The 72,089-nt window shown below is 44.2% G+C and overlaps 1 protein-coding gene across 1 annotated transcript; it reads right to left on the reverse strand.

Annotated features, from left to right (window-relative positions):
* Positions 1-12,321: 12,321 nt before the first annotated feature.
* Positions 12,322-45,535, reverse strand: LOC139763129 (uncharacterized). Its single transcript, XM_071688821.1, has 5 exons — positions 44,119-45,535; positions 33,559-33,646; positions 31,930-32,064; positions 26,282-27,412; positions 12,322-13,883 (listed from the first exon to the last, which is right to left on the reverse strand). The coding sequence occupies exons 1-5, from the start codon at positions 44,962-44,964 to the stop codon at positions 13,732-13,734; spliced, it is 2,352 nt and encodes a 783-aa protein (XP_071544922.1). The 5' UTR covers positions 44,965-45,535; the 3' UTR covers positions 12,322-13,731.
* Between the last annotated feature and the right edge of the window lie 26,554 nt (positions 45,536-72,089).

Raw genomic sequence — 72,089 nt, forward strand, 5'->3', positions numbered from 1 at the left:
CACCTGTCGACAGTCTACAACACTCTTGGGGCCGCGACGCCTCTCTCTCTCTCTCTCTCTCTCTCTCTCTCTCTCTCTCTCTCTCTCTCTCTCTCTCTCTCTCTCTCTCTCTCTCTCTCTCTCTCACACACACACACACACACACACACACACACACACACACACACACACACACACACACACCACCCCCTTTACTTAACGCTGGTGTTGAAAGGGACTTAAAAAAGGATCATTATTGTGATTCTGTTTTTCTGAAGAGAACATGGGAGGCCACAACCTGACATTTCAAAAGCCCCCATACGCTAAGAAGTAAAAACGCCAATTTCTTTTTTAAACGTCAGTTGTTTTTTTGTTTCTTTTTTTTCTTTTTTACCATCAGTCCTCCAGTATTATTATTCTTGGAGAACGTAACAAGAAAAGGCCAAATTGAAATTTCATTACAGGGGCAGTTAGAACATATGCACACTGCAGGAAAATCTCATTAAAACTCTCTCAGATTTTAATAGGTAATTAGCATATAATGATAACGAATACACAGAATTCATGAGCTAAATGTACCATCAGAGAATCTTTTCATAAAGGAATTAATCTAATTAATTTCTTGCAATATATACCAATCTGGACTATAATTATAAGACTTGTGAGATGCATTTTGCCTCATATTTTCCCAGCCTGATTTATAGTGATGCAAGATGATATAAAGAAAATGGTGTCTGGCACTATACTACTGATGGTGTCTGGCACTATACTACTGATGGTGTCTGGCACTATACTACTGATGGTGTCTGGCACTATACTACTGATGGTGTCTGGCACTATACTACTGATGGTGTCTGGCACTATACCACTGCTGGTGTCTGGCACTATACTACTGATGGTTATAGTGTCCTCCATGAACAGGTGTATTTAATAGTATTTATTAAATATTATCACAGTATTTTGTCCAGCTGTGAGTTAAATCTATTGTTAATCTTCGTCTTTAACAAGTTAATAGTTTAATCTGATATTCTACATCACTACGGCAGAGTAGAACTTTTCCCAGCGTGTCTGTTCCATCCCCTTCCCCTTATCTTGTGTCTGTTCCATCCCCATCCCCTTATCTTGTGTCTGTTCCATCCACTTTCCCTTTATCTTGCGCGTCTTCCATCTCCTTCCCTTTATCTTATGTCTGTTCCATCTCCTTCCCTTTATCTTATGTCTGTTCCATCTCCTTCCCTTTATCTTATGTCTGTTCCATCTCCTTCCCTTTATCTTGTGTCTGTTCCATCTCCTTCCCCTGGTTATTGAATATTCTATGTAAGAGAGAATATTATCGTGAGTTATCAGGGGGTATAATATCCAGTATTCAGAAGACTGATCGTATACTTTCCCTGGCAATCTTCTATTTCCGTAGACGAAGAACGGCTTTTAAAGATGGTGTTTGCCTCGTGCCTCGCGAGGTGTCTTTGTGAGGCATGGCATTATTTCATGTTGCTTTTGTTGGTATTCGTCTGTGTCTCCCTCCCTCCGCATGACTGAAGCAGGTAATATCAAGGCCAACTTCAGGGGCTTTCAGAGCCTCGCTGTTTTGTCTGGGGGTTTAAAAGAGACATGATGAAGCTGAAGGTCTGATGTCGCCTTGTGGTGTTCTTGCTGAAGTTTGTGCCACTGACGGTACAGTGCTGTGTGCACAGAGCTGACGGTACAGTGCGGTGTGCACAGAGCTGACGGTACAGTACGGTGTGCACAGAGCTGACGGTACAGTGCGTCGTGCACAGAGCTGACGGTACAGTGCGGTGTGCACAGAGCTGAAGGTGCAGTGCGGTGTGCACAGAGCTGACGGTACAGTACGGTGTGCACAGAGCTGACGGTACAGTGCGTCGTGCACAGAGCTGACGGTACAGTGCGGTGTGCACAGAGCTGAAGGTGCAGTGCGGTGTGCACAGAGCTGACGGTACAGTGCGTCGTGCACAGAGCCGACGGCACAGTGCGATGTGCACAGAGCTGACGGTACAGTACTGTGCACAGAGCTGACGGTACAGTACGGTGTGCACAGAGCTGACGGTACAGTGCGTCGTGCACAGAGCCGAAGGTACAGTGCGATGTGCACAGAGCTGACGGTACAGTACTGTGCACAGAGCTGACGGTACAGTGCGATGTGCACAGAGCCGACGGTACAGTGCGGTGTGCACAGAGCTGAAGGTACAGTACGGTGCACAGAGCTGACGGTACAGTGCGGTGTGCACAGAGCTGACAGTATAGTGCGGTGTGCACAGAGCTGACGGTACAGTACGGCGTGCACAGAGCTGACGGTAAAGTGCGGTGTGCACAGAGCTGACGGTACAGTACTGTGTACAGAGCTGACGGTAGTGTGATGTGCACAGAGCTGACGGTACAGTGCGTCGTGCACAGAGCCGACGGTACAGTGCGATGTGCACAAAGCTGACGGTACAGTACTGTGCACAGCTGACGGTACAGTGCGATGTGCACAGAGCCGACGGTACAGTGCGATGTGCACAGAGCTGACGGTACAGTACTGTGCACATAGCTGACGGTACAGTGTGATGTACACAGAGCTGACGGTACAGTGCGTCGTGCACAGAGCCGACGGTACAGTGCGATGTGCACAGAGCCGACGGTACAGTGCGGTGTGCACAGAGCTGACGGTACAGTACGGTGCACAGAGCTGACGGTACAGTGCGGTGTGCACAGAGCTGACAGTATAGTGCGGTGTGCACAGAGCTGACGGTACAGTACGGCGTGCACAGAGCTGACGGTAAAGTGCGGTGTGCACAGAGCTGACGGTACAGTACTGTGCACAGAGCTGACGGTACAGTGTGATGTGCACAGAGCTGACGGTACAGTGCGTCGTGCACAGAGCCGACGGTACAGTGCGATGTGCACAGAGCTGACGGTACAGTACTGTGCACAGCTGACGGTACAGTGCGATGTGCACAGAGCCGACGGTACAGTGCGATGTGCACAGAGCTGACGGTACAGTACTGTGCACAGAGCTGACGGTACAGTGTGATGTGCACAGAGCTGACGGTACAGTGCGTCGTGCACAGAGCCGACGGTACAGTGCGATGTGCACAGAGCTGACGGTACAGTACTGTGCACAGCTGACGGTACAGTGCGATGTGCCCAGAGCCGGCGGTACAGTGCGGTGTGCACAGAGCTGACGGTACAGTACGGTGCACAGAGCTGACGGTACAATACGGTACGCAGAGCGGACCGATCGTGCACCATGCTTCAGCTGTACCTGCCGGAGCTTCCATACTAAGGTACAGTACGGTGCACGGGGCGGCCGTACCCTTTATATACGTCGGTTTAGCTGTACCTGCTGACAATTGGGTTACTGAGGGTACATTACGGTGCACGGGGCGTACCCTCGTCACTGTACCTCACGACACACCGGCGGGCCCTTGGCAGGGGGCATGAACCCCGAACCCTCTGGACAGCGAGGAGATAACGGAGAGATAACAGACCCTCTCCCCCACCACGATATCACGAGAGAGAGAGATAAAGGAGTCAAGGTGTCTCTTGGTAACTGACCTACACCAACCAACCAGCCATGTCTCTCACATACCCAGACATCAGCTTATCTCTACGTGGGTATGTGGAGGAGTCAGGGCCCTATTGTCTCTCTCTCTCTCTCTCTCTCTCTCTCTCTCTCTCTCTCTCTCTCTCTCTCTCTCTCTCTCTCTCTCTCTCTCTCTCTCTCTCTCTTCCCCCCCACACCAACTTCCTGGCCACAACCAGCAGGAGCAGCTCTCCTCCTCCTCCTCCTCCTCCTCCTCTTCTTCTTCTCCCCTTACCTCCTCTCACCCTAAGTCTACCTTTTGTCCTCCACTCTCCCAGTATTTACTCTGCCTTCATCATTACCACACCAGAACTGCTCTCTTGATTAACGTGGCTGTTTTTTCCATCCCTCTGGCTACCCAGCAATGTTGCCATTGTCAGGTGGGTAAACTATACTGTGTGTGTGCTAATACTGGGGAGCGAAATGAATGAGAGAGAAGAGACTGTGTGTGTGTGTGTGTGTGTGTGTGTGTGATTACTATTTGTGTGTTACGGGGAGAGAGTTTTACACTCGTGTTAACCTTGTGTATATGCATTATATCTTTTCTCCTATGCGTTTAAGCAAATACACACGCACACACACACACACACACTAGCCTGTGCCAGGTACCCATTTTATCGACCAGCCCCGAGGGGAGGATGAACAGCTGGGTGGGCTGTGGACCAGCTGCCGCGGCCAGGATTCGAACCTCTTTGGTCCGTGCATCCGAGGCGATCAGTACCGCTAACCGCTACACCACGGAGGTGCGTGGGTGTAAGGGAGGAGGGGAGTGATTGTTACATGTGTTTATATTGGTATTTATATTGAGCTTTGGATCTGTGTGTAAATGGTTTTGCGTGAATGCTCTCGTATTTTCATGACTGTGTTGGTTGGATTTAGTAAGACAAGTGTGTGTGTGTGTGTGTGTGTGTGTGTGTGTCCAGCTTTATCAGATTCATTTGACAAACTACGTCACACACACACACACACACACACACACACACACACACACACACACACACACACAGCACAGTACACACACAGAGCTCGTATGTGTGGAAGGTGACTATGTCATTCTTGTACAATGTAGGATTCAATCCCTCTGTTTATTCTCGAGCACTCCACGCAGACTGCTGACAAAATTTGTGTACTACACGCAGTCACCATGTACTAGATGATGTATAAGTACACTACTTACTGTACGTAGACTCGAGAGAATTTAATGCAGTAAGAGAATTTAAACTGGAGTTCAGGGGGCTTTGGCAGCACAGCTTTAAGTAAACAGAAGGACGCCGCGTTCTGTGTTTGCCAATCGCTTACCCAACAGACAGCATCCATCAGGCTCCTCTCCATCTGTTGCCAGACAAACAGAAAACGTTCCTCTCCCTCTCCCCCATTCTCCTTCCGAGACTCAGGCTGTCCGTTCTGAGTTGGCAACATTGATTCAGGAAACTCCCTAAACACCGAAATCCTACTATGTGTTAATGACTCGCGTCTTTAAGTATGGCTGGCTGTATCAGCTGACTGTTGCCTAACTGTACAAGGTTAAGTTGCTCATCCTGTATGATGTATGGCATTATTATCGGTATAGTAGATATATCTATGAAAGCTGGATGGTTATCTAAGTTTTTCTGCATCACACTTTCTCTCTTTTCTGAAGAACACACACACACACACACACACACACACACACGTTAGCGAGGTAGCGCAAGGAAACACGAAAGAATGGCCCCACCTACCCACATACACATGTATGTACATAAACGCCCACACACGCACATATACATACCTATACATTTCAACGTATACACACATATACATACACAGACATATACATATATACACGTGTGCATATTCATACTTGCTGCCTTCATCCATTCTCGTCGCTACCCCGCCACACATGAAATGGCACCCCCCCCCGCGCATGCGAGGTAGCGCTAGGAAAAGACAACAAAGGCCACGTTTGTTCACACTCAGTCTCTTGCTGTCATGTGTGTGTGTGTGTGTGTGTATGAGTGGATGGGCTTTTTTTCGTCTGTTTCCTGGCGCTACCTCGCTGATGCGGGAAAAGCGATAAAGTATGATCAAGTGATATATATATATATATATATATATATATATATATATATATATATATATATATATATATATATATATATATATATATATATATACATACACACACACACACACACACAGCGGTGGCACACTCTTGTATATGAACAGATGCAGATAAAACCACAGGAGGAATGAAAATGTAACTGCAAGTTCTTTCGTTTATCACATTTCCAGGTGAACTGCCTGTTTGCTTGGAGATGTGATAAACGAAAGATCTTGCCGTTACACTCTTATTTATTTCCTCTCTCTCTCTCTCTCTCTCTCTCTCTCTCTCTCTCTCTCTCTCTCTCTCTCTCTCTGTTGTGTGTGTGTGTTTGTGTGTGCATTGCTTCATTGAATAGTTCATTTTGAAGTTCGAGTATTTTCATCGTTTCAAGTACCGCTCCAGTTTTATGACTTCAGACAATTGTTATAGATATTTGAACTACCTCACTTGACAGATGTATTGATACAAATACGGGTCCCTGGTAAAGTGGACACCTGTTGCCAGACAGGTGTTCTCATGGATGATGTGTCTTGTGTTCTGTTGTTCATCCCTGGTAATGAGAACATCTGTTGCCGCTCAGGTGTTCTCAAAGATGTCGTGTCTTAGTTCTAGTGAACGTCAGTTTAGTGAACGTCTCCTGTTAGAATGATGTGTTGGTGTATTATTTCCATTGATTGACGAGAGAGAGAGAGAGAGAGAGAGAGAGAGAGAGAGAGAGAGAGAGAGAGAGAGAGAGAGAGAGAGAGAGAGAGAGAGAGAGAGAGAGAGATTTTTTAAAACCATCACCATCAAAGCAGGAGTGAGACGCGGGTAAGCCATTCAATCAGAAACATTTCTCGTAAACAGTCGATGGAAAAAAAAATTGTCAATCCGGGGAGTTCCTTTAGTTAATCCTGTTGAACTTTCTTTTATCCTTAATTAGTGATGTGATTAGCTGGGTCTCTGATGAATCTTGCCGAAGTAAAGACGATCCCGAGTTTAACCCCCTTTTTTACCGGACGTTAATGATATGTCACTTTGCCTTCGCATTGGCAAGGGTTCAGGAGAAACATCTTCGTTGATTAAAAAGACTTGGCGTCTCTTGCAAATCAGCTTCGTCCTTGTTTGATCCCTTTTTACAGTCTCCATGTTGTTTGTAGGCTACTGGGAATACCTCTCATCCTTCAGATTAAGTTCTGAGTTCAGTTCAACTCGTCTTGAGCGACTGTCCCGTTCACCGATGATAATATGGAGTCTTAAGTCGCAGCGTCCTGCAGGGATCCCCAGTTGTCGCTGCTTCCTCTGGTGTTCTTATGAATGCTTCACTCGGGTGACTTTCTTCTTGGTGGCCTTAACTCTTCCCTTGGAAATTGTCTTTGAATTGTCATTTTTTATGTTAATTAAAACGGCACGGGGAGCTGAGCCCTAATGAAGACCAGCCCATGAATGCTCTCTCTCTCTCTCTCTCTCTCTCTCTCTCTCTCTCTCTCTCTCTCTCTCTATATATATATATATATATATATATATATATATATATATATATATATATATATATATATATATATATATACATATATATATATATATATATATATATATATATATATATATATATATATATATATATATATACATATATATATATATATCACTGAGAACCAATCACTTTCCTCTCTTCCTACACGTACACATGCCTTACATCCTCGATAAAAACTTTTCACTGCTTCTAACAACTTGCCTCCCACACCATATATTCTTAATACCTTCCACAGAGCATCTCTATCAACTCTATCATATGCCTTCTCCAGATCCATAAATGCGACATACAAATCCATTTGCTTTTCTAAGTATTTCTCACATACATTCTTCAAAGCAAACACCTGATCCACACATCCTCTACCACTTCTGAAACCACACTGCTCTTCCCCAATCTGATGCTCTGTACATGCCTTCACCCTCTCAATCAATACCCTCCCATATAATTTACCAGGAATACTCAACAAACTTATACCTCTGTAATTTGAGCACTCACTCTTATCCCCTTTGCCTTTGTACAATGGCACTATGCACGCATTCCGCCAATCCTCAGGCACCTCACCATGAGTCATACATACATTAAATAACCTTACCAACCAGTCAACAATACAGTCACCCCCTTTTTTAATAAATTCCACTGCAATACCATCCAAACCTGCTGCCTTGCCGACTTTCATCTTCCGCAAAGCTTTTACTACCTCTTCTCTGTTTACCAAATCATTTTCCCTAACCCTCTCACTTTGCACACCACCTCGACCAAAACACCCTATATCTGCCACTCTATCATCAAACACATTCAACAAACCTTCAAAATACTCACTCCATCTCCTTCTCACATCACCACTACTTGTTATCACCTCCCCATTTGCGCCCTTCACTGAAGTTCCCATTTGCTCCCATTTGCGGCAGGGGTGTGTGATGTCTCCATGGTTGTTTAATTTGTTTATGGATGGGGTTGTTAGGGAGGTGAATGCAAGAGTTTTGGAAAGAGGGGCAAGTATGAAGTCTGTTGGGGATGAGAGAGCTTGGGAAGTGAGTCAGTTGTTGTTCGCTGATGATACAACGCTGGTGGCTGATTCATGTGAGAAACTGCAGAAGCTGGTGACTGAGTTTGGTAAGTGTGTGGAAGAAGAAAGTTAAGAGTAAATGTGAATAAGAGCAAGGTTATTAGGTACAGTAGGGTTGAGGGTCAAGTCAATTGGGAGGTGAGTTTGAATGGAGAAAAACTGGAGGAAGTGAAGTGTTTTAGATATCTGGGAGTGGATCTGGCAGCGGATGGAACCATGGAAGCGGAAGTGGATCATAGGGTGGGGGAGGGGGCGAAAATTCTGGGAGCCTTGAAGAATGTGTGGAAGTCGAGAACATTATCTCGGAAAGCAAAAATGGGTATGTTTGAAGGAATAGTGGTTCCAACAATGTTGTATGGTTGCGAGGCGTGGGCTATGGATAGAGTTGTGCGCAGGAGGATGGATGTGCTGGAAATGAGATGTTTGAGGACAATGTGTGGTGTGAGGTGGTTTGATCGAGTAAGTAACGTAAGGGTAAGAGAGATGTGTGGAAATAAAAAGAGCGTGGTTGAGAGAGCAGAAGAGGGTGTTTTGAAATGGTTTGGGCACATGGAGAGAATGAGTGAGGAAAGATTGACCAAGAGGATATATGTGTCGGAGGTGGAGGGAACGAGGAGAAGAGGGAGACCAAATTGGAGGTGGAAAGATGGAGTGAAAAAGATTTTGTGTGATCGGGGCCTGAACATGCAGGAGGGTGAAAGGAGGGCAAGGAATAGAGTGAATTGGAGCGATGTGGTATACCGGGGTTGACGTGCTGTCAGTGGATTGAATCAAGGCATGTGAAGCGTCTGGGGTAAACCATGGAAAGCTGTGTAGGTATGTATATTTGCGTGTGTGGACGTATGTATATACATGTGTATGGGGGTGGGTTGGGCCATTTCTTTCGTCTGTTTCCTTGCGCTACCTCGCAAACGCGGGAGACAGCGACAAAGCAAAAAAAAAAAAAAAGAAAATATATATATATATATATATATATATATATATATATATATATATATATATATATATATATATATATATATATATATATATTAACCTGAGCTAGGTACCCATTCTGTCGACCAAGTCGTAAGGGTGGATGGGCAGCTGGGTTAAGGATGAACAGCTGGGATGAGTGTGGACCGACTGCTGCTACCAGGATTCGAACTTATGTCTCGACCCTGGAAGGGCCGCGAATGCGTCTCGGACAGGAACGCTAACAGATACACCAAGGGAGTCCACTTGCTCTTCCGTGCCACTGCTGTGTACTCTCAATGCCAGATTATCTGCGACAAAGAAATGGCTGCTGACCAGTGCGTCTGTCATGATTGAGTCGTGAGGGTTGTGTCAGACGGTATGTGAGGCACGACATCATGTCAGGGTGTCTTGCTTCTGCCAGTTGTCCAGTGAGAGTAGGAGGAGGAGGAGGAGGACCCCAGCTCCTCAGGAGTGATGGAAGTGCCTGACGGTGTAGCGTCATCTGCCAGCAGGCAGGCAGCCTCTACCGTGCAAGACACGTATGTGCAGAGGATCTGCGTAAATCAAGGTGATGCTGCAGTCTTCAGGGTGAGGCCCCTGGAACTATAATACCTTTTTCTTCCCACCGGTTTGGAGACGCTGGGCGACGTGGTAGAAGACCGTCCTTCACTCTCTAAACGGTCCTGTCTCTCACCTCACCAGTGACCCAACCAAGGACGAGAGAGCAGCGGCTGCTCTTCCATCCTGCCAGCGTAGCTCTCTAGCGAGGGGACACAAGTTACACTACCGATCTAAGGTTCCCTCAACCAGAAACTTGGAGGAACTTGACAACATATAGTCCAGACTCGGTTTGTTCTATAGACTTTCAAGAAGAACATTTTGTGGTATTTATGTGTGATGTCCAAGAGAGAGTGGTGGATGTGGATGTGCCGAACATGTTTACGTTGCTGCATCGTTGGATTGTAGTGTTCTAAAGGAGGATAGTACGAAATTAATGGGATGTGGAAGGAGGTATGAGAGAGGAAGTGTGTTCTCCTTCGGCTGACTAAGCTTCCTCCTGATTCGAAGATGCTGTGCAGGTCTTGAATTACGAGAAGAAATACGTAAAACAGACACAGTCTGTGTATTTTGTTTGAACTTACTGCCTGCCACCAACATTGACTTCTACAGTGCCCTTACCTGTAACTTGGGGTATCAAGGCGTTCTTGAACATACAGGGCAACAGGCGCGACTGTAATGGTATCTGCATTTTGTAGCGGCTCTTGTATTATTTATCACACAAGACCTTTCACACTGTTGTAATAGTATCCCTTCAAAATCGCCGGGTCACAAGAGCTTGTGGGTAGTCTGCAACCACATCTAATGCGTCTGTTATTTACTTTCTTGGAAGAGAGTACCTAAAACACAGTCACCGAACCTCATCTCCATCCAGGGCTCCATCCATCTCCAGATGGACCCACCCATCCTTCTCGCCAGCTAACATCACGGCATCATCTGTGTACATAAGGTTTGGTTACTTCCGCAGAGACAACATTTTCTCTTTTTTTTCCCCCAGCTCTGGGAAGTAATCTTGTGGTCGTTTCGGGAGGTAAGCAAATTTGTGAGGGGCTGAAGTTATGCTTGGGTTGCTATTTTTTTTTACGAGGGAGACTGTGGAAGGGAACAGCTGAGCCACGTTCGACGGGCTTTTGTTTCTCTCTCTCTCTCTCTCTCTCTCTCTCTCTCTCTCTCTCTCTCTCTCTCTCTCTCTCTCTCTCTCTCTCTCTCTCTCTCTCAGGCAGGCAGGCAGGCAGTAGGTGGCAGGCAGCCACCGACCACCCGATACTAACCGCCTTGGTATCGGGAGGGTTAGCGAAGGCTTCGCCCTGAGCCAGTCACTCCATTAGGAGTCAGGTATCACTGCCCCTGGCCCAGGTAGGTGTCTTGATCATTCTGCCTCACCCGCACGCGGGCTGCTGGCTTTCAGTCCACAACAAACATACCATCTCCCACACCCACACATAATAGCGGTACGAAGTAAATCACTTGTAAAGATTCATATTTTAATGTTAACATTCTTAAGTTATAAATCACTTTTAAAGATTCATATTTTTAATATTACATTCTTAAGATATAAAGGGAGGAATATATTAATCTTATTGCCTTATTATAAACGCTTTACATTTGCTTACACTTTCATTTTGAAACATTATTCCTTCTCTGGTTCTCAAAATTAGTTAATATTTTGTTCATGTTTTATTAGACTCGCTTTTTTTTTACCACGTGATTATTACAAGGATCCTGTCGTACAATACATTATAAACAAACTTTGATACACATTTCCTTCATAGAATATATATATATATATATATATATATATATATATATATATATATATATATATATATATATATCATACAAACCTCCAACAGCCAGGATGGAGCCCGGGACTCCTGTGCAGCAGGAAGGAGCAACAAGGGTCCCGGGTTCGATCCTGGCTGTTGGAGGTTTGTATGTTCTATGAGGGTGCGCGTTCATATGCACTTGTTGGTATATATATATATATATATATATATATATATATATATATATATATATATATATATATATGTATATATATTAGAGTAACTGGGCATTCACCACGACCAGAAAGAAACTTGAAAAGAAAATATACTGACTGATAATTGTTTTGCCGTTGGCAGCTCAAGGGTGGGCCATTTTGACACCCGTTTCTTTCCTACACCTTGAAGCTTTGAAACTCTCCACCCTTTCATGTCTTTCCCAATAACTATGACCAATCACATTTCAGAAGACAGACTTTTCACTTCCCTCAAAATTTGTAATTACTCTCCTTTGTCTCTTCTCATTCCTTTCATTAACCTTTCCATATTTCAAATATGACCCTGCCTTGATGTGGACTTCTTCGTGACTGTTGCATTCAACGTTATAATATATATATATATATATATATATATATATATATATATATATATATATATATATATATATGAATATAGTGCATATGAACGCGCACTTACATATAACATACAAACCTCCAACAGCCAGGATCGAACCCAGGACCCCTGCGTCGCAAGTGGGAGCAGTACCGCTTGGCTTCATATGATCGCAGTAGATCCTGGCTGTTGGAGGTGTGAATGATTATATATATATATATATATATATATATATATATATATATATATATATATATATATATATATATATATATATATATATCTTTGAACTAGGATAGAATAACAAGTTTAAGTCATCAAATTACATAGAAACTAGTGATTGTTCTTTATGTTATTTGCGTGTGTGTAATGATGAAATCTCTTTATAAACATACGAGCTTAAATCCTATACGTAATTTGTAAGTCCAGTTTCATAAGCAACAGCATATTCCTGTATCAAAACATTATATACGGAATCTCTTACCTAAGCTGATAGTAAATTATAAGCTAAAGTGTACGAAGCTTAATACCTTTTAAGAGTTATCAAACATTCATATTTGCCAGCAATCGCCTCAAAAGTCATGAATTACATGAGTTCTGATGCTGTAATTATGCACTAATTATGCTAAACTATTACATTCTACATAGAAACTCATATACAGATGTAGAGAGAAGCCCAAAGGCACGCCTGGATCCCTCCTGTACACTCCTGGTGGGTTGCTGTACCGAACCATTCTTTACCTGCCTCTCGAGACAGATGCTTCGGTACAGCTTCGTTCATGCGTACCCCAGTATTGTGTATTGGATACTAACGTGTCTGGACATTGTAAATTACCGTAAGTGCAGTATCAAATATACAAGTGACCGATACTGACCGTATAAGTTATTAAAATATTCTTATAACTAGCTAATATACCAAAAAGAAAAAAATAGCATTAACACTATTAAAAGGGCTTTAAGCATACCTAATACCAACATCTGAGCCTGCTTTAGATCATCCAGACTTGCTTACGAAACTGTGTTTACCTACCATTATCAGAAGTTGCTCAGGTTTAACCGAACCCACAGAACAGCATTTCAGTCGAGCAGAAGACATACAGGAATGCCAGCCAACCCGCTCACGAGGTCTAAACTCTGTTCGTCGAACTAATTCACAAGTACCCAGCTACCTCACAAGTTCCGGGCCTGCTCTCCATAGTCCAAATTACTTGCTATCAAATTCTGCTTCATTGAATTTACTTATTGTGCAAGTATATATATTTATATATATATATATATATATATATATATATATATATATATATATATATATATATATATATGCACTATTAAATAGATATAGATTTATTATCTCTGAAGCACTTGAAACCGTCTTGTGAAGAATATTCAGACCCACTGAAAAATATCTTCAGTTCACAGATAGAAGGACCAGCCGAGTGCTTAGATAGGCTTCAACCCGACAGTCGAACCGCACCTGAAACATTTGAGCCAGATCACAACGCATATGAAGCAAACAGCTCACGAGTATCCTAACCACATGCCCCAGCTCCCAGCCATCTCACGGACGAAGCTGTGGGCAATGCGTGTTTCAGTTGGATCTGGCCCTTCCCACTCCTATCTTCCCCAGACGGAGGAGCACAACAAAATGATGAGCAGAAGGAGGCCAGAGGTGGCTGGTGCAGATGACGCATTGTCACAGATACAGGTGCATTGTGCAGGTGTTGCTGAAGGTGGTGGTGGTGGTGGTAGGTCCCCCTGGTCCTTATCTGAGGACGAGAAGAAACAATATCAGAAACAGTAGTTATTACACATTCAGTTAGTGATAGGGGATCGTAGATGGTAGTGGAGTTATCATATATGTTGCTGATCGTACATAATTGGGGGGTAAAAGTAGGTTATTTACAATTACAGAGTTAATTTGGGTAGAAGGCCTGGCTGTAGTAGTGAGGGTTATGAACATCAGGGGAAATATGGCTTCAGCAAATATTAAAGTAAGTCGAGTTAATTCTGGTTAAATATGAACAAAATCTATGAAAACCTAACCAAATATTCTCAAGCAGCTGAGATCTAGAGATATATCAACATTACAGAGGCCTGCTGCCGGTGTGTGTGTGTGGAGAGAGCTATCCCGGTTGTGGGGAAGTTAGGCGGTGGTGCGACCCTCCTCTCAAGTCTTGTCTGTTTGTCGACAGTTGGCGCTATGCCCAACCATGGGTGTTTCTAGTTCATTTTAACAAAAGTACTAAGAATTTAGACAATCTCGGTTGGTAGAAAGTTTGAGGGTGAGGCTGTCACAAGTTCTGACGGTTTCCTAGAAGTGCTTCACATATTTTTACATTAATTAAATCCGGTTATTCATAACCCTCCCCACTATTGCCTTTTTTTTTTTTTTGTCATAGAATTAGATATGATTATTCAAATGACGCATCCCTCCAACTGATATTATATATTCTAGAAACTACACCATTAATGTAGAACGATATCATACAGTAGTCAATGGTAACTTCGATGCGTAGCTAAACTGACAAATTACCACGAAGTTTTAGAAATTCAGCACAGGTATCCGTTTCATTTTCGTTGGTTAAAAAGAATTGCAACTTTGGTTGCAGATGGTGCCAGGAGAATGTACTTACTCTAGAGTTTTCTTGGCCTTCCATATTAATTATCTTGGTTTTTTAATGCTATAGATGTAAGCTAGGCTGATGGCGAAGGACAAGTACAGATGCCAGACTGATTGGATGGCGGCTGAGCTAGTTAAGTTTGTCTTAGTTCCCCCAACCCTCATGACACACAGTGAGGAAGAGAGGCATCATGGGGTTCCTGACAAAACTATGGGGAGGAGGAGGTATCATGGGGTTTTGATAACCACTATGGGGAGGCATGCATTATGGCGCTCCTCACATATACATGCATGGTGGACAGGAAGTGGGATTCCTCACACACTTTTTGCAGATTAATTCTTTGGGACTCATATCGCCATATAGACCAGTTTTTGTCTGGTTATATTTTTTTTATTAATTACACAAGAGGACTTTATGGCTGAATTTCAGGCAGCATGGTTTAGAAATGAGGCAGTAAACTTTTAGTCATAGAAATATCACTAATATTCTTATCATGGGGAGTGGAAACTTATGCTATATTGAAATTTGCACCCTTCTTGATATAGACAAAAATGGATTATTATCAGTGCACTAGATAAGCATGATGAAGTGTTAGAAATAAAGATGAGTGATGTTTGAGGTAGAGTTTCAGTGAATCATAACAGGACTCTTAAGGTAGAAGTTTGACAGAACACACAATTACTAGGTATTCTGTTTAGCTATAGATGTTTTTCATGTGTGGCTGAGAGAAGTAGACATGCTTTAAATCTAGCAACAATAGACTATGATACATAAGAGATTGAGCCAATGTTTTCAGTTAGGCTTTGTATACACTTACTAAGTTAGGGGGTTGATAAGAGCACTGTAGCTGGAAATATGGTGGGGTAAAATTTGGGATTGGATGATGAGGGAAAATAATGTTCTTGGCCAGAATAGAGTAACAGTAATAACAAAACATCCCACGTACACTGAATATATAAGATTAAAAGTAGCATCACAGTGGTAAAATAGATGATGATGAAGATAAGGATAATGATGATAATGATAGGGATGAACATTCCTCTGGTGTGAGTAATGATAATAATAATGATAATAATAATAATAATAATAATGATAATGATAATAATGATATACCGAAATAAACTCATATTTGTAGAAGTTGGCTAATTGAAGGTTGCTGCCCCTGAAAATTATTTGGTGTAAATTAAACCTTTGTGAGTAATGGAGTAGATTAGAAATTCTTGTTGATTACAGAAGAAAAGCGTCAAACAAAAGATATTGACTTTAATGAAATAAGCAAGTTTGCGTTTCAGTAAAAGTACACAGGCGTAAAGATGGGGAAGTGAGAGCTTTTCTTAAACTTTTGGAAGATGGATCACCAGTAAATGAGGTGGAAGACTAAGGCAGGAAGATAGTGTGTAGTTTATGATGATGTTATTTAAGATAAGTATTGAAGTACTAAATCAAGCAAGAGACTAGGGAAGGCAGGAATATAGTGTGTAGTTTTTGATGATATTATTAAAAATAAATATTGAAGTATTTAATCAAGCAAGTGACTAGGGAGTCACAAGAATGAATAAGGATTGTCATAAAAGTCTTAAGAACGAAATGAATACTTTGTAACTAATGAAAATTACCCATAAAGATGATAAGTTAGGGGGGATTATTTTCGTGGGTAATCTTAACTAGTTGCAAAGATAATAAGATAGAGAGGATTATTTCTGTGGGTAATTCTCGTTAGTTACAAAGTATTCATCCTTTTCTGAAAACTGTTATGACAATTGAAAAAGATAGATAAGTTGATCAAATTATAAAACGTTATTGAACATTGCTGAAGATGATTCAGACAGCAAAAGTCGTTCATAAAGCAAATTATGGAAACGATGAAGCATAGAGAAAAATTGTATTGGAGTGAAAAAGATTTTGTGTGATCGGGGCCTGAACATGCAGGAGGGTGAAAGGAGGGCAAGGAATAGAGTGAATTGGAGCGATGTGGTATACCGGGGTTGACGTGCTGGCAGTGGATTGAATCAAGGCATGTGAAGCGTCTGGGGTAAACCATGGAAAGCTGTGTAGGTATGTATATTTGCGTGTGTGGACGTATGTATATACATGTGTATGGGGGTGGGTTGGGCCATTTCTTTCGTCTGTTTCCTTGCGCTACCTCGCAAACGCGGGAGACAGCGACAAAGAAAAAAAAAAAAAAAAAAAATATATATATATATATATATATATATATATATATATATATATATATATATATATATACATATATATATGTGTGTGTGTGTGTGTGTGAAATAATATGTATCGTGGAATACCTAGACAGATTAGTTCCTTATAGCACAGACTTCATTTGTAAATCAAGAATGCAAAAGATCCTCATAACAGATATGGCCCTCCGTGGTGTAGCGGTTACTGTTGCTCATCCTGCACTAGCAGGCCGCCCAGGGTCGAGCTCATGGGTTCGAATCTTCGTTGCGATATTCGATCCACAGTTAACCCAGCTGTTCATCTTCCCTAGGTGTTGATCGATTAACTGGATACGTGACTTAGGCTAGCTAGGATATATATATATATATATATATATATATATATATATATATATATATATATATATATATATATATATATATATATTAACCGCCGTCTCCCGTGATTTGGGCATTTACTTGCTCATACCGTCTCATTTAACATATTAAGAAAAATAGAGCCCTTCAAAAAAGATTTAAGATAAAAAGAATGAATTAAGGGATTAAGTTATGAATGAAGATAAATGATAGAAAGGTAAGAAAAACTTTTAATATTTACGAGAAAAGTAGTTATAAATAGATAGGCAACGATTTAGAAAACCAGTGATAATAAGTTTTAATCTTTTGTGGTCAGCTGTATTTCTCGGGTTACTTTCACCTCTTTTGCTATATAGAAATGGTAACGTAAATGAAAGATGTGCTTTTAATATTGAAAATTTAGCTGAATATAAAGGAAATTTTTTTTTTATCTTACTGCAGGCTTATGGAAGAGGTTATTGCATCTGGAATACGGAGCAAAATGTAAATCTAGTAAAGTTAACAGTTAGTGCCATTTGTCTTTGAATATCATTATGTATACGTGTGCCACGTTATCAGCATGATGTTTACTGTCAGGGTGTACAGATGAAGATTCATGCCAAAACACTTGAGAGTCTAGACATTTATCAGAAGGAGAGTTAGGCCCATAGATACTGTCTCGAAAGAGATTCCGTAAGCGGAGTGAAAGCAGTGATAAATAGATTTTTATCAAGTGAGTGAGGAGCATTACTGTAATCAAGATGGATTTATTGTGGAGTACAAGAACATGATGCGAGGTAGTGTATTGTGTCTTGAAAGTCACCCAAAATACGAAAATGAACTTCTGTTTATAGCATGGGAACCACAGAGTCTTTCCACAACCGAATGATCTGTTCGGAAAGTTGGTGCAATTAACATTGTTGATGTACCTGGTACATTATAACAAGTGCCGTGAAAACAGATTACCACTAATCATACCATGGCCTTAGACCAGTTTATGACCATCGATGCAAGACTTGAGATGAAGCAGCGGTAGATGCAGTACTTAAGCAGAAAACAACCTCAGTCATAGATTTAGGGAAATGAAAAAAAAAAAAGAACAAGTCTGGCCTCCCTCAAAGCCAAAATGAGGTGGAATGTGTCGTATTTATCGTAATGTATATGAAACTCGTATGAAAAACAACCGGCATGAAATTTGAACAAGGCTCATTAAAACCTCGATACATTTTCAAACAATATTTTCCTCTCAAAAATAATGAATTCGTTCGTTTTGTTAGAGGCGTTTGCGCCTCCCATATTATACTCCTAAGTGAGAAGTATGATTGTAGCAGCATCAACTCCTGTGTTTTTGCGTAGAAATGAAAAGCGCCAGGTAATTAGAACACTGTGAATTGTTTACTGAAAAAGGTGATCGGAAAAGCTGCCAGGAGTGTATATCTTATTTACCACTTCGTGTAATGTTATGATGGAGTAAGACCAGACTGCTTTGCCTGATAGATTGTAAAGAATGTGAAGATGTGTCCTGTATATACTGCCATCATTAGACTGCAGTGCTAATGGAACTTTTCGAAAATATGTGCCAAGTTTTGTCAATTGAAGACCACATACATTTTACGCTACACCAGAAGATATCTGCACTGTGTTTATGTGGGGGGGATCACGTGAAGACGTATAGTAAATGATGTAAAAGGAAGAGGGTTGATTTACAAATGGATCCAAGAAGTATTTACAAGAGAAATTCAGAATATATGAATTGGTGATTACAGTAGGGATGTAGAAAACTAGATCTGCTATTGTGTGTCCTTTACACGTTACCTTGTGTTATGGTATGTGATGTTACCTTACTTTTCCTCGCTTATTTTACGCTATTGATTTTGTTGGAGAATGTACTACATGATACGCAATACTCTCAAAGAAAATGGAGATACATTAACAAGGGAATATCATTATACATTTGTCAACAGATAACAACGTTTGAATACGGAATAGACCATGTATTATCAAGGAAGAATATTACGAATGAGGCACAAAAGGATTTTCATTCAATTAAGTTGACTAATACAGTTTACTTCGTCAGTGGTCATATGCAGCACATTTATGCAGTTCCTGGTACGACCTGAAAATATTTCGGTCATCTGATATCTTTTATTTGAATTGTTAATGTAGCGTATTCAATTAAAACTGACGTATTTTCATACGGGACTGAAATGATTATATATTTGAATGTTGTTATATCGTGTACCAAAACAGCGATGTGTTGCTTATGATTCCCAATTTTAGTTATTGTAAATGTAGCTCGTGCAGTTAATTATTGATACATGAGATGTATGATATTCTGTCACTCATACGTAAGGTATGCATTTCTCTGAAACGAACATAGAAGGTAGGAGGACTAGCTAACCAGTAGCACTGAACACATGAGTCCCCATTCGTCTCTCTTCATACAGCTCTGCTGGCAAATGCGAGACGACTTTGTCTACACTAGGAATATCATACGCTGCAAAAAACTTACGTCACGTTAAAATGTGGAAAATGAGAGAGAATAAACAAGTGACTACGTGTGACTTAAGTAGACGTTGATAAATCATTTATCACATATTTATGGACTTGTGTGAGATTGGAAAGTGTGATATTACTGCTAACAGAAATTATTAATGATAGGTTTACAATCGTTGGTAATGTTTCTGTAGGAGGTGGTGATACTTCATGTCATCCATTTAATGATACCATGATACGTAATAATTGTATTTCCGTCGTATGATTTAACGACCCATTTTCTAATTTCAGGAATTACTATTTGATGGTGTTGGCCTCCCTCCTTGGTCAGCTGTCGTGACGAAGAGGACAGGTCAAGATGGGTCACCCAGCGGTTAATGACGTGTTGGGATGCACCGTGCAAGGTGAGGTTGCTGTACCGTGCAAGGTGAGGTTGCTGCACCGTGCAAGGTGAGGTTGCTGCACCTGCAAGGTGAGGTTGCTGCACCGTGCATGGTGAGGTTGCTGCACCGTGCAAGGTGAGGTTGCTTACGTGCAAGGTGAGGTTGCTGCACCTGCAAGGTGAGGTTGCTGCACCGTGCATGGTGAGGCTGCTGCCACCGTGCAAGGTGAGGTTGCTGCACCGTGCAAGGTGAGGTTGCTGCACCTGCAAGGTGAGGTTGCTGCACCGTGCATGGTGAGGTTGCTGCACCGTGCAAGGTGAGATTGCTCCACCATGCAAGGTGAGATTGCTCCATCGTGCATGGTGAGGTTGCTCCACCGTGCAAGGTGAGGTTGCTGCACCGTGCAAGGTGAGGTTGCTGCACCGTGCAAGGTGAGGTTGCTGCACCGTGCAAGGTGAGGTTGCTCCACCGTGCATGGTGAGGTTGCTCCACCGTGCAAGGTGAGGTTGCTGCACCGTGCAAGGTGAGGTTGCTGCACCGTGCAAGGTGAGGCTGCTCCACCGTGCAAGGTGAGGTTGCTGCACCGTGCAAGGTGAGGTTGCTGCACCGTGCAAGGTGAGGTTGCTCCACCGTGCAAGGTGAGGTTGCTGCACCGTGCAAGGTGAGGTTGCTCCTCTATCTTCCGCTATGACAACTTTCTGTACGGGTCGGAATTATTGTACGTGTTGTTACGTATTTCTGATTTTTGTTGTGCTTGTTACCACGGTTGTTGTGTTGTATGTTATGTTACTTGGAATATATATATACACTGTGATTTTAATTGGCTCATAGGACTGTTACTAGTAATTTAGTTAATTCCTCAGCGTTTGCGAGTAATGAAGACTAATTATACCCGGATTATTATTAAGATCTCTTCAGTATTATAGTGGGTTTTTGTGTGTGTTATTAATCTCACATGATTGTAGACATAGCCTGTTTCCCAGTGTGTTATTTCGTTGGCAGTGACTGTCACTGCGGAACTGTGTCCATTGCGTTGCCTGACTGTGATTTGCAGTGCTTCAAAGATACTCTTATTCTGAAAATGTTACGGATTTTGCCCAGCGTGCACTCGCTGTACCCCTTATTTGCATAAGGTGTACTCCACGTCACACATTGTGTTGTGACACACACTGTCCCTACTGAAGTGGGTTATCAGTAGTGTATTATGAATATGCTGTATTTATTGTTTCAGTTATTTTGTTTATCTGTTATGTATACTTGATGCCATCTTTATGTTGATTGCAGTTAGCTGCACTGAATTTGTCGTCGGTATTCGTGCGAATTATGTCATACCGCAAATACTGAAGATTGAGGTAGATTTTGCTTTATCTTTTTAGTATTGTGTGCTGTTCAGTACAGTCGTCTGAAGTGTCTTGTGAAGACGTGGCCGCCGAACACTTAACGTCAGAGATCCCATGACTCGTTGACCAGCGTTATTAATGTACAGTGACCTATGGCTGGGGGGGGGGGGGGAGCGCTCCGTGCAGCAGCTGGGAATGAATTATGAGAAACTTTTCTCTTCTTTCTTACGAGATTAAGGCCCCCTGCTGTGTCCTTGGACTCGGCCAGGCTGTTCAGGAGGATGATTTCGGTAATGATAAGTCCGTAGTGGCCAGTATCTTGGACTCGGCTTTCGTATAATGTATACATTCTGTTGAGATCTCGACCTGCATACTTAACTCACGGAGCGAACGACCCCACTGGCGTTTGACCTTATGAGCGAATCGGCTCCAAATAACTGACGCTTTGTCAACTGCCAGCGTGTGTTGACACATTCTCCAGGGCGTATTGTCAACTTATATACAACAGAGTAGTCTCAGACAGCACAAACTAAGTCCCGTAACTGTGCAGTGTGTGTGTGTGTGTGTGTGTGTGTGTCACAACACCAAACCCTCTGCCTTTGATAAAGCCTGTGTCCAGCTAAACTAATACATCGGAAGTTATGATATATATATATATGTTTCAGAAGCGGTAGAGGATGTGTGGATCAGGTGTTTGCTTTGAAGAATGTATGTGAGAAATACTTAGAAAAGCAAATGGATTTGTATGTAGCATTTATGGATCTGGAGAAGGCATATGATAGAGTTGATAGAGATGCTCTGTGGAAGGTATTAAGAATATATGGTGTGGGAGGCAAGTTGTTAGAAGCAGTGAAAAGTTTTTATCGAGGATGTAAGGCATGTGTACGTGTAGGAAGAGAGGAAAGTGATTGGTTCTCAGTGAATGTAGGTTTGCGGCAGGGGTGTATGATGTCTCCATGGTTGTTTGATTTGTTTATGGATGGGGTTGTTAGGGAGGTGAATGCAAGAGTTTTGGAAAGAGGGGCAAGTATGAAGTCTGTTGGGGATAAGAGAGCTTGGGAAGTGAGTCAGTTGTTGTTCGCTGATGATACAGCGCTGGTGGCTGATTCATGTGAGAAACTGCAGAAGCTGGTGACTGAGTTTGGTAAAGTGTGTGAAAGAAGAAAGTTAAGAGTCAATGTGAATAAGAGCAAGGTTATTAGGTACAGCAGGGTTGAGGGTCAAGTCAGTTGGGAGGTAAGTTTGGATGGAGAAAAACTGGAGGAAGTAAAGTGTTTTAGATATCTGGGAGTGGATCTGGCAGCTGATAGAACCATGGAAGCGGAAGTGAATCATAGGGATGGGGAGGGGGCGAAAATCCTGGGAGCCTTGAAGAATGTCTGGAAGTCGAGAACATTATCTCGAAAAGCAAAAATGACTATGTTTGAAGGAATAGTTGTTCCAACAATGTTGTATGGTTGCGAGGCGTGGGCTATGGATAGAGTTGTGCGCAGGAGGGTGGATGTGCTGGAAATGAGATGTTTGAGGACAATATGTGGTGTGAGGTGGATTGATCGAGTAAGTAATGTAAGGGTAAGAGAGATATGTGGAAATAAAAAGAGCGTGGTTGAGAGAGCAGAAGAGGTGTTTTGGAATGGTTTGGGCACATGGAGAGAATGAGTGAGGAAAGATTGACCAAGAGGATATATGTGTCTGAGGTAGAGGGAAAGAGGAGAAGTGGGAGACCAAATTGGAGGTAGAAAGATGGAGTGAAAAAGATTTTGAGTGATCGGGGCCTGAACATGCAGGAGGGTGAAAGGCGGACAAGGAATAGAGTGAATTGGATCGATGTGGTATACCGGGGTTGACGTGCTGTCAATGGATTGAATCAAGGCATGTGAAGCGTCTGGGGTAAACCATGGAAAGTTGTGTGGGGCCTGGATGTGGAAAGGGAGCTGTGGTTTCGGGCATTATTACATGACAGCTAGAGACTGAGTGTGAACGAATGGGGCCTTTGTTGTCTTTTCCTAGCGCTACCTCGCACACATGAGGGGGGAGGGGGATGTTATTCCATGTGTGGCTAGGTGGCGATGGGAGTGAATAAAGGCAGACAGTGTGAATTGTGTGCATGTGTATATATGTATGTGTCTGTGTGTGTATATAAATGTGTACATTGAGATGTATGGGTATGTTATTTTGCGTGTGTGGACGTGGATATATATACATGTGTATGGGGGTGGGTTGGGCCATTTCTTTCGTCTGTTTCTTTGCGCTACCTCGCAAACGCGGAGACAGCGACAAAGCAAAATGATAATAATAATAATAATAATAATATATATATATATATATATATATATATATATATATATATATATATATATATATATATATATATATATATATTGTTTTTGTTTAAGGTATTGTAGGTCAGGAAGGACATAACTGCAAAAGTAACATTAATCATGAACCATATATATATAGATAACTTGGTTACGTTACCATGAGGATGTATTTCGCTCAAGGGCAAAATTACCTGCGATATAAGAAACGTTATAATTCCCCAGCGGTAAAGTATTAATCTCGGTGGCTGACCCCTAATCTTAAGGGAGTCATTAAGGTACAGGAGCGGAGGACCTTCATCCTGTAGACCCTAGTGGACAACGTAATGACCTTATCAAACCTTTTACCCAATGAGAAGTTGTGGTGGTGTTGTTGTAAGGTAAAGCGGGAAGTCTTGCGTGGCTGGGAACACTGTTATACACATGACCTATCGAGCAGTATATGTATATATGATACTGACAGCCCGGGACAACATCCCGGGACACGTCCATACTCCCTTCAGACAGACACAGGTTACAGACCTCACTTGATATATATCCCCAACTTTTGTCAGTGACTGTACATACACACACTGACACACTCGCTGTCAACTATGCATTTAAGTATATATATATATATATATATATATATATATATATATATATATATATATATATATATATATATATATATATATATATATATATATATATATGCAGAAGCTGGTGACAGAGTTTGGTAAAGTGTGTGAAAGAAGAAAGTTAAGAGTAAATGTGAATAAGAGCAAGGTTATTAGGTACAGTAGGGTTGAGGGTCAAGTCAATTGGGAGGTGAGTTTGAATGGAGAAAAACGGGAGGAAGTAAAGTGTTTTAGATATCTGGGAGTGGATCTGGCAGCGGATGGAACCATGGAAGCGGATGTGAATCATAGGGTGGGGGAGAGGGCGAAAATCCTGGGAGCCTTGAAGAATGTTTGGGGGTCGAGAACATTATCTCGGAAAGCAAAAATGGGTATGTTTGAAGGAATAGTGGTTCCAACAATGTTGTATGGTTGCGAGGCGTGGGCTATGGATAGAGTTGTGCGCAGGAGGGTGGATGTGCTGGAAATGAGATGTTTGAGGACAATATGTGGTGTGAGGTGGTTTGATCGAGTAAGTAATGTAAGGGTAAGAGAGATGTGTGGAAATAAAAAAGAGCGTGGTTGAGAGAGCAGAAGAGGGTGTTTTGAAATGGTTTGGTCACATGGAGAGAATGAGTGAGGAAAGATTGACCAAGAGGATATATGTGTCAGAGGTGGAGGGAACGAGGAGAACTAGGAGACCAAATTGGAGGTGGAAAGATGGAATGAAAAAGATTTTGAGTGATCGGGGCCTGAACATGCAAGAGGGTGAAAGGCGTGCAAGGAATAGAGTGAATTGGAACGATGTGGTATACCGGGGTCGACGTGCTGTCAATGGATTGAACCAGGGCATGTGAGCGTCTGGGGTAAACCATGGAAAGTTCTGTGGGGCCTGGATGTGGAAAAGGAGCTGTGGTTTCGGTGCATTATTACATGACAGCTAGAGACTGAGTGTGAACGAATGGGGCCTTTGTTGTCTTTTCCTAGCACTACCTCGCGCACATGAGGGGGGAGGGGGTTGTTATTCCATGTGTGGCGAGGTGGCGATGGGAATAAATAAAGGCAGACAGTATGAATTATGTACATGTATATATATGTATATGTCTGTGTGTGTATATATATGTGTACATTGAGATGTATAGGTATGTATATTTGTGTGTGTGGACGTGTATGTATATACATGTGTATGTGGGTGGGTTGGGCCATTCTTTCGTCTGTTTCCTTGCGCTACCTCGCTAACACGGGAGACAGCGACAAAGTATAAATAATATATTGTCGCTGTCTCCCGCGTTAGCGAGGTACCTCAAGGAAACAGACGAAAGAATGGCCCAACCCACCCGCATACACATGTATATACATACACGTCCTTTCACAGCACATATATATACCTATACATCTCAACGTATTCATATATATAAACACACAGGCATATACATATTCCTATGAGTCCACGGGGAAAATGAAACACGAAAAGTTCCCAAGTGCACTTTCGTGTAATAATCACATCATCAGGGAGCTCCGTCTCTTCGATGTATATCAACTGACTGTTATATTTCTCTTTTGTGTCTCCCCTGATGATGTGATTATTATACGAAAGTGCACTTGGGAACTTTTCGTGTTTCATTTTCCCCGTGGACTCATAGGAATATCTTGATCACGCGCAAAATTGTGATCCTTTCCAACATATACATATATACACATGTACATAATTCATACTGTCTGCTTTTATTCATTCATTTGTTCATACATATACAATGTGTGTGTGTGTGTGTGTGTGTGTGTGTGTGTGTGTGTGTGTGTGTATGTGTCTATGGTTAAGTTTTGTCTGTCTGTCTACCGAATCATTACTGTCAGTCAACTAGTGCAGAAGTTTCCTTACCTTCCGTATTAGCGGTGTTTGGCTTATCTCCATAGGAAGGCTGTGAGTCGACCAGTTGGACGTCTGGTCGTACCGCAGGTTGGTCGTCTACCAGGGTGGTGGTGGTGGTGGTGGTGGTGGGCGGTGGTGTCGTCGTACATCCTCGTCCGTGGTGGTGTCTGCCACACCCCTTCTTTCTTTTTCTATTCTTCCGACGCTTTTTGAATTTGCCCCGTGGGGTGTGAGGGGCCCTTGACGGCTGGCCTGGGGTGTCCCCCGAGGTTATGTGGCTGGCCCTCGGGTCTTGGCTGGTCGTCTCTACCACCTGGACATTCTTCCCATCAGTTACTGAAGATTTTCCAGCGGCAACCTCCTCAGGAACGACTTGGATCTGGTCAATCATCAGAGTCAAAACATCTTCCAGTTGCTGGACCAAGTCTTCTCCTGGAGCGACTGGTGAAGGCGCCAGTTCGTCCCGTGTCTCAGTTATTGACTGGACCAAGTCTTCTCCTGGAGCGACCGGTGAAGGCGCCAGTTCGTCCCGTGCCTCAGTTTTCGACTGGACCAAGTCTTCTCCTGGAGCGACCGGTGAAGGCGCCAGTTCGTCCCGTGCCTCAGTTATCGACTGGGCCAAGTCTTTTGGAGCGACTGGTGAAGGCACCAGCTCGTCCCGTGCCTCAGTTATCGACTGGGCCAAGTCTTTTGGAGCGACTGGTGAAGGCGCCAGCTCGTCCCGTGCCTCAGTTATCGACTGGGCCAAGTCTTTTGGAGCGACTGGTGAAGGCACCAGCTCGTCCCGTGCCTCAGTTATCGACGGTGTGGTAGGAACCAGAGGAGGGGAACCCCCCTGACGGTGTGACCCTCCTTCAGGAGTGGCTAAACTGCTGGTCGCCATCGCGTGGCCGCCCTCTGGCGAGTGGATCTCGTTGTACCAACACTGGTCCCCCTGCAGCACAGGCCCCATCCTGGACAGGTCGATCCTCATCGCGTGGAAGGAGTGGTAACAAGCTGCCAGCGAGGCGTTGGTGGGAACTGGAGTCCTGCTTAATATGGAGGAAATCTCCACCTTCATCCCGAGGAAGTCAAAGCAGGAGTAGACGCAGGCGAAGTTGACGTAGTCGGTCTTGATGATGTGGTAGGGCACGGGCGGCACTGCAACACCAGGAACAACTCAGACTACAACCACTACAACCCCAACTACAACCACTACGACCTCAACTACAACCACTCCACTACCACACCCATCTACAACCCCGACTACAACCACTACAACTCCGTGGCTGTTTAGGCAGACATTTACGTACAGGCATACGTCATCCCTTTCATAAAGTGAACATACAGCAAGTTCTCTGTTGAAATAATATAAAGTCTATCACTAGATCGACCATCAGGAATGAATCACACCAGCACATAATAGATTAAACCTTCACATACACAACGCCCATCACTTGGGGTCCATCATTACATCATACAGTGGTCATTCCTGGAAAGATTTGGTCAGACTTCAAAGTCATTAGTGGTTATCTTGTTACTTAAATGACCTCCCAGACGCAAGCTGTGATACAAGATCGTACTCTGCTCGTACAGCGATTCAGAAACAATATCGTCTGTACACCTATGATCAACCAGTAGTCTATGGACGGACGTCATTCAACCAGTCACATCATTCACTCAGCCACCAGGTCACTCAACCAGTCATATTATTTACTCAGCCACCATGTCATTCAACCAGTCATATCATTCACTCAGCCAACAAGTCATTCAACCAGTCATATCATTCACTCAGCCACCAGGTCACTCAACCAGTCATATCATTCACTCAGCCACCAGGTCATTCAACCAGTCATATCATTTACTCAGCCACCAGGTCACTCAACCAGTCATATCATTCACTCAGCCACCAGGTCACTCAACCAGTCATATTCACTCAGCCACCTGGTCACAAGTACACCGGGTGCATCTCTATCATCCATCATGTCGAGGTCGGTGCACGCGAGTGGACGAGCCGGTTATATACCAGGCCAGTCGGGCAAATAACACAGTAAGACCTCCGGTTTACGAAGACGTCCTCCAGAGGCCTTGTGTCTGTGCCATTCGTGGTGTCATGACGGTTGTAATGAAACGTTGGAGAAATATAACTCCACGTGTGAACGGAAGTACATCTTTACAACTGAGAGAATGTATGTCACTTGTTCTAGGGACGTAGGTATGGGTGATATTACCTCAGCCTATATATGCCCCAAGTCGACCCACTCTGACGCCCAAAAAAACGGACCTGGTCGCGCAGGCCGCCTTGTGACGTCACGCGGCCCTAAACCCTCGGTTGTAAGGACTATGTGAGGCGAGGTATGGATACTGTGAGGCGAGGTATGGATACTGTGAGGGAAGGTATGGATACTGTGAGGGAAGGTATGGATACTGTGAGGGAAGGTATGGGTACTGTGAGGGAAGGTATGGATAATGTGAGGGAAGGTATGGATACTGTAAGGGAAGGTATGGATACTGTGAGGGAAGGTATGGATACTGTGAGGGAAGGTATGGATACTGTGAGGGAAGGTATGGATACTGTGAGGCGAGGTATGGATACTATGAGGGAAGGTATGGATACTGTGAGGGAAGGTATGGATACTGTGAGGGAAGGTATGGATACTGTGAGGGAAGGTATGGATACTGTAAGGAAAGGTATGGATACTGTGAGGAAGGTATGGATACTGTGAGGGAAGGTATGGATACCGTGAGGGAAGGTATGGATACTGTGAGGGAAGGTATGGATACTGTGAGGGAAGGTATGGATACTGTGAGGGAAGGTATGGATACTGTGAGGGAAGGGTATGGATACTGTGAGGGAAGGTATGGATACTGTAAGGAAAGGTATGGATACTGTGAGGCGAGGTATGGATACTGTGAGGGAAGGTATGGATACTGTGAGGGAAGGTATGGATACTGTGAGGGAAGGTATGGATACTGTGAGGGAAGGTATGGATACTGTGAGGGAAGGTATGGAAACTGTGAGGCGAGGTATGGATACTGTGAGGGAAGGTATGGATACTGTGAGGGAAGGTATGGGTACTGTGAGGGAAGGTATGGATACTGTGAGGGAAGGTATGGATACTGTGAGGGAAGGTATGGATACTGTGAGGGAAGGTATGGATACTGTGAGGGAAGGTATGGAAACTGTGAGGGAAGGTATGGATACTGTGAGGGAAGGTATGGATACTGTGAGGGAAGGTATGGAAACTGTGAGGGAAGGTATGGATACTGTGAGGGAAGGTATGGATACTGTGAGGGAAGGTAAGGTATGGATACTGTGAGGGAAGGTATGGATACTATGAGGGAAGGTATGGATACTGTGAGGGAAGGTAAGGTATGGATACTGTGAGGGTAGGTATGGATACTATTAGGGAAGGTATGGATACTGTGAGGGAAGGTATGGATACTGTGAGGGAAGGTGTATATATACTGTAAAAGAAGTTATGGATACTCTGAGGGAAGGTATGGATACTGTGAAGAGGGGTACAGAAAATGAACAAAGTGTAGGTGAATCTACGTTTTCGTTAGCCCTGTACCAGCACGTTTTCTTTGTTTAGGGCCAATGAAGTAGCGTGCAGGGTCCACCCAAATGTTTATGGGTCCCAAATGCTTATGGGTCCAAAGTGCAGGGTCCACCCAAATGCTTATGGGTCGACTTTGTGTATATATAGGCGTAGGACGATACCACGTATAGGAGTTCCGTAATTCATTTATTGCACGCACAAGCAATTCCTTCACCGAGCACCATTCATGGCAATGTTACACAGAGAAAGCTCTACAAGCATGAATGTGTGACCTATTGTTACAGCTGGTAGCAATAGACTCGCTCGGGAATATAGCGACATACGTCGCACGTCGTGTTTGATGAGGTTCGCATCTTGTGCCGTGCTGCTGGTTTTTGAGCAAAAGGCTCCGGGTGTAGTAGCATGGTATGGCTACCCGCAGATACCGACAGAGGGAGGGAGCTCTTTCAGAGTCGCGCCTGACTCTGCTGCCAACGGGAGGGGGATCATGTGCAGTAGCTTTACCAGCGGCTCCCGAGCACCCCGCTCAGATATAGGTTGTCATATGGCCTTGAATTGTCAGTAGATCAGGTACATTAGAGCGATAGAAAGATTCAGATTATAAAGTGTCGATAACGTGGCTTACAGATTAGATGTATAACGTACCGGATCTCTAGTGACCTACATGGGTGTGGTGGTGATGGTGGTGTATTTCTGGCGTGGATGGACAGTGGCGGAACCTGGCTTCACTCATCCTGGCCTCGCTCACTCCGACCTAACACACCCTAACTTCACTCACTGTCCCTAGCCTCACCCTGGCCTTACTCAGCCAGCCACCAGACTCACGGGAGATTGCTGTCGTTTTGGGGTCTGGCCATCCATAACATGAGTAACGGCAAGGGTCAGTGGGTGGCCTTCTTGCTTCTTGCCCCAGAAGGACCCCTTGTGACCGTATTAGCCACGTACAGTCACAATCCACAATTTATTTACCCCCATCTGGCTGGAGGGGAGTCAAAGCCAAGACTTTAGAAAATCCAGGCGAGCGGACGTCCTCTGTCAAATTCATTGGTTTGGTCATAAGTCTGACGATGGAGCGTCCACGCCTCTACCTCAACACTCCTCTCATATGGAAGATATGCCCTGATACTGCTAGGTTGCGCTCTTTCCCCCAACACAATTCCAACACCCGACCAAGATGTTGCAGGACCAGTAACCTGGTCTTACAGTCCCACATCAGAACTGAGTTAGTGTACGTCCGCTCGTCGTGGCCTCTCTCAAACCTCACCTTTGACTTAAGGTCTAGCCAGGAGGATGAAGGATCTGTGGATTGTGAGGGGTGCCGAGCAGCGTTGCTTCTGAACGCTTCCTCGCCACGTAGGTTGACACACCGTGTCGCGTGATTCAACAAAGGTTTCCTGATTGCCCGTAATGAGAAGCTCGAGGGCAATAAACATTCCGGTCATCGCATATCAAGAATTACTTTACATCTTGTGTGGATTATCTTGCTCCTGAAATTTCATGTAATTACGGTTGGTTGTGCGTCTCAGACGAGTGTTGATCAAAGATCTGAATGAATGTAGGTCTCATGACGAAGGGCCTGTAAGCGTTCATCGATGCGACACAGAGCAATATAAACCTGTCATAATTCACTTCCAGCAGAACAAGACAGGTTTATTGAGGCGGTACTGAGCAACGTATGCCTCACGTGGGACACTATATCTAATCCTCAGTGTTGGAGAAGTTCCCTGGTGGTAGTGGCTAAGTTATTGCCTCGGTAAACTATTGACAGTGACTGTGGGGTCATCCTGTGGTGTAAAGGCAGGGTGATATTCTGGTCCTTTGCTGTCTGTATCGACCCTACCAGTGACCCTAGGTGTGACCAATTACTGTTCATGAGACACAGCTTGGCCACTCATGATGCCCAGGTGACTTCGGGCAAACATATCAGGGATGCGAATTGAGAGAAGAGCATAATTCGATCGTCATACGTATTCGGTTCCACTTGCGTTTCTCCGACACACATCTCTGTTTCGTCTTCATCTATGTCTTCATTCTCTCTCTCTCTCTCTCTCTCTCTCTCTCTCTCTCTCTCTCTCTCTCTCTCTCTCTCTCTCTCTCTCTCTCTCTCGTCCTTACCATGAGGAGTGCGGACCTGGAGGTAGGGCCGTGGCTGGGTCGGGTCGACTGGGGTGACCTGGGAGATGTTGGCCTTCTGTACCTCCAGGTCACCGTGCTGGTCCCAGCCTCTGGTGACCGCCTCAATATGTGTACCTGGGACCAGAGACAAGGCATTACTGTGGGAGGAAGAGGGATCTGTTATACTTGGGGGGGGGGGGGGAGGAAGAGTGTGTGGGAGTTGCAGTGGGAGCACGAGAGTTCTGGAGATGTTGTGGGTGTACAAGGAGTGTTTGTAAGTGTGGGGTTAAGACCGTGTTATTGTTGTGAACAGGAGCAGAAATGCTACTATGGGAGGTCACATGATATGGTATTGATCATGGAAGTAGAACAGTGTGGGAGAAAGACGTTGTGGGAGAAGGATCGAGAGTTATTGTGGGATTAGGACTGGTACTGTGGGGAAACACAGTATGTATGGGGATCCCTTTCTCAGAGTGGGAAAGTTCATGCAGGAGGGAGACTCTGTGTGGGGGTAAGACAATGTGGGGGGTAACTGTGGGTCCAAGATATTGTGGGAATTACTGTGGGAGTAAAGCAATGTGGGAGTTCTGTGTCAGTAAGACAATGTAGTAGGAAAAAACAGCATTGATTAGTAAAGTGATGACAGAATTACTATTAAAATAACGTTAGGATCAGTGAACAGTAAGCTCACACACACACACACACACACACACACACACACACACACACACACACACACACACACACACACACACACACACACACACAGCCTCTAGCATAGGTCACCTTAACCACTGCATACACCTGGTTCAGCCCATTAATACCAGGTCGCCCCCTGTATACAATATCACTGCAATTTCTTCTATCCAAGGCACGCCTCTCACCCTCCTAGATCTTCAGGGGTCCGACACCCGAAGCTTCCACTACTCCATCCAGCCAGCCATCTCCTCCCCCTTGCTCAACTGCTTCCGACACATAGATCATCCCAGACAGTGTCTCTTGTCTGATCCTCTTCACATCCGCGAACCATATCATCCTTCTGCCCTGATCGACTCCCTCAGTCATCCTGGGCTCACTGCCACACTTCCTCCCTGACGGTGTCATCTGTTATACCATCAGCCCGCCCGCCCGCCCGCCTCACATCCAGCCACTCTCTCTCCTCCCTATACATTGGTCGTCCAAGACTCGCATCCACACCACTCTGTTGGGACCACCACGCCTTCAAACGGGCCCACGTTGGTCCTCCCTGACACTTTGACCTTCCACACACACGATCCTAAACACCACCAACACTATATATATATATTTTCTTTCAAACTATTCGCCATTTCCCCTGTTAGCGAGGTAGCGTTAAGAACAGAGGACTGGGCCTTTGAGGGAATATCCTCACCTGGCCCCCTTCTCTGTTCCTTCTTTTGGAAAATTAAAAAAAAAAAAAAAACGAGAGGGGAGGATTTCCGGCTCCCCGCTCCCTCCCCTATCCCTAGGGATATATATATATATATATATATATATATATATATATATATATATATATATATATATATATATATATATAGCCAGATGCGCTGGTGACGAGAGGTGGATAACACAATATGTAGTTGAGACAGTAGAGATAGGTTAGGTTACCGTGCCATGTGTAGTGGATCATGATACATTCCTTGATATCTATGTAGGAGTTGGGTTCCTCTTCCACTTGGTACCAGGTGCCGCTGAACTGTGGGAGATAGAAACAGTTGCCTTGTTCATCAGGATGACATGGCTGGCAAACATGAGTTATGGTGACACAAGACAGTTTAATTCTTCCTTGTTTCTCACTTGCTGGAGACGAGAGATAGTGTAATGTGGTCAGTATTGTGTAGTTTGAGATGTTAGAAAAGTGTTTGTTTGTCTTAGGGAATTTATCCCTTCATGTGGCTATGTTGGTGTTATGTTTTGAAGGCAATGTTGGAGTGAGATATGTACTTCATGTGGCTATGTTGGTGTTATGTTTTGAAGGCAATGTTGGAGTGAGATATGTACTTCATGTGGCTATGTTGGTGTTATGTTTTGAAGGCAATGTTGGAGTGAGATATGTACTTCATGTGGTTATGTTGGTGTTATGTTTTGAAGGCAATGTTGGAGTGAGATATGTACTTCATGTGGCTATGTTGGTGTTATGTTTTGAAGGCAATGTTGGAGTGAGATATGTACTTCATGTGGCTATGTTGGTGTTATGTTTTGAAGGCAATGTTGGAGTGAGATATGTACTTCATGTGGCTATGTTGGTGTTATGTTTTGAAGGCAATGTTGGAGTGAGATATGTACTTCATGTGGCTATGTTGGTGTTATGTTTTGAAGGCAATGTTGGAGTGAGATGTGTACTTAGTTTATAGGACGTCTCTTAGTGACTATGTTTGGTGAAAATATACCAATATATATATATATATATATATATATATATATATATATATATATATATATATATATATATATATATATATATATATATATATATATATATATATATATTTCATGTTTGGCGGGGTGGCGACGGGAATGAATGAAGGCAGCAAGTATGAACTATGTACATGTGTATATATGTATACGTTGAAATGTATAGGTATGAATATGAGCGTGTGTGGACGTGTATGTCTATACATGTGTATGTGGGTGGGTTGGGCCATTCTTTCGTCTGTTTCCTTGCGCTACCTCGCTAACTCGGGAGACATCGACTAAGTACAATAATGATGATTATAATAAAAAACGGTCATTGTTTGATACATAGACATTTTCTACATTTTTTTGCCAGAAATTTGCAAATCGTTTATTGTCAGAAAAACTTTAACTAACCGTATGTAGTGTAGCCTTTAAATTAAAAATACCACACTTCTTGAGATCTAAATCTTGTACATGTTACGAATGTCGCTTTATGTAAGAGATTAAATTAAGATGTCGAGAAATTAGAATCAAGATGTCGAGAAATTGTTATACAGAAAGTTGATCTATCTGTCTGTCCGTCTATCTGTGGTTATTGTCTGTGTTCCCACTTACATGGGGGAAGAGTAAATGTATAAAGGCAGCCATACACGTTTTGTGACAAATTAATCTTGTGCACCTGGGGGTCATCATTCCCAGAGCCACGACTGGTTGGTCAAGGGCAGTGACGAAGCCCACAATTCTCTGGGGGTTGACTTGCCAACACAGAGACATTTATTTCAAGAGGATAGTTGACAACATTGCAGTTAACCTTGAATGTTTTCCCCCCTGATACAGATGGATGTATGAGTTAATGTATGAGGAAAATAACTCATGATTTACAGTTGGCATACACATCATTTGCCTAGAACAAGGTGATAAGTCCTGACAGTGGCAGAGGCAGCTAGTTTTATGAGAAGTATCTTTATATATACATATTCTCTGGAAGAAAAATAAGAAATCCTGACGTGGCCACTTTTTTTTTTTTTTTATATAAGCCGGGCCTTAAATTATGTATGTAAATTAGTGGAAAACATGAATTATACGGAGAGGAGTGAAAAATCTTTAAGGTCATGGTGGAAGATATAAACATACCCATTAAATAGAGGCAGGTCGTATCTATTTTGGCTTTTCAGTTGATGATTCCACACCAACGTACCATTCCCTTGAATGATCAGTTGACAGAATGCCATAACTCGAGGGAAAGATCCGAGCGCAACAGGAAGGAATCAGAAAGGACAACAGAAGACACCTTTCCTACCACGTGGCTGTTATTCCCCCAGGAGAGCGTCTTGTACTCTTGTCGCGACTGAATATTGTATCCCAGTACACGTTAAGCTATTCCCTGACGTGGCTTTTCACCAGGTTTGAGCTGTTGTGGTTTTAAAGTACGAGCAGCAGCAGCAGCAGCGGCGGCGGGGAATTGGGAGAACACTGGGCATAAAGGAGATGCATCAGCCCTGCTACAGCACGTGTGGCAATGATGAACGTTCCACGGTAACATTGAACTAGGAACTGGTGTCACATAACAGGATGTAACAGACAGTCCTTCTGTACCAAGTTAAACTCTCTCTCTCTCTCTCTCTCTCTCTCTCTCTCTCTCTCTCTCTCTCTCTCTCTCTCTCTCTCTCTCTCTCTCTCTCCCCCCGTGAGGCCAGCCAGTAAACACGTCCCCAGCAACACTTGCCAGACACGAAGGTTATTATAGTGGACCATCAACACAGAGGTGGATCATGACCATCTCGTCCCCCCGTGTATTCACTACATTGCCGACTGATGTCTCTCTTAGGCAAGTTATCTCTGAGGCCAGTACAGGCGTCCAGGTGAGACTTGTAGTAATTGTTTACGTCAGTCCCTGGGACACCCTGAGAGCCTGCACGTCTCCAGTCCGCATCTGGCTACAGTAATGTCATGATGTGTGGGACGAGGGACCAGTTTACCTTTGTGAGTAATTTTGGAGGGACCAGTTTACCTTTGTGAGTAATTTTGGAGAAACCAGTTTACCTTTGTGAGTAATTTTGGAGGGACCAGTTTACCTTTGTGAGTAAATTTTGGAGGAACCAGTTTACCTTTGTGAGTAATTTTGGAGGAACCAGTTTACCGTTGTGAGTAATTTTGGAGGAACCAGTTTACCTTTGTGAGTAATTTTGGAGGAACCAGTTTACCTTTGTGAGTGATTTTGGAGGAACCGGTTTACCTATGTGAGTAATTTTTGGAGGAACCAGTTTACCGTTGTGAGTAATTTTTAGAGGAACCAGTTTACCGTTGTGAGTAATTTTTGGAGGAACCAGTTTATTTTTGTGATTAATTTGGAGGAACCAGTTTACTTTTAAGAGTAATTTTGGAGGAACTAGTTTCCTTTTGTGAGTAATTTTGCATTTCTGTTGTGATTTTATCCAGTTCGTCATTCAGGCTTTCTTAAGTTAAGACTTGGGATTCATAAGTTAAGACTTGGGGTTCATAAGTTAAGACTTGGGATTCATAAGTTAAGACTTGGGATTCATAAGTTAAGACTTGAGGATTTATAAGTTAAGACTTGGGATTCATAAGTTAAGACTTGGGATTCATAAGTTAAGACTTGGGATTCATAAGTTAAGACTTGGGATTCATAAGTTAAGACTTGGGGTTCATAAGTTAAGACTTGGGATTCATAAGTTAAGACTTGGGATTCATAAGTTAAGACTTGAGGATTTATAAGTTAAGACTTGGGATTCATAAGTTAAGACTTGGGATTCATAAGTTAAGACTTGGGATTCGTAAGTTAAGACTTGGGATTCATAAGTTAAGACTTGGGATTCATAAGTTAAGACTTGGGATTCATAAGTTAAGACTTGGGATTCGTGAGTTAAGACTTGGGATTCATAAGTTAAGACTTGGGATTCATAAGTTAAGACTTGAGGATTTATAAGTTAAGACGGGATTCATAAGTTAAGACTTGAGGATTTATAAGTTAAGACGGGATTCATAAGTTAAGACTTGGGATTCATAAGTTAAGACTTGGGATTCATAAGTTAAGACTTGGGATTCATAAGTTAAGACTTGGGATTCATAAGTTAAGACTTGGGATTCATAAGTTAAGACTTGAGGATTTATAAGTTAAGACTTGGGATTCATAAGTTAAGATTTGGGATTCATACGTTAAGGACTTGGGATTCGTGAGTTAAGACTTGGGATTCATAGTTAAGACTTGGGATTCGTGAGTTAAGACTTGGGATTCATAAGTTACGACTTGGGATTCATAAGTTAAGACATGGGATTATAAGTTAAGACTTGAGGATCTATAAGTTAAGACGGGATTCTAAGTTAAGCTTGAGGATTTATAAGTTAAGACGGGATTATAAGTTAAGACTTGGGATTCATAAGTTACGGACTTGGGATTCATAAGTTAAGACCTTCGGGATTCATAAGTAAGACTTGGGATTATAAGTTAAGACTTGGGATTCATAAGTTAAGACTTGAGGATTTATAAGTTAAGACGGGATTCATAAGTTAAGACTTGGGATTCATAAGTTAAGACTTGGGATTCATAAGTTAAGACTTGGGATTCATAAGTTAAGACTTGGGCTTCATAAGTTAAGACTTGAGGATTTATAAGTTAAGACTTGGGATTCATAAGTTAAGACTTGGGATTTGTAAGTTTCCAGACTTGAGATTATAAGTTAAGACTTGGGATTCATAAGTTAAGACTTGGGATCATCAATGTAAGACTTGAGGATTATAAGTTAAGACTTGAGGATTTATAAGTTAAGGACTTGAGGATTTATAAGTTAAGACTTGGGATTCATAAGTTAAGACTTGAGGATTCATAAGTTAAGACGGGATTCCTAACGTTAAGACTTGGGATTCATAAGTTAAGACTTGGGATTCATAAGTTAAGACTTGGGATTCATAAGTTAAGACTTGAGGATTTATAAGTTAAGACTTGGGATTCATAAGTTAAGACTTGGGATTTGTAAGTTCAGACTTGAGATTCATAAGTTAAGACTTGGGATTCATAAGTTAAGACTTGGGATTCATAAGTTAAGACTTGAGGATTTATAAGTTAAGACTTGAGGATTTATAAGTTAAGACTTGGGATTCATAAGTTAAGACTTGAGGATTTATAAGTTAAGACGGGATTCATAAGTTAAGACTTGGGATTTGTAAGTTCAGACTTGGAATTCATAAGTTAAGACTTGAGGATTTATAAGTTAAGACTTGGGATTCATAAGTTAAGACTTGGGATTCACAAGTTAAGACTTGAGGATTTATAAGTTAAGACTTGGGATTCATAAGTTAAGACTTGGGATTCACAAGTTAAGACTTGGGATTCGTGAGTTGAGACTTGGGATTCATAAGTTAAGACTTGGGATTCGTGAGTTAAGACTTGGGATTCATAAGTTAAGACTTGGGAGTCATAAGTTAAGACTTGGGATTCATAAGTTAAGACTTGAGGATTTATAAGTTAAGACTTGGGATTCATAAGTTAAGACTTGGGATTTGTAAGTTCAGACTTGAGATTCATAAGTTAAGACTTGGGATTCATAAGTTAAGACTTGGGATTCATAAGTTAAGACTTGAGATTCATAAGTTAAGACTTGGGATTCATAAGTTAAGACTTGGGATTCATAAGTTAAGACTTGGGATTCATAAGTTAAGACTTGAGATTCATAAGTTAAGACTTGGGATTCATAAGTTAAGACTTGGGATTTGTAAATTAAGACTTGGGATTCATAAGTCAAGACTTGGAATTCATAAGTTGAGACTTGGGATTCATAAGTTAAGACTTGGAATTTATAAGTTAAGACTTGGGATTCGTAAGTTAAGACTTTGGATTCATAAGTTAGGACTTGGGACTCAGTGTCAGACTTTCCAAGTCCTCACGGCCGTAGACCAGACCAGACTAGGCTAAAGTGGGATGTGAGCCGGATGTTTTGACTGTCGTTTGGCTGTGATGTTGGACGCAGATGATTACTAGGACGTTGGACGCTGGTCTGGGGTATTGGACGCTGGTCTTGGGATGTTGGACGCTGGTCTGGGATGTTGGACGCTGGTCTGGGATGTTGGACGCTGGTCTGGGATGTTGGACGCTGGTCTGGGATGTTGGATGCTGGTCCTTGTTGTCCCCAGCTGACTAACGTCAATGATGTTGACTTAATGAGAATGATGTCTGGCTTGCCATTGTGTCGTGCTTGAATACCCTGGAAGTCTAGTCCCATATATATATATATATATATATATATATATATATATATATATATATATATATATATATATATATATATATATATATATGTGTATATATATATATATATATATATATATATATATATATATATATATATATATATATATATATATGTATATATATATATATATATATATATATATATATATATATATATATATATATATATATATATATGTATATATATATATATATATATATATATATATATATATATATATATATATATATATATATATATATATATCTTTCAAACTATTCGCCATTTCCCGCGTTAGCAAGGTAGCGTTAAGAACAGAGGACTGAGCCTTTGAGGGCATATCCTCACTTGGCCCCCTTCTCTGTTCCTTCTTTTGGAAAATTAAAAACGAGAGGAGGGGGTGGAATTTCCAGCCCCCCGCTCCCTTCCTTTTTAGTCACCTTCTACGACACGTAGAGAATCCGTTGGAAGTATTCTTTCTTCCCTATCCCCAGGGATAATATATATATATATATATATATATATATATATATATATATATATATATATATATATATATATATATATATATATATATATATATATATGTGTGTGTGTGTGTGTGTGTGTGTGTGTGTGTGGATGGCATTGCAGTGGAATTCATTAAAAAAGGGGGTGACTGTATTGTTGACTGGTTGGTAAGGTTATTTAATGTATGTGTGATTCATGGTGAGGTGCCTGAGGATTGGCGGAATGCTTGCATAGTGCCATTGTACAAAGGCAAAGGGGATAAGAGTGAGTGCTCAAATTACAGAGGTATAAGTTTGTTGAGTATTCCTGGTGAATTGTATGGGAGGGTATTGATTGAGAGGGTGAAGGCATGTACAGAGCATCAGATTGGGGAAGAGCAGTGTGGTTTCAGAAGTGGTAGAGGATGTGTGGATCAGGTGTTTGCTTTGAAGAATGTATGCGAGAAATACTTAGAAAAGCAAATGGATTTGTATGTAGCATTTATGGATCTGGAAAAGGCATATGATAGAGTTGATAGAGATGCTCTGTGGAAGGTATTAAGAATATATGGTGTGGGAGGCAAGTTGTTAGAAGCAGTGAAAAGTTTTTATCGAGGATGTAAGGCATGTGTACGTGTAGGAAGAGAGGAAAGTGATTGGTTCTCAGTGAATGTAGGTTTGCGGCAGGGGTGTGTGATGTCTCCATGGTTGTTTAATTTGTTTATGGATGGGGTTGTTAGGGAGGTGAATGCAAGAGTTTTGGAAAGAGGGGCAAGTATGCAGTCTGTTGTGGATGAGAGAGCTTGGGAAGTGAGTCAGTTGTTGTTCGCTGATGATACAGCGCTGGTGGCTGATTCATGTAAGAAACTGCAGACGCTGGTGACTGAGTTTGGTAAAGTGTGTGAAAGAAGAAAGTTAAGAGTAAATGTGAATAAGAGCAAGGTTATTAGGTACAGTAGGGTTGAGGGTCAAGTCAATTGGGAGGTAAGTTTGAATGGAGAAAAGCTGGAGGAAGTGAAGTGTTTTAGATATCTGGGAGTGGATCTGGCAGCGGATGGAACCATGGAAGCGGAAGTGAATCATAGGGTGGGGGAGGGGGCGAAAATTCTGGGAGCCTTGAAGAATGTTTGGAAGTCGAGAACATTATCTCGGAAAGCAAAAATGGGTATGTTTGAAGGAATAGTGGTTCCAACAATGTTGTATGGTTGCGAGGCGTGGGCTATGGATAGAGTTGTGCGCAGGAGGGTGGATGTGCTGGAAATGAGATGTTTGAGGACAATATGTGGTGTGAGGTGGTTTGATCGAGTAAGTAATGTAAGGGTGAGAGAGATGTGTGGAAATAAAAAGAATGTGGTTGAGAGAGCAGAAGAGGGTGTTTTGAAATGGTTAGGTCACATGGAGGGAATGAGTGGGGAAAGATTGACCAAGAGGATATATGTGTCAGAAATGGAGGGAACGAGGAGAAGTGGGAGACCAAATTGGATGTGGAAAGATGGAGTGAAAAAGATTTTGAGTGATCGGGGCCTGAACATGCAAGAGGGTGAAAGGCGTGCAAGGAATAGAGTGAATTGGAACGATGTGGTATACCGGGGTCGACGTGCTGTCAATGGATTGAACCAGGGCATGTGAAGCGTCTGGGGTAAACCATGCATAGTGTGTGGGGCCTGGATGTGGAAAAGGAGCTGTGGTTTCGGTGCATTATTACATGACAGCTAGAGACTGAGTGTGAACGAATGGGGCCTTTGGTGTTTTTCCTAGCGCTACCTCGCACACATGAGGGGGGAGGGGGTTGTTATTCCATGTGTGGCGAGGTGGCGATGAGAACAAATAAAGGCAGACAGTATGAAGTATGTACATGTGTATATATGTATATGTCTGTGTGTGTATATATATGTGTACATTGAGATGTATAGGTATGTATAGTGTGTGTGTGTGGACATGTATGTATATACATGTGTATGTGGGCGGGTTGGGCCATTCTTTCGTCTGTTTCCTTGCGCTACCTCGCTAACGCGGGAGACAGCGACAAAGCAAAGTAAATAGATAAATGAAATATACATATGTGTGTGTTTGTGTGTGTTAGCGGCTCGTTAAATGATAAGAGTGTAAACAGGTGCAGTATTATCACCATGTCGGAAGATAGCGTGTTGTGTATCAAGGTGTCGCAGGATAACCACGTCAGTGTGTGTCGCATTATAATGTGTCATCCCGGTGCGTTCATTATGCCAGCTGGAGGCAGATACAGACGTGTGTGTGTGTGTGTGTGTGTGTGGTTGAGAGGTATCCTGGGGTTATTATGACTGGTCTACTGGTCGCTGTAGGCTACAAGGACATGAGACTCTCCTCGCAGTCGTCAGGTAACTGTGTGAGGGACGTTCCTCATCATTGCTACTGTGTCTCCAACACGGATATGTCGTCTGTTATTAGTTTTGTAAAGATTATTGTCAGGACAGAACTCGTGGACAGTTGTGTCTGCCTATTATGTTATTGTACAGTTATCTTTGTCAATAGACTAACTAACTAACTAACTAACTAACCAACTTACTAAGTACTCGTGTGTATGGGAAGGTTCTGATTTCCTATTCGTCTTTTCTTCCATGGTTGTGTACCAGGATCAAGTCAGGGTCGAGCCTCCTGTACGGGCCCCTACATCCTCATAGTGGTGTCCCCGGATCATTAATGCCTTTGATTGACAAAACTACAGTACTGAGTGCAGTACCCGTGGACGAGATCGTCCAGGCAAGGAAAGTGATTGTTGCAGCTCAGTTTATAAATGAATTTCAAGAGCGAGTTGGTCTCAGTAGCCTCCTTCATAGCAGCCTCGGTCAGTGCGCTACCTTATGTCAACAGAAAGCCTACTGATCGTGGAGGCTACCTTGATGCCTCGTAGTAAATGTCCTCAGAGATACTAAATTAGCTTCGTCATAGCCTTCTGTCATCGACCTTGTGAAGACATCATCCAGCTGGAACTTATCTCACAGCGATACCCAACACATCTGGAGATGACCTTCATCACCTGATTCTCCGAGCACCGAAGTAAACAAGTGGATTAATCCCTGAGGGAAATCAATGAACCTTGTAAGTACTAAAAGCAACGCCGAAGGTACAACACACAAGAACAGCCACCGTAACCTGATGTCCTCAGCTTATAGAACGGAGGATAAGACACACACTGAAGCATCACCTCCAACATCACCAAGTGCACACAGCCTCACGCCCGGCTTCAACTTGTCAACTTAACAGCAAGAACATGAAGACTTGAAGAATGCCCTCATGACCAAGAACCTCAACCAGAGCTGCTACGTAGTCTCTGAATTTACATGTCAGTCACTATACATCTCTGACAGAGCACAACCAAGTCACACATGCAAAACCAGCTTAGGAGCCAGAGTAACAAAACAGTGAATGTTGATTCAACCGATATACTTGAGCATTTTAGAGGTGCCCAACGCCTTCACATCACATAAGCTCTCCTTATATTGGACAAATGACGTACAGTCAAATTGGAAAACACCTGACAGGATCGAACGCCACATCATTTCAGCGACCACAGAGAGACCAGATCTTCAACAGACTCGCGGAGTTTCCCACCAGCGGCGCTCTCCAGCCAGCTACTTTCGCGTCCGCTTCTCTCGTGCAAAATATAGTCGCAACACAACCTGACTTATTCTTGATGTAGCTTCATGATGATTGAGCAGAACCTCGACAACTCCAATTGACATCTTCAATACAGTCTCCCTACTGACCCTAACAATAAGATAAAACACATGTATATAGAATAGAATTACATCCGGCCTGTTTAACGAAGTACATCTGAAAGAAGAACAAATGGACATGCACACATTCAACTTCGTTTTAAAGATCTTAATACTCACATAGAACTCGTACTCACTCATGATTCACTCATTCGTAATGAACGTCTAGAACAGAGAGTTTACTCGCAGTGGATAATATTGAGAGAGACTCACAAGAGACAAGACTGAGCCTAGAATATCTTGATCATGGAAGGGTTGACAGCCAGCCACACAGGAACTTACTCTCTGTAGGTCGAGGACGTCCGCGATCTGGGGGTGGGCACACCTGCCGGACTCCACCATATCCGGCACAAGGAAACCCAGGCCATTACCTCTCACCCCACCTGCTGACAACGCCATCACCATGGTCACCAGTGTCAGCAGGCGGGAGGAGGGCCGTGTCAGCAAGCGGGAGGAGGCTGGACGCAAGAGGGTGGGAAATTTGGGTGAAAGAAGGTTTTCTGAACAGGTCCGACATGTGAGTGGTGATTTGTGGATGGGGTTTGTTTGGCACTGGGTGAGTTGGGCGGGGTTTGTTTGGCACTGGGTGAGTTGGGCGGGGTTTGTATGGCACTGGGTGGGTTGAGCGGGGTTTGTATGGCACTGGGTGGGTTGAGCGGGGTTTGTATGGCACTGGGTGGGTTGAGCGGGGTTTGTATGGCACTGGGTGGGATGGGCGGGTTGTGTTTGGCCCAGAGTGGGTTGTGTGGTGTATGCTGGAGAGTGGCAGGAGTTGGTCAGGCAGCAGGCAAGACTCTGGTCGGCACTTCCCGTCATATGGGTTGTCGTCGTAACGTCACTGTCGACGCTCCTTGTCACGTGGGAAGTAACGCCACGTTGATCGCTGGTAACGCCCCTGGAGGAGTTGGCCTGCTTGTAGTGGCCCGGGTTGTAGACGCAGTGTCCCCGGTTGTAGCACAACCTTGCCTCAGTGTGGCAGATTCGGGTATTACAACGGGTCAGATTGGCCTGACCACCAGTGTCGCTTGGCGCTATGTGTTGTGAGGACATGGTCAAGCCTGAAGAGGTGGAGAGGCCTCCCAGTGGCATGTTCCCTGATCCTTCATGTGTCATGTTCTCTCCAGTCATCACGCAGACAAAAACTGTTTAGGTTGCTCTGGTTACACAGGCCAAGACACATCTACAGTCTAAATCCACAGTCAGAGTTGGCTTGTGTCTTTCTTAAGAGGGTTGTGGGCCTCAGAGAAGTTGCTAATGTTTTGTTGACTTGAGAGAGAAGTGGTTAGTGTCACATGGGCCAGTTACGTGTGACTGTCACGTAGTACCAATACACTACTGACTGTCACGAGGTACCAACACACTACTGACTGTCATGAGGTACCAACACACTACTGACTGTCATGAGGTACCAACACACTACTGACTGTCATGAGGTACCAACACACTACTGACTGTCATGAGGTACCAACACACTGACTGTCACGAGGTACCAGCACACTACTGACTGTCATGAGGTACCAACACACTACTAACTGTCACGAGGTACCAACACACTACTGACTGTCATGAGGTACCAACACACTACTGACTGTCATGAGGTACCAACACACTGACTGTCATGAGGTGCCAACACACTGACTGTCACGAGGTACCAGCACACTACTGACTGTCATGAGGTACCAATACACTGACTGTCACGAGGTACCAACGCACTGACTGTCACGAGGTACCAACACACTGACTGTCACGAGGTACCAGCACACTACTGACTGTCATGAGGTACCAATACACTGACTGTCACGAGGTACCAACGCACTGACTGTCACGAGGTACCAACACACTGACTGTCTCGAGATACCAACACACCGACTGTCGTGAGGTACCAACGCACTGACTGTCACGAGATACCAACACACCGACTGTCATGAGGTACCATCACTGTCACGAGGTACCAACACACTGACTGTCATGAGGTGCCAACACACTACTGACTGTCGTGAGGTACCAACGCACTGACTGTCACGAGATACCAACACACCGACTGTCATGAGGTACCATCACTGTCACGAGGTACCAACACACTGACTGTCATGAGGTGCCAACACACTGACTGTCACGAGGTACCAGCACACTACTGACTGTCATGAGGTACCAATACACTGACTGTCACGAGGTACCAACGCACTGACTGTCACGAGGTACCAACACACTGACTGTCTCGAGATACCAACACACCGACTGTCGTGAGGTACCAACGCACTGACTGTCACGAGATACCAACACACCGACTGTCATGAGGTACCATCACTGTCACGAGGTACCAACACACTGACTGTCATGAGGTGCCAACACACTACTGACTGTCATGAGGTACCAACACACTGACTCTCACGAGGTACCATCACTGTCATGAGGTACCAACACACTATTGACTGTCAAGTGGTACCAACACATTGACAGTCACGAGGTACCAACACACTACTGACTGTCATGAGGTACCACCACACTACTGACTGTCATGAGGTACCATCACTGTCACGAGGTACCAATACACTGACTGTCACGAGGTACCAACACACTACTGACTGTCACGAGGTACCAACACACTGACTGTCACGAGGTACCAACACACTACTGACTGTCACGAGGTACCAATCCTCTGACTGTCACGAGGTACCAGCACACTGACTGTCAGAAGGTACCATCACTGTCTCGAGGTACCAACACACTGACTGTCACAAGGCACCAACACACTGACTGTCATGAGGTACCAACACACTCACTGTCACGAGGTGCCAACAGATTACTGACTGTCATGAGGTAACATCACTGTCACGAGGTACCAACACTGACTGTCATGAGGTACCAACACACTCACTGTCACGAGGTGCCAACAGACTACTGACTGTCATGAGGTACCATCACTGTCACGAGGTACCAACACACTGACTGTCATGAGGTACCAACACACTGATTTTCATGAGGTACTAACACACTACTGACTGTCATGAGATACCAACACACTGCTGACTGTCATGAGGTACCAGCACACTGACTGTCACGAGGTACCAACACACTGACTCACGTGGTACCAACACACTGTCACAAGGTACCAACACACTGTCTTGAGGTACCATCACTGTCACGAGGTACCAACACACTGACTGTCATGAGGTACCAGCACACTACTGGCTGTCACGAGATACCACCACTGTCACGAGGTACCAACACTGTCACGAGATACCACCACTGTCACGAGGTACCAACACTGTCACGAGGTACCACCACTGTCACGAGGTACCACCACTGTCACGAGGTACCACCACTGTCACGAGGTACCAACACTGTCACGAGGTACCACCACTGTCACGAGGTACCACCACTGTCACGAGGTACCAACACTGTCACGAGGTACCACCACTGTCACGAGGTACCACCACTGTCACGAAGTACCAACACTGACACGAGGTACCACCACTGTCACGAGGTACCACCACTGTCACGAGGTACCAACACTGTCACGAGATACCAACACTGTCACGAGGTACCAACACTGTCATGAGGTACCAGCACATTACTGACTGTCACGAGGTACCACCACTGTCACGAGGTACCACCACACTGACTGTCACAAGACGGCAGAACCCCGCCAACTAACGTACCAGGCCAGTGCACAACCTGTTATCAGAACACGTATCTAATCTGTTAAGGATTTCAAAGTCTCATTCTCCGAGACGTCATCTTTATAAAAGTTTTCATTGTCTCATTTTCATTCATCGTAGCTTTGAGCACACGGGATCTTATCCCGAGTCAAGAGAAAAATATGATAAGGACGAAGTGATATCTCTTGCTCCAATCTGTGAAGTAGAAATGGTTCTCCATGCTTGAGGAGAAGGCCCCCATCTCGTCCGTGTAGATAAGGGAGGAACCCGATGGGTCTATATCGGGGTTATCTGCTGGAGGACAATAACGTTAACCTGAATTCTTAATCTACATAGGTAGGGTCCAGTGAGGAAAGTAGAAGGCTGCCCCGTCCTCACTCACTCACTCACCATTGCCTCCGGAGGCGTATCACCTGGCAGGACAGTGTTAACTGTGAAGGAGGAACACCAGGCAGTGGACAGTGTATACTGATAAAGAAAGTTTACAGGGAAGCGTAGATTGGAAAATAATGATAATGATTTTGATAATGATGTTGATGAGGATAGTAGTAGTAGTAATAATAATAATAACAATGATAATAGTAATAATAATAATGGTAATAATGATAATAATAATAATAATAATAATAATAATAATAATAATAATGATAATAATAATAATAATAATAATAATAATAATGATAATAATAATGATAATGATAATAATAATAATGATAATAATAATGATAAAAGTAACAATAGTAATAGTTATAGTAATGATAATAATTAATTATATTAATTATTGATAAACCGATCCACAGTGTAGGTAAGGAGTATTTCAGTTGTTAATTTGTAGGACAAAATCAGAGATGCCTATTTATAATACTGTCATCCTTTAACAGTATTTATTAGGCGAATAATTAAAACGATCAAAATACTTGTTTGGCCGTAATTCAAAAGTATTGACTGTCTCTCCCATGACAGAGATTCCTATTAGTGTATTCCAATATTCTACATCTCCAGCACACATCAGTTTGTGCCCACCTTCCTTTGTATTACATCATAAACTGCATACTGTTATGTATCACGAGTTATATCCTCGAAGTCCATACGTACTCTGATAACTTGGGTGATTTTGACTCTGTGGATGTTCATCAAAAGTATTTCGGAGTGACGGAATTAGCTTTGCTGGTCTGCTTTGGATTTGTTCTAGTTTTAATTCGTCCTGGGTCAAGCTTGTTGTCCAGAGCTGAACATTATGATCTGATGGGGGTCAGACAAGGTCCTTGTAGAGCGTAAGTGTTGTGTCGTTCGTATTATGCGTTAGCTGCTGTGTCTTGGCGTATCACTGTCTTGTCTGTGTTCCTCTGTGTCTGTCTGATGTATATGTCTGTGTGTCTGTCTGTCCTTACAACAGTTTACAGTTCTTGCCGTGAGTTTAGGTCCGGGCGTCACAACTTGGGGCGTCACAGCTCGGGGCGTCACACGTTGAGGCGTCACAACTCGGCCCGTCACACCTCGGGGCGTCACACCTCGAGGCGTCACGACTTGGGGGGGTTTCACAACTCGGAGCGTCACAGCAACTCGGAGCGTCACACCAACTCGGGGCGTCACAACAACTCGGGGCGTCACAACTCGGAGCGTCACAACAACTCGGGGCGTCACAACAACTCGGAGCGTCACAACAACTCGGGGCGTCACAACAACTCGGAGCGTCACAACAACTCGGAGCGTCACAACAACTCGGAGCGTCACAACAACTCGGAGCGTCACAACAACTCGGAGCGTCACACCTCGGGGCGTCACACCTCGAGGCGTCACGACTTGGGGGGTTTCACAGCTCGGGGCGTCACAACAACTCGGAGCGTCACAGCTCGGCGCGTCTTGCTTCCCTCCCTCTTTCAGATAATGCTACGACTGTTATACAGACGCATGTCATCATTAGAGTTGTAGCGACGTGCGTGCGTCCTAATTAAACGTAACTTGTCACTAACCTCACCTAACCTAACCTAACCTAACCTAACCTAACCTAACCTAACCTAACCTCACCTAAGCTGATCACATTCCAACACCTCGATCAGTTTGGACTAGATCCCATGTGTGTCCTACCGGGCCTTTGCCCATGTTGATTCATGGTCAGTAACGCTGACTGTGTGTGTGTGTGTGTGTGTGTGTGTGCGTCATGACCACTAATAACGACCTTGAGAGAGCGTTATCTGCGTCATGACGTAACTCCAGCTGCCGTCGCTGTGGTCGTCAGTCTGTCGCGGTCCTGCCTCACAGTTCAGGTCCTGACCGACCACAGACGACTGGTTCGTGTCGCTCCACCCGCTACTGACTTGACATGACTGCCTCTCTTTGACCACCCGGAGACGAGGAACTGCCTCTCTTTGACCACCAGGAGACGAGGAACTGCCTCTCTTTGACCACCACCAGGAGACGAGGACTGCCTCTCTTTGACCACCACCAGGAGACGAGGAACTGCCTCTCTTTGACCACCAGAAGACGAGGACTGCCTCTTTTTGACCACCAGGGGACGAGGACTGCCTTTCTTTGACCACCCGGAGACGAGGAACTGCCTCTCTTTGACCACCACCAGGAGACGAGGAACTGCCTCTCTTTGACCACCACCAGGAGACGAGGACTGCCTCTCTTTGACCACCACCAGGAGACGAGGAACTGCCTCTCTTTGACCACCCGGAGACGAGGAACTGCCTCTCTTTGACCACCACCAGGAGACGAGGAACTGCCTCTCTTTGACCACCACCAGGAGACGAGGAACTGCCTCTCTTTGACCACCAGGAGACGAGGACTGCCTCTCTTTGACCACCAGAAGACGAGGACTGCCTCTCTTTGACCACCAGGAGATGAGGACTGCCTCTTTTTGACCACCAGGAGACGAGGACTGCCTCTCTTTGACCACCAGGAGACGAGGACTGCCTCTCTTTGACCACCAGGAGACGAGGAACTGCCTCTCTTTAACCACTAGGAGACGAAGACTGCCTCTCTTTGACCACTAGGAGACGAAGGCTGCCTCTCTTTGACCACCAGGAGACGAGGACTGCCTCTCTTTGACCACCAGGAGACGAGGACTGCCTCTCTTTAACCACTAGGAGACGAAGACTGCCTCTCTTTGACCACCAGTAGACGAGGACTGCCTCTCTTTGACCACCAGGAGACGAGGACTGCCTCTCTTTGACCACCAGGAGACGAGGACTGCCTCTCTTTGACCACCAGGAGACGAGGACTGCCTCTCTTTGACCACCAGAAGACGAGGACTGCCTCTCTTTGACCACCAGAAGACGAGGACTGCCTCTCTTTGACCACCAGGAGACTAGGACTGCCTCTCTTTGACCACCAGGAGACGAGGACTGCCTCTCTTTGACCACCCGGAGACGAGGACTGCCTCTCTTTGACCACCAGAAGACAAGGACTGCCTCTCTTTGACTACCATTAGACGAGGACTGCCTCTTTGACCACCAGGATAGGAGGACTGCCTCTCTTTGACCACCAGGAGACGAGGACTGCCTCTCTTTGACCACCAGGAGACGAAGACTGCCTCTCTTTGACCACCAGGAGACGAGGACTGCCTCTCTTTGACCACCAGAAGACGAGGACTGCCTCTCTTTGACCACCTGGACACGAGGACTGCCTCTCTTTGACCACTAGGAGATGAGGACTGCCTCTTTTTGACCACCAGGAGACGAGGACTGCCTCTCTTTGACCACCAGGAGACGAGGACTGCCTCTCTTTGACCACCAGGAGACGAGGAACTGCCTCTCTTTGACCACCAGGAGACGAGGACTGCCTCTCTTTGACCACCAGGGGACGAGGACTGCCTCTCTTTGACCACCAGGAGACGAAGACTGCCTCTCTTTGACCACCAGGAGACGAAGACTGCCTCTCTTTGACCACCAGGAGACGAGGACTGCCTCTCTTTGACCACCAGGAGACGAGGACTGCCTCTCTTTGACCACCAGGAGACGAGGACTGCCTCTCTTTGACCACCAGGAGACGAGGACTGCCTCTCTTTGACCACCAGGAGACGAGGACTGCCTCTCTTTGACCACCAGGAGACGAGGACTGCCTCTCTTTGACCACCAGGAGACGAGGCGGTTTTACCATCTGGGAACACGAGTCTTCTCTTCATGGCGGGTAGGCCATGAGGGGAGGCCAGGTTCTTGGCTCTGACTTTAGAGTAATAACATTTGTTTATACGTGAGGTCCTGGGGCGAGGGGTACCTTCAGTTCATTCATTTGAAGGCAGTCCTGAAGTTCTTCCTCTCCTTGTCAACTGTCTATCGAATCTATTGGTAGGGTAATGGGCTTCATCTAAGCGGTGGGGGAGTAGAAATGGCTATATATCCTTGGGCTAATTGAAGATCGGTTTCAAAGTTTCTGTTGTAGGTGAGACTTGGATATGATCAGAGACGTCATTGATACAACTAATTAATTATATATATATATATATATATATATATATATATATATATATATATATATATATATATATATATATATATATATATATATATTCGAAAATGAAGTAAAGATTGTGGATGATAAAAGCCCATAATCAGCAAATTTCTAATTTCAGAGCTGAAAATATTTGAATAAATTGTTTATAAGAAATGTGATCCATGTGGACGAGGGATTTCCCTGTTCCAATCAGTAACTCTGTACCTGTCGAGGCCTCGACCACACATGGTACAGTACGGTACACAGAGTGGATCCTTGTGTACCATAAGCTGTTGTACCGTACCTTCTGAAGCCTCGACCACACATGGTACAGTACGGTACACAGAGTGGATCCTTGTGTACCATAAGCTGTTGTACCGTACCTTCTGAAGCCTCGACCATTGATGGTACAGTACGGTACACAGAGGGTACCCATGTGTACCAGCTGAAGCCTCGACGTGATAAAGATAACACGAGATAACAAGCTTCTCTCCCCCCCTCACGATAGGAGAGATGATAAGGAGTCAGGACATCTGTCCTTCACTGTCTTATCATTATCACACACACACACACACACACACACACACACACACACGGGGTCAGGTAGAGGTAAACCATTGTCACTACACAGGAGAACAAGTGCTTCTCCTCTGGCCACCATAACCTGGGCACCGAGTTAGTCTGGCCTCACCTCATCACCAGGAACCACACTTACTTATAAAGTAATAAAGTAGGACTGGTATATAATAGGGCAACCCTTCCTCCCAGTGTGTCGTGTGTACCACACAATAGTCCCTTGGTACGTACCACAAGGGTTTCCCGTGACGGTGTGTCGTGTGTACCACTCAGTATTATGGTACGTATCGCGTTAAGTTCTCTCCAACTGGTGTGCACCGCTAGCTCACCCCGTGCGTCGTACCGTCGTCTTCACGAGATTTAGTTCCAAGGAAAGAGAGGGTGAGGAAAAGAGAGAGAGAGGGAGAGGGAGAGAGGTTAGGGTGGTTTTGATTGTTGGATCGTGTGTAATTACCAGCCTGTAACAACCTATTTGTACAATAAGGATACGGGGAGTACCACACTCGTGGGACTCCATTTCTTGAACTGTACTATAACTTTATTAACTTTTGTATGCCGCTTATGTACATCATTTATTTCAATCTCTTCCATTTGTCTACTAATCTCACACCATATGTGACTTTGTTAACTTTTGTATTCCGCTTATGTACATCATTTATTTCAGTCTCTTCCATTTGTCCACTAATCTCATACCGCATGTGTACTTCCTCACGTCTTGTCTAACAAGTTTTTGTCTCAGTTTTACGTTATGTTCTCTGGTTGTTCTGCCCCTACGCCTTACGAAGAACTGTTCCTCGTCTTCATCATCAAGCTAAATTGTGACAAGGTCACCCTTCACTCCTCTCTCTTCCATGGTGACCAGATTTAAGGCCTCTAGCTTGTCCCTGTTACACAACTCTGGTATCATCTTTGTTGCCCTCCTTTGGACCTTCTCTGTTAGTTCTTTGTGTCTCTTTAGGTGCCGTGACCAAGTCTGAGCAACATATTCTGATTTAGTCCTTACGATATTCTGATCTATTCCTTACGTAGGATATGAACATTTTGTTAAAGTTTTTCTTTCCCCATAAAATTGAATCCTATTCTGATACTTGCTAGCGGAAAGTTCGTGTCTATTACTATTCTCCTTATATTGGACTCTGGCAACATGACTGGATGATGTCAATTCCCAAGTCTCACTCCCACACAGATTCTTCCAGCTTGATACCTACCAGACAACAGTCATATTGAAACCTTCTTTTTCGGTGTCCCATTCCTCTTATTTGACATTTACTCGGTTTAATTTCTTCTTCAGTACATCAGACTAATTTTGGGGTTTTTCGAGGTACCCTCGTAAGTGGATGCGTATATACCTCTCACTTATTTTCTTTCTTCTTTCTTCACGCCCATGGCATAATTCGCGGACATGCTCATATGGGAACACAGTCCTTCTGGCAAGTCATCTAAATGGAGAAAGCATCCCTGAAATCTATCCATTTGTTCCCTACCACTAAGATAATCTTATATCCAACTGTGGAGTTTGCCTTATATTCCTCCCTAGAGATCCAGCTTTTTTACCAGCCTAGCCTTTGTGTGTGATAGTGTCATAGGCTTTCTGGCAGTCCAGGTACAGAAGATTCTCCCAGTCTTCTGTTTGGTCTAAAACAGAATTTACTCTCGTAGAAATCTATGCGATTCGTTGCACACCGACTTCCTTTCCCTGAGACAGTGCTTGTCTCTCACTTTACGTGGTTTCTCTTTTGCAAGAAGGCATCATCTGTTTGTTTTCTGATCAACTTTTCCATTACTTTACAGACCACAGACGTGAGTGAGGCCAGCCAGTAGCTGAGCGCCTCCTCCGTGTCTCTCTTCTGAGTAGCTGGTATGACGTGTGTCCTGTTTCCACCCCCCTTAACACTTCAGCTTCTTCTGACGACACCTTGAACATTTCATTTGCTTTGTCAAGTGTATTTGTTAAATATACAGCACATATGAAGGTATATGATCAGGACCGTGAGCCTCTTATGGATCCAGAAACTGTGGTAGTTTGTTCATGTACCTACGAGGTACTTCAGTGTTTTTCCAAGACCACCTTTCCATTCCATATGGCTGGTGTTGTGGCTGTAGTGTCTCCCTCTGTAAAGACACCCTTCACCTTGGCATTCAGTTCTCAGCATTCCTTTACATCTCCCTTCACAACTTTTTTCCCCCCTCTTGATCCCCTTAGCCTCATTACCTGCTCTTTAGCTGACAAATATCTTATGATGATTTTAAAGAGAAAAAAAAGTTCGGTATCGCGTGCCATGTCCAAATCACTCTCTTCGTAGAGTTTCTCTGTTCTTCTGTCTTCTTGTTATATTCGTTCCTTCTGTCTTGCTATACTTGATCCTTCTGTCGTATTCTGTCTTGCTATACTTGATCCTTCTGTCGTATCTTGCTATACTCGTTCCTTCTGTCATGTCATGCTATGCTCGTTCCTTCTCTGTCTCAGACGTCAGACGGCGTGGCGTCGTACGTCAGATGGTGTAGACAGGTGTGCAACAGCTGAGGATCCATAGACCAGCAGGTGGAGTTAGGTGACACCATACACACACACACACACACACACACACACACACACACACACACACACACCGACCCCCGGCTGGTTATCAGTCCGTGTTCTCTCCTATCTCTCGCTCTCACCTGTCACTTGGGTCTGATAAGCCAGGAGGCGGTATCAGGTACACTTCAGTACTCTGAGTCTACAAGGTGCTACCCTTGAGCACTTGACCATATTCTTTTGTCCCCCTGTGGAACCCCGGGAGTTATTTTGAGATAACTCACACGGAGGTAACATCGTGAGAACAGCCCAGGGTTATATAATGTAGTTACTCCCTTTCATAATGGCAAGAGTTACCCTCTCTGAGCTCATTAGACATCATGATTCTCAAACGTTATATCAGATACATTACAGAGTGCTTGAGGCAGAGGAAATGTTCGACTGATGATATAAATTAGTGATATAAATTCTAGTATCATAACTTCAATTTTCGTGGTGTTTTATTCCTCAAATTTTTATACAACACAGAGTCAAGAACATTAGGAATGGTTTACCATATATATACGTAGAAATTACTTCCCTTTGCGATATATCCATTTATTAAAATGTTTTTCCCAGTTTTTGTAATTAAAAGTTGATGTGATGTATATATAATCGGGTCACATCTGGCACTCCGTCCCTAGAAGAGGACCCCGTTCTAACCTCTCCAACTATCGAGCCATCACTCTCCCTTCTGCTGCCTCCAGAGTTTCTGAAACTCTCCTAAACTCTCACTTTCTCAAACACTTAGAATCCCATTCCCCCTTTTCAGATCACCAATTTGGATTTCGTGGCGTTCGGTCTAATGGTGACCTTCTTTCCTGCGTGCTTCTCTTCTGGTCCTCGTCTGTCTCTCAGGGAGTTTGGTGACACTTTTGTCGCAGCTGTAGACATCTCCAAGGCATTTGACAGGGTGGGCCATAAGTCTGTACATTATGAACTCCCTTCCTTTGGTATCACAGCTTCTCTCTCTCTTATCTAATGCATAGCCGCTCACGACATCCCATCGCAGTGGTCGTCGATGGAGCGGCTTCTCCTATCAACGGTAGTGTACCTCAGGGTTCTCTCCTGTCACCTAATCTCTTTCTTCACCCAGTGAATGGTCTTATGTCTACCACGTTTGACTCTATTCATTCTTACGCTGATGATACCATTTACATACCTCAACCCAGTTTTCCTCCCCTCCTCCCTCTAATACTCGCTCTCTTTCTCGTACCGATCATATTTCCTCTCTCCGGACCTATCCAACATCTCCGAGAGGGAAAGCTGTGATCATAAAAAAAATATAATGGTGCCAAAACGCAGTTTTTCCACTATCTGAGAACCATTTGTGTCCCTCAGTTCAGTTTCAGAACACCACAGTTCATCTCTGAAAATACATGAACATGTTGGGCACAACCATATCCTTCACTCTGCCTTGGGAACCCCACATAGTCAACATCGCAAAGTCTGCTTCACAAAGGCTGGGAGTGTTGTACAGGTGGCGTCAGTAATTCTTCTTCTTGTGAGCAGCTGTTCCGCATCTGCGGGAGTATTAAACGCCCAAGTCTGGGACACTGCTCACACATCTGGGGATGCATCACCCTCCACCTCTCTATTAACATGAGTGATCCCAAACGCCTTTTGTCTCATGGTTCTGTCGCCACCTCTCTTCAGCCTTCCCCTTCTGTACCTCGCGATGTTGCTGCTCTCTTTGTTCTGTGGGTATTGACTTGGCCACATCCAGGTGTCCCCACCCCTAAGGTTTGGCCCTGTGGCACACGTTTGGCTGCTGCTTCCCACAGTTTGTGTGTGGGGGGACCCCGACCACTCGAGGATTGGCCGTTATGATGCCTCCTTCTTCCCTCGAACACCTAAGCTGTGGAATTCTCTTCCTTCTTCCGTCTTTCCCTCGTCTTTCCCACTTCATACAGCCTTTCTTCTTTAAGAGTCGGGTCTACAAACACCTGCGGAGCCCATGATTAATCCTATCTTTTTCTTACACTTTTGCTCTCACTTGAGATGGCCATGATTGTAGCATGTTATTTGCCCATGCCATGTCACTATGATATATATATATATATATATATATATATATATATATATATATATATATATATATATATATATATATATGTATGTATATATATATATACTTATATTTATTATACTTTGTCGCTGTCTCCCGCGTTAGCGAGCTAGCGCAAGGAAACAGACGAAAGAATGGCCCAACCCACCCACATACACATGCATATACATACACGTCCACACACGCACATATACATACCTATACATCTCAACGTATACATATATATACACACACAGACATATACATATATACACATGTACATAATTCATACTGTCTGCCCTTATTCATTCCCGTCGCCACCCCGCCACACATGAAATGAAAACCCCCTCCCCCGCATGTGCGCGAGGTAGCGTTAGGAAAAGACAACAAAGGCCACATTCGTTCACATTCAATCTCTAGCTGTCATGTATAATGCACCGAAACCACACACACACACACACACACACACACACACACACACACACACACATATATATATATATATATATATATATATATATATATATATATATATATATATATATATATATATATCTTTCTTTCAAACTATTCGCCATTTCCCGCGTTAGCAAGGTAGCGTTAAGAACAGAGGACTGGACCTTTGAGGGAATATCCTCACCTGGCCCCATCTCTGTTCCTGCTTTTGGAAAATTAAAAAAAAGAGAGAGGAAGATTTCCAGCCCCCCGCTCCCTTCCCTTTTAGTCGCCTTCTACGACACGCAGGGAATACGTGGGAAGTATTCTTTTTCCCCTATCCCCAGGGATATATATATATATATATATATATATATATATATATATATATATATATATATATATATATATATATATATATATATATATATATATGGATGAATCCGCTTGTAAAGAAATGGTGTAAATTAAGGGGTAGATAAAGCAGGAACACAGATAAATAAGAAACGTGAGCAGATCAAGAAACAGATGATTGTAACAAGGAAATTTTGGATGAGTCTTTGGTGGATGATAGATGGATGGGTAGGAAGGGAGAGTGATAAATGCCTGGCTGTTCTGTGCTGGGGACAGAGGAGGATAGATGGAGATAACCCGCGGGGGGGGGGAGGGGTAAATAGATAGATAGAGTGATGGCTGAGGCTTCATCGAATGACTCTCGGGATCCTGTCATTATCCCCCCCAACCCAAAACCCAATCCCATCCTCCCCAAAGGTGCTTTGATGCTGGTGTGTACTGGACTAATGAAGTGGTCCCTCTCTCTCTCTCTCTCTCTCTCTCTCTCTCTCTCTCTCTCTCTCTCTCTCAGGTAGGTACCAGTGGTCGCCGATGTGACCGTAATAATGACAATATTAGGTATCATTTCCTCCCTCACTTACTGATGCCTTTGATAAGACACAGCACAAGTCTTCACGACCCAGTGTTGCCTGCACCTTTGTGAGGCCGTATACCACACGCTCCCTCCCTCCTGCACCTTTGTGAGGCCGTATACCACACGCTCCCTCCCTCCTGCACCTTTGTGAGGCCGTATACCACACGCTCCCTCCCTCCTGCACCTTTGTGAGGCCGTATACCACACACTACCTCCCTCCTGCACCTTTGTGAGGCCGTATACCACACGCTTCCCTCCCTCCTGCACCTTTGTGAGGCCATATACCACACGCTTCCTCCCTCCTGCACCTTTGTGAGGCCGTACACCACACGCTCCCTCCCTCCTGCACCTTTGTGAGGCCGTATACCACACGCTCCCTCCCTCACGCTTCCTCCCTCCTGCACCTTTGTGAGGCCGTATTCCACACACTCCCTCCCTCCTGCACCTTTGTGAGGCCGTGTACCACACGCTCCCTCCCTCCTGCACCTTTGTGAGGCCGTATACCACACGCTTCCTCCCTCCTGCACCTTTGTGAGGCCATATACCACACGCTCCCTCCCTCCTGCACCTTTGTGAGGGCGTATACCACACGCTCCCTCCCTCCTGCACCTTTGTGAGGGCGTATACCACACGCTTCCTTCCTCACAACATGAGAATTTGCATAGTGTTCTGATCGATTCAGGCAAACAGGAGTATCTTAAACAGGCCACAGTGATTACTTTATAGATGAAAAGTAGTATTTTTGATGTAATCTCTCGTGGGGTTGATATGAGAAGATAATCTTTACGATATACAGGAAGCGTTACTGGGCCATACTAACAGCTACCTACTAACTACTCACATATACTAACTACGAGTTACTTACTGCTCACACGTACCAACTGCTACCTTCTACGTACGCAGCTGTTCTAACTACTGGCCACTAGCCACTCAGCTGTACTAACTTTGTTAATGGCCATTCAGGTGTACTACCAATTAACTACTAACCATACAACTGTACTAACAGCTGTCTACTAACCGATCAGCTGTACACACTTGTGATTACTAACCACTCAGTTGTCTTCACTCTTACCTACTAACCACACATCTGTACTAACTCTTAGAGCTACTAACCTCTCAGCTCTACTAACTCTTAGCTACTAACCTCTCAGCTCTACTAACTCTTACCTACTAACCACTAGACTGTACTAACTCTTACCTACTAACCACACATCTGTACTAACTCATAGCCACTAACCTCTCAGGTCTGCTAACTCTTACCTACTAACCTCTCAGCTCTACTAACTCTTAGCCATTAACCTTTCAGCTCTACTAACTCTTAGCCGTTAAACTGCTAACCACTAAACTGTACTAACTTACCATGTAACCACTCTGCTCTATTAGCTCACAGCTACTAACCGCTCAGCTCTACTAACTCGTACTTACAGGTCACTCAGCTGTGGTCATGTTGGGGGCCTTCCTCGATCACCACAAGACCTGCTCTCACGTTCGACCCTCCCTTCCCGGTCTCTTACCTTCCTCGTTGAGTTGATGTCATCACGACCACTCGAAGTCCAGGGGCCTCAGTGTGATGATGTCTAACGCACTTGTTACTTTGTGGAATCCTAGACGCTCTCGATACCTTCCGGGCTGGGCACCGTGGACCAGTGGGCAGTAATTGCTACCATTACGATTCCAGGGCTCTGGTTCGAGTCTAGATGCGGGTGATATAAGGTTATGGACATTATTATTATTATCGTAGGTGTTGTGGTTATTTAGTTGTACATAGTGAATGACGAAATGACTCCCTACTCTGTCTTACACACCGCCTCTCCAGATACACCTCCCTCCCAGACTGCACTACCCAGACAAGCACGAATGACACCCTCCCATCTGCGCTCAGGGCATGACCCACACCCCCTTGCACGTCCCAGGACTCTTCACGCCCCCGACGCAAGTGCCACAGTGAAGCCCCACAACGCAGCCTCCCTACACAAGACGTACACACAACGTCACTCTACTGTATGGCCTGTGATGGTAGGAGGAACTCTTACGGTGGGTTGACGACTGCAAGGAGAAATGAAAAACGAAAAAATCGCAAGCGTCAGGTGGGGCGGCGAGAACAGAAGGACGTTCGTTAGTTCGTGACTCAAACCACCGTATTTGGACGGGAGGAAATGGGTCGCGTCCGGCACAAGCGCCCGGCCTGTGGCAGAGGGTCGGCCTCACCACAACCTGTCGTAAACTTTTGTTACAATAGCCAAACAACAGATCAACAAGCTGTTGACAAACTCTGCTGCAGACAAGGGCCATCAGCTGTACATTTTTTCACTTATTCTTGCGACATTTTTTTTTTTTCTTTTTTTGTGCTTGATAGAAGATGGTTCACTGATATTTCCATTCAGTGGAGAGCGTTGGTTAGAAGACTCGATTGAGTTGAGAGCTCGTCCGGTCAACACAGTGGTCATCATCTGCAAGGCGCTTGGAGCCTCTCTTGTTTTCACAGTATACCTGTGCTATGTTCGGTTAGGAGGAGGATCCTAACTAGTCTGTCCTGTATTAGGATATTCGCACTTCTTGGAAATCCATTCTGGACACACAACCAACTGTATTTTCTGGTGAGTTTATGATTAGGATATTAATGAGGTGGGTTGTACACTCGCCAGACTCACAGTTCCGAGGGAGGGCTGTACATTCACAACCCTTGACCCCTGCGGTGGGCTGTACACTCACACCCCTTGACCCCTGGGGTGGGTTGTACACTCACAACCCTTGCCCCCTGGGGTGGTCTGTACACTATTCGAACCCACGAACGTTGAGGTGGGCTGTGCGAATATTCTCTCGAGACCCACGCTCCTAGGGTGTGGGCTCTGCCCTCACCAGACCCACGATCCTAGGGTGTGGGCTCTGCCCTCACCAGACCCACGATCCTAGGGTGTGGGCTCTGCCCTCACCAGACCCACGATCCTAGGGTGTGGGGCTTTGCCCTCACCAGACCCACGATCCTAGAGTGTGGGCTCTACCCTCACCAGACCCACGATCCTAGGGCGTGGGGCTCTACCCTCACCAGACCCACGATCCTTAGGGTGTGGGCTGTGGGCTCACCACTCCACGATCCCTGTGCTGGGTTACAAAGACTCCTCCCTCCCTCCCTCGCCCCACCCTGGCCACTCGTGAACCATTTATGTTGTAAATTGAAACAGAATATGTGTGGGTGAGGCATATCCTCTCGCTCCCTCCCTCCTGCCCAGGTCCTTGCCTCACACCCCACGTTGGATATCAATATTACAAGTAAAATATTCCCTTTCCCAGACGGGGATATAGAATATTCTCACGATGTCAACTGACAAGGGAGATAGAATATTGCTCTGATATTCCTCGACAGGGATAGAATATTTGCTGTTGACAGATGGAGGTCTATGAATTGGAAAGGTGTTTTTTGGGGGGGAAGATTTTTCTGTCGTGTTTCAGGCGTTGCTTCCCCGAAGCAGTCAGTGTAAATATTATTTTGTGTGTATTTACTCACACATCATAAACCTGCTTACTTATGAAAGTAAATACAAAAACATGCACAGATACACGCATGTACACAGTATGTACACTGTCATATATATGTACACACACACACACACACACACACACACACACACACACACATACACACACACACATACACATACACTTATACACACACACCCTAACTTATGCCTTGTACCTATTCTATCGATCAGCCCCTTTGGTGAGGATGAACAACTGGGTGGACTGTGGGCCGGCTGCCGCGACCAGCATTTGACCCGCTGCTGGTTTGATCCCAAGCGGGTGACACGGACATGCAAGACGGTCAGTAACGCTGACCACTGCACCACGAAGGTACGTGTGTGTGTGTGTGTGTGTGTGTGTTGGAGGCACTGATGTTTCCAGGTTCCATATCTGTATGTAACTCACCTCTTCAAGCATGACGGTACACATCACCCAGTAACCACATCAATAACAGGAAATATCATGTTTCATGTTTCTTAAGCTAGTGTGTCCAGAACTGTATTGTTAGAACTGCTCTCTCACCTCTGTGTCTGTCTGTTTGACTACCTGTCTCTCAGCTCTTATCTGTCCCTCCCGTGCACTATCCCAGTCGATACATATTCCTGGCTCATAGTCCGCTTTGTATCCTCCAACTTGAGTGCCCTTTCCCGCGTTAGCGAGGTAGCGCCAGGAACAAACGAAGAAAGGCCACATCCTCTCGCATCCATTCTCTAGCTGTCATGTGTAATGCACCGAAACCACAGCTCCCTTTCCACATCCAGGCCCCACAGACCTTTCCATGGTTTACCCCGGAAGTTTCACATGCCCTGGTTTCGCTGGCAGCACGTCGACCCCGGTGTACCACATCGTTCTAGTTCACTCTATCCCGTTCATGCCTTTCACCTTCGGCATGTTCAGGCACCGACCACTCAAAATCTTTTTTAATCCATCCTTTCATCTCCAATTTGGTCTCCCGCTTCTCCTTGTTCCCTCCACCTCTGACACATATATCCTCTTGGTCAATCTTTCCTCACTCATTCTCTCCATGTGACCAAACCATTTCAACACACCCTCTTCTGCTCTCTCAACCACGCTCTTTATTTCCTCACATCTCTCTTACCCTTTCATTACTTACTCGATCAAACCACCTCACACCACATATTGTTCTCTCACATTTTATTTCCAACTCGTGAAATTGATATGAAACATTCACCATTATATGCTTGGGATCGAACCCGGGACAAATAGAATGAAAGTTAGTGACCAAGGACAAGCTGAAACTTAGACCTCTCAGACCACGTTTTCTGTGACCATATTCTATAGATGATCATCGTGTGAAGGGGGTTACCCCTCTAGCTCATAGCCCCCAAGTACACGACCCTGGGCTTTGATCTTACCCTTATGGGTCAGGTCAAATGCCAGGCCATCATACCCAAGGGTCGTAACGTCTGCTCGAAGGTCGCAGCGTTGTGCACCGGAGGTTGGCGGCTGGTATGTACGAACAGGTGGCGTGACTTGCCTACCTTACATAGTTCCGTGAGGGATCTGTTGATGGCAGTGGTCAGGAAACTTGGGGAAGGCCTGTGGGATAGTTCAGAATTATTTCAGGGCGTTAGAAAGACTTGCAGTGAAATTATGACGGTGGGAGAACCTCAGGCCTCTGGGAGGATATTGAGAAAGATCCAAACTGTCTGGAGGTATTGCTTCAAGATGGTGGAGGGATTTGGAGGGAAACTCAACAGCTGGGAAGTATTACGTCAAGTGCTGGAAGGATTTCCCGTGAAATTCAACAGTGGGTAAGCATTCTCCAGGGTGTTGAAAGGACTTCCAGTAGATATCGATAGAATTGAAGTTCATCACTTCAGTTCATATGTTCAATAATACTAGAACTGTGGAACGTGTCGGTGTGAAACCAAAAAGATACAAAAACATCTGAAAAGAGACAGAAATACCCAAAAAGAGACAGAAAGAGACAGAAACATTGAGAGACAGAAATTCCCAGAAAGAGACAGAAACACTCAAAAGGAGACAAACACCCAAAAAGAGACAAACACCCAAAAAGAGACAGAAACACCCAAAAAGAGGCAGAAACACCCAAAAAAAGACAAACATCCAGAAAGAAACAGAAACACCCAGAAAGAGACAGAAACACCCAGATAGAGGCAGAAATACCCGGAAAGAGACAGGAGATTATGAGGTGAAGTTTAACAGAAGCGAGGTTTACAGGATCTTAAAGTTGCTGAGGAAAAAAGACGAAAGAGAATGTACCACCACCACAACTGTAGTACTCAAGTGTCGGAAAGTGTATGAACATTCGAGTAACAATGCCAGAGACCGATTTTGAGAATCGCGTTCTCCATAAAAAGAAATATCTGCCGCGTAGGATACGTGTCCGGCACGACTCTGGTGGAATATGAGGAAGAAAGTGAACATGGTGATACACTGCCTCTGGGGTACCCTCGTCCCTAGGAGGACCAAGTGGACGAGTTCGATCGACACTGATGACGACAGGGAAGTAGATGAATAGAAGAGAGCCACGTACTTTGGTTTTGTGCCCGAGTTTGGGGGGCTAGAAAGGGCTTTACTAATGGTGCAGGCATAGTTGAACGACAGGTACAGAAGCTGTTGAGGATTATTGTAGTACAGCCCAGGAGTGCGGAGCGGGTAAGAGAATGCTTTGCCCCAGCTACAGACCGATAGATGTAAGCCACAGGTTACAATAGAGATTATGTTCTGATAAGGTATTTCAGATGATTAACGGATTTTATGACGGGGTGGAGGCTATTGTGGGCATTTAAGAATAATGAAAAAATAATGCCAGAACTGCCAGTAACCAGAACACGATCCCCGAAAAATCTGTTTCTGTTAATGTAAAAAAAATAAAAGGGTTTTACCCCAGCAGCCGTAAGCAGATTACAAAAGTGTGTGTGTGTGTGTGATGTGTTCGACTCCACGGAAAAAGCTGACCATCAGGGGCTTATTCTCTGGCTGTTAGCAAATTACGAGATGGTGAATGTTGTAATCTGACGTAGGTACATGGGAAAGCTGCGTGACTGAAGTCCCGATGGTCTATGACGAGGCTGTCGGGTGGAGGGGAGTACATAAACGTACATGGAAATGCCAGAAAACAGAAGACCTACTGGTCTCTGGAGAAATTATCTGCTGGAGGACAGTACATGGGAAGAACAGATAACAGAAGACCTGATGGTCTATGACCAGGTTATCTGCTGGAGGACAGTACATGGGAAGGACAGATAACACAAGACCTGATGGTCTATGACCAGGTTATCTGCTGGAGGTCAGTACATGGGAAGGACAGATAACACAAGACCTGATGGTCTATGACCAGGTTATCTGCTGGAGGTCAGTACATGGAAGTACACGGTAAGACATATGACAGAAGACCTGATAGACTATATCAAGGTCCAAGTGGAGCGAGGACGGGTAATCTCTCTCTCTCTCTCTCTCTCTCTCTCTCTCTCTCTCTCTCTCTCTCTCTCTCTCTCTCTCTCTCTCTCTCACCGGTCCCTCTAACTGTATTTCCCTCGGTGAAGAGAACAGAAATAGAGAAAAGAAAATGATAAAGGCTCCCCCCTCCCCCACGTTTCTGTCAGAATAGTTAAAAGAGTGTAGACAATGCATTAATTTAAAGGTCAGGCAGACTCCTCTATTAAAAAAGATAGCGGTGGAAAATACGAGACTGTAATAAATTACTATCCATGTAATATTTCTGTTGGGAGGGGGATGACGATACTGGAGCTTCCATATATATATATATATTTTATTTTTTTTTGTTCCTCTAATAAAACACGAAAATATTTTACCTCCGTCAGCGGAAAATGACTCCCACACATCCACAGATCCGTGGCTGTTTACTTCCAAACTAGAGAGCCATTGTAAAACTGATACGTATGTTGTAAACAATTTTTTTTTGTAAAAACGGACACGTTTTCGTTAATTTACAGATGGCTTTATCAGTCGTACAGTGCGAAGACTTCCGAGACGTTGTATATAAGTGAGTTTATCATCATCCACAAGCGTTGTGTTAGCCCCAGGGTGGAGCACCGCGCGCAGGTTTGGAATGCCTCTCAACTCCACCTCTCTGTCCGCCACAGTGGAATCAGAAGCCGTACCATGATACCTCTCCAGCCATCACCATTGTCCTTCCCTCCCTCCCCATGATGCCGCTCCTCCCTCCCTTCCCATGATGCCGCTCCTCCCTCCCTCCCCATGGTGTCGCTCCTCCCTCCCTCCCCATGATGCCGCTCCTCCCTCCCTCCCCATGGTGTCGCTCCTCCCTCACTCCCCATGATGCCGCTCCTCCCTCCCTCCCCATGGTGTCGCTCCTCCCTCACTCCCCATGATGCCGCTCCTCCCTCCCTCGCCATGGTGCCGCTCCTCCCTCCCTCCCTGTCCTACAGTACGATGTGCCTCACTGCTCTCGCGACCTCCCTCCACCTGCCACTCCCTCCACCCCGTGCCACACGGACGGCTCCTGCTTCCCGTAGCTTCTGTGTGGAGACCAGCCACTCGAGGATGGACCTTTATGCCACCTCCTCTTCCTTCTTGAGAGAGCGGAGCTGTGCAGTTCTGTACCCTTCCCTCGTTTCTCTCTCTCTTCCTTCTGCATTCGCACCTTTTAAAAGTCAGGTCGACAGACACCTGGGAAGTTGTAATTAATCTAATGTAATTAATCTAATTCTTTAGCTAGTGTAATCTAATTATTTTACTTGTGTAATTCAATTCTTTTGCCTGTAATTTTTTTTTTTTTTTTTTTTTATCCGAAATGGTGTTTTATCAGGGAATGTTTTTACCCGTAGCATGTCGTTTACTTTACAAATAAAAAAAGTTACTATGGCAAACTACAACACCAAGAATGTTAGGACATTAAGTAATTGTAAGTACATACGATATACACTGATAAGACACCAAGATAAATGTAATTAACACGGGGTGGATTGAGAACACATGATACTGAGGTCTATTTTACTGTTGTTTTCAAATTATCTTGCGACATTACCCAGCTGTAGGGCTGCCCAGCTGTACACTACAACAGTTGTAGGCCAACCCAGCTGTAGACTACAACACTTGTAGGGTTTCCCAGCTGTATGGCTACCCAACTGTAGTCTACAACAGCTGTAGGGCTGCCCAGCTGTAGTCTATAGCAGCTATCTATCTATGTATATATATATATATATATATATATATATATATATATATATATATATATATATATTTTTTTTTTTTTTTTTTTTTTTTTTTTTTTTGCCGCTGTCTCCCGCGTTTGCGAGGTAGCGCAAGGAAACAGACGAAAGAAAATGGCCCAACCCACCCCCATACACATGTATATACATACGTCCACACACGCAAATATACATACCTACACAGCTTTCCATGGTTTACCCCAGACGCTTATATGCCCTGATTCAACCCACTGACAGCACGTCAACCCCGGTATACCACATCGCTCCAATTCACTCTATTCCTTGCCCTCCTTTCACCCTCCTGCATGTTCAGGCCCCGATCACACAAAATCTTTTTCACTCCATCTTTCCACCTCCAATTTGGTCTCCCTCTTCTCCTCGTTCCCTCCACCTCCGACACATATATCCTCTTGGTCAATCTTTCCTCACTCATTCTCTCCATGTGCCCAAACCATTTCAAAACACCCTCTTCTGCTCTCTCAACCACGCTCTTTTTATTTCCACACATCTCTCTTACCCTTACGTTACTTACTCGATCAAACCACCTCACACCACACATTGTCCTCAAACATCTCATTTCCAGCACATCCATCCTCCTGCGCACCACTCTATCCATAGCCCACGCCTCGCAACCATACAACATTGTTGGAACCACTATTCCTTCAAACATACCCATTTTTGCTTTCCGAGATAATGTTCTCAACTTCCACACATTCTTCAAGGCTCCCAGAATTTTCGCCCCCTCCCCCATCCTATGATCCACTTCCGCTTCCATGGTTCCATCCGCTGCCAGATCCACTCCCAGATATCTAAAACACTTTACTTCCTCCAGTTTTTCTCCATTCAAACTCACCTCCCAATTGACTTGACCCTCAACCCTACTGTACCTAATAACCTTGCTCTTATTCACATTTACTCTTAACTTTCTTCTTTCACACACTTTACCAAACTCAGTCACCAGCTTCTGCAGTTTCTCACATGAATCAGCCACCAGCGCTGTATCATCAGCGAACAACAACTGACTCGCTTCCCAAGCTCTCTCATCCCCATCAGACTTCATACTTGCCCCTCTTTCCAAAACTCTTGCATTCACCTCCCTAACAACCCCATCCATAAACAAATTAAACAACCATGGAGACATCACACACCCCTGCCGCAAACCTACATTCACTGAGAACCAATCACTTTCCTCTCTTCCTACACGTACACATGCCTTACATCCTCGATAAAAACTTTTCACTGCTTCTAACAACTTGCCTCCCACACCATATATTCTTAATACCTTCCACAGAGCATCTCTATCAACTCTATCATATGCCTTCTCCAGATCCATAAATGCTACATACAAATCCATTTGCTTTTCTAAGTATTTCTCACATACATTCTTCAAAACAAACACCTGATCCACACATCCTCTACCACTTCTGAAACCACACTGCTCTTCCCCAATCTGATGCTCTGTACATGCCTTCACCCTCTCAATCAATACCCTTCCATATAATTTACCAGGAATACTCAACAAACTTATACCTCTGTAATTTGAGCACTCACTCTTATCCCCTTTGCCTTTGTACAATGGCACTATGCACGCATTCCGCCAATCCTCAGGCACCTCACCATGAGTCATACATACATTAAATAACCTTACCAACCAGTCAACAATACAGTCACCCCCTTTTTTAATAAATTCCACTGCAATACCATCCAAACCTATATATATATATATATATATATATATATATATATATATATATATATATATATATATATATATATTAATTACAAAGACAGATATGCACACGTAGTATTACAAAGTCATCGTATATCTTAAATACACTCTCACACACACACACACACACACACACACACACACACACACACACACACCTGCATGCAAATAAACTGCAAACACGCAATTTTATACCACAAACATATATTTACACTCGGCTACAAACACATCATCACCTGTGACAAACACATGTATGCATAAACAAACTGTATCACGAACTCACCAATAGACAAAAAAAATACAATAGCATTCAACACACACACACACACACACACACACACACACACACACCCACACTCATACGCAAATGAACTCCAAAGACATTATCATCCACCACAAAAACACGTATGTACCAGGAAATAAATAACAAGGACCTAACCTCGTTCAGCAGACTCACTCGTGGACCTAGATAAACTACAAATACATTATTCCACACATCTTTCTCTTGGGAAGTTCATGTTCGGTGCTTAACATGGCCGTCCGTCAGGCCTGGATAACGCAAGACACCAGAGTATCTCCACATTAAGTTCCTCTCCGAATTCAGAAATCTGTGACCAAAATTCATCAGTATCCGTACCTCACGTGATGTAAAACTCTACGGTATAAACCCTCACGAAATTGTATGTATTTAAACGAGACACAGTTGCGAAGAGATACCAGGAGAGATTGGATGAAAGAAAACGGCAGAAGGTGAGATTTAACGAAACTGGGAGAGTGGGCGATGAATGGAAGGTACTTAGGGAAGCAGTGCTGACGCGTGGAGAGAAGTGTGTGCCATGCGGAATGTTGGTGTGTGAGGCACGGTAGAGGGCGGTGGGATGAAGAAATTAAATTCTTAATGAAAGAGGGAGGGATATAGGCGTTCACTGCAGAAAATGGATGCCAGTGACTGGAAGATGTGCAATAGAAAGGTCAAGAGGAAGGTGCAGGGACTGGAAAATGGGCCACATGAAAGAGTATCTGCAAACATTAGAGACAGTAAGTGACTAGTGCAAGGGGAACCGTTGGGGGCGTCATTGAAGGCAGCAGATGAAAGGGTGGTAAAAGGCAAAGAAGCGGTGAAGAGATTAGCGAGTATTTTGAAGGACTGTTGACTGTGCTAGATGGAAATTTGACAGTTGTAACGTACTTGGGACGTGGAGGTATGCGAAACGAGGGAGTTAAGGCAAATCATATTGTGAAAAGAGAAGAGGTGGTGAATGTCTTGCGTAAGATGAAGCGTGGCAAAGTGGCTGGATTGAATGAGATTGCTGCTGAATATGTCAGTACGGTGGGTAAGAGTTCTAATTGGGTAAATTACGACCTCCAGTGTATGTACGGCTGAAGGTGAAGTGCCTGAAGATTGGTAGAACACCTGTGTAGTGCCGTAGTAACCAGGGCAAGGGATGAATGTTCTGTTTAGAGAGGTTCAAGTTTGTTGAGTATACGTGGTATATGGTGTTTGCAAGTGTTGATTCTTAGGGTAGAAGAATAACAGAGTATGAGACTGGGTAGGAGCACTGTGGAAAGGTATATGATGTGTAGACGAGGTATTTGCTATGACGAAATGTGTGGGGGAAATCCTTGAGGGAAAGATTATAGAGAGAAGTGACATCACGACCAGTAAAAAGGGAAGGTTAATGAGGTGATGATGTCAAGAGAATTAATGATAGAGGGCTTCCGGTTTAGAATTAATGACGGGGCTTCCGATTTAGAATTAATGACGGGCTTCCGATTCAGAATTAACGACAGGGGGCTTTCGATTCAGGATTAAGGACAGATGGCTTCCGATTCAGAATTAACGACAGGGGGCTTTCGATTCAGGATTAAGGACAGATGGCTTCCGATTTAGAATTAATGACGGGGCTTCCGATTCAGGATTAAGGGCAGATGGCTTCCGATTCAGAATTAACGACAGGGGGCTTTCGATTCAAAAAATAAATGACTAGGCTTCCGATTCGGAATTAACGACAGAAGGCTTCCGATTTTAATCTATTTAGTATACCAGTGTTCCATATCCTGGTGGATAAAACCACTCTGGCTACAAAATAGCTGCTCGCAAGACAGAGAATTACGCCACCTATAGAACACTCCCAGCCACTGGGAAGTAGACGGTGTGAGGTTGACTATGTGGGGTTTCCAGGGTAGAGTGAAGGATATGGTTACATCCGTGTTATTACAGGGATGAAATGTGTTGTTTTGAGACTGAGCAGAGGGAGAAGAATTCTTAGAACGAGATATATGGGAGAAATTACATTTTAGCTCTGTTAGGTGTTATGGTGTAGGCTCCAGTCACGGAGAAAAGTCCAGAGTAAGGCCGGGCCTTTCTTAGAATATAGAGCGAATTATGAAAGGGAGAGAGATATGACAAGGGAAAGTATTTAAGAAATTTTGAGAAATGAAAAACCTGTCTTTTGAAATGTGCCAGGTCGTAATTATTCACCCAGCTTACAGCTTCTCCCCTCCAAGATGCTGAATTAAGGGAGGAAATACGCTCAGTACGAGAAAGAGAACAAGTATTAGAGGAAGGGGTGTAGTTGAGGTATGTATAGGGAATCGTCAGCATAAGTGAACAGGATCAGAAGTAGAAGAGAAATCATTTATTGGTAGGAGAAAGAGAGCATGTGACAGAACAGAACCCTAAGGAAAGCCACTGTTGATAGGATAGAACGGGGAACTCGCTTCGTCAGCGACTTCGGCAGTGGTATTACCAGTGAGGAAACTGCACTAGAGAACAGAGAGAAGCAGTGAAACCAAAGGAAGGGACACTTATGCCACACCCTGTCACATGCTTTGAAGCTGTTAAGGGCTGTGGCTGAAGTGTCACCAAACTCCCTAAGAGAAGAGGACCAGAGGTGAAGCACACGGGAGAGAAGGCCACCAGTAGACCAAACACTGCAAAATCCATATTGGCGATCTGAAAGGAATGTGATTCTGAGTGTTCGAGAAAGTCGACGTTTATAATAGCTTCAGAGACTTTGTAAACGGCTGAACTGAGAGCAACGAGGCAATAGTTTCGAGTGGTCTCCTTTCTTTGGGACGGGCTGCACCAAGGCACGCCTCCAGATGGATTAATCTGGGTTTAAAGACAAGGGAAGTAGACGAGCAAGGACTGATGCTGCTGGCTCAGAGGCACATATC

This window comes from Panulirus ornatus, chromosome 46, assembly GCF_036320965.1.
Source record: "Panulirus ornatus isolate Po-2019 chromosome 46, ASM3632096v1, whole genome shotgun sequence".
Classification (NCBI taxonomy): domain Eukaryota; kingdom Metazoa; phylum Arthropoda; class Malacostraca; order Decapoda; family Palinuridae; genus Panulirus; species Panulirus ornatus.

Coding starts and splice junctions, on each gene's coding strand:
- LOC139763129 (XM_071688821.1), bottom strand. CDS start 44,964: ATGACTGGAGAGAACATGACACATGAAGGATCAGGGAACATGCCACTG. Junction 27,413..31,929: donor CCAGGTCCGCACTCCTCATG/GTAAGGACGAGA, acceptor CTGGTGTTGCAG/TGCCGCCCGTGCCCTACCAC. Junction 13,884..26,281: donor AAACACCGCTAATACGGAAG/GTAAGGAAACTT, acceptor TCTCGTCCTCAG/ATAAGGACCAGGGGGACCTA.